Consider the following 72,089-nt stretch of genomic DNA (forward strand, 5'->3'; position numbering starts at 1 on the left):
TCCTGAGGGTTATGTTATGAATGAAGAAGTTGCTAGAGCTATCTTTGCTTGCTATGATAGATATGATCTTAAGAAATTATTAGCTAAATGGAAGCACCAGTCTCTTAATGCTAGAAAGAAACCTGGCCCTGCTTTTGCTACTTCACCTATCTGTGTTACTGATAAGGATTATGATTTCTCTGTTGATCCTGAGATTATTACTTTAGTTGAATCTGATCCTTTTTATGGACTTGAATCTGAAACTATGGTGGCACATCTTACCAAGTTGAATGATATAGCCACCCTGTTTACTCATGATGATAAATCTCGCTATTATTATATCCTTAAGATATTACCATTCTCGTTAAAGGGTGATGCTAAGACTTGGTATAATTCTCTTGCTCCTGGTTGTGTGTGTAGTCCTTAGGATATGACTTATTACTTCTCCGCTAAATATTTCCTTGCTCATAAGAAACAAGTTGCCTTGCGGGAAATATATAATTTTGTGCAAATCAAAGAAGAGAGTCTCCCACAAGCTTGGGGAGGCTTCTCCAATTACTTAATGCTTTGCCTGATCATCCTCTTAAGAAAAATGAAATACTTGATATCTTTAATAATGGACTAACCGATGCCTCCAAGGATTACTTGGATAGTTGTGCTGGTTGTGTTTTCAAGGAAAGAACAGTCGACAAAGTTGAATTACTATTGAATAATATGTTGACTAATGAAAATAATTGGACTCTTCCTGAGCCAATTCCTGAGGCAATTCCTGAACCAATTGAGCCAACTCTTGAGCCTATTCCCAAACCCACTCCGAAGAAGAGAGGTGTTTTATTTCTCAATCCTGAAGATATGCAAGAGGCAAAGAAATCAATGAAAGAAAAAGGTATTAAAGCTGAAGATGTTAAGAATTTACCTCCTATTGAAGAAATACATGGTCTTAATATACCGCCTGTTGAAGAACCACATTGTCTTGATAACCCGACACATGTAGTAAAGGTAAATTCTCTCTATAGATATGATAAAGTTGAAATCCCCTCTACTAAATTTCATAGGCCATGCTTAGATGAATTTGATGACTTTATGGCTAGATAAGAAAGTTTTAATTCTTATGTTGGTAGAGAGTTAAATAATAATGCTTTCGAGATAGGACGTGTGAGCGATAATATGGCTAGAGTTAAAGATGAACTCAAACTCATTAGTAAATATACTTCTACGGTTGCTACTCAAGACGACCAAGTACTTAAAGCTCAAAATGATTTGCTTGATGAATTAAATAATAAAAATGACTTTGCTATTAGAGTGGCTACTAGAACTAGTAGAATGACTCAGGAACCTTTGTATCCTGAAGGCCACCCTAAGAGAATCGAGCAATATTCTCAGAGAAATAATTTAGAGGCACCTAGTTCTTCTAAAAAGAAGAAAAAGAAAAATGATAGAACTTAGCATGATTCTAGTGAACCTACTATAGACACACCTGAGAATCCCAATGATATTTCTATCTCTGATGCCGAAACACAATCAGGTGATGAACATGAACCTAGTGATAATGTTAATAATAATGTTCATGTTCATGCTCAACCTAGCAAAAACAATGATGTAGAAATTGAACCTGTTGTTGATCTTGATAACCCACAATCAAAGAATCAACATTATGATAAGAGAGATTTTGTTGCTAGGAAGCACGGTAGAGTAAGAGAACCATGGGTTCAGAAACCCATGTCCTTTCCTCCTAAACCATCCAAGTAAAAGGATGATGAGGATTTTGAGCGCTTTGCTGAAATGATTAGACCTATTTTCTTACGTATGCGCTTAACTGATATGCTTAAAGTAAATCCGTATGCTAAGTATATGAAGGATATCATTACAAACAAAAGAAAGATACCGGAAGCTGAAATTTCCACCATGCTTGCTAATTACACTTTTAAGGGTGGAATACCAAAGAAACTTGGAGATCCGGGTGTACCAACTATACCATGCTCCATTAAAAGAAATTATGTTAGAACTGCTTTATGTGATCTTGGAGCCGGTGTTAGTGTTATGCCTCTCTCTTTATATCGTAGACTTGAATTGAATAAGTTGACACCTACTGAAATATCTTTGCAAATGGCTGATAAATCAACTGCTATACCTGTCGGTATTTGTGAGGATGTGCCTGTTGTGGTTGCAAATGTCACTATCTTAACGGACTTTGTTATTCTTGATATTCCCGAGGACGATAGTATGTCGATTATCCTTGCTAGACCTTTTCTGAATACTGCAGGGGCTGTTATTGATTGCAACAAAGGCAATGTCACTTTTCATGTTAATGGTAATGAGCATACGGTACACTTTCTGAGGAAACAATCTCAAATTCATATCATCAATTCTATTGGAAAAGTTCCAACTATAATTATTGGAGGTTTTGAATTTCCTCTCCCTACTGTCAAGAAAAAGTATGATATTCTTATTGTTGGGGATTTTCATATCCCTGTTGAGGTAACTTAGTGTTATTCAAAATTTCTCCGGTTCCATGTTATTCGGAATGAGTTTGTTAACAAGACTTGATCAACCTTGTTAGTGGATTCATTTTGATGATCATTAGATGGATGAAACCAGAAGGCACAACCTTCTATACCCACTTTTTACTTTCTGTTTTTTTAGAATAAATAAAGCAAAAATAGTACTATTTGTCTGTTTTCTGAATTATCCGTGCATTTAAAATATCTCGTAAATAAAAGTGCTCCAAATACCCTGCAAATTTAGTATGATTTTTATGGAATATTTGAGGATTTTAGGCACTGAAATCACTGCAGGAGGGGCAAGCACCAGGCCACGAGAGTGGAGGGCGCACCCACCCCCCTGGGCGCACCCCCCTATCTCGTGGGCCCCTCGTGGACCGCCTCCACTTATGCCAGCACCCACACACTTCATCTTCTACCCAAAAAATCCCCATCCAGCTCAAGCATGAGTTCTAGCTCATTTTGCTGCGATTTTCGATCTCCTTTCTCAAAGCTCCACTCACAAAACTGCTTTGGGAGATTGTCGCTTGGTATGTGACTCCTCCATTGGTCCAATTAGTTTTTGTTCTAGTGATTTATTCATTGCAAATTTTTGCTGCATAGGTGACCATGTTCTTGAGCTTGCATGTTAAATTTATGAGGTCCCAAGCAATTCTAATGCATGATATAGGCTCTAGGAACTTGTAGGAGTAGTTGCTATCAATCTTGTTTAGATTTATTCACTTTTATTTTGAAGTTACTAAAATTTCAAAAATCTTTCAGAAAAAGAATTATGTCTAGGAGAATGTATCAAGGTGGTTCCTCGGTAAAGAAAGGACTCAGGATTGCTATACGTGAGCAAGATGTTGAATTACCGAGGGACGCGGATGTACGAGCTTGTGAGTGGCCATCCGATGATTTTATTGTCGAAGCAGGCTTTAAAGAGGAATTTGACGCATATGTGTGTAATGCAGAGCTGGAGGACTTCTTACAAGATAAGTGTCCTCAGTACTATCAATTGACTGATTCCTTTGTGCGGAGGTTCAAATATAATTGTATGCGTAATTCTCTTAGTATCCTATTTGATATTTATGATACATCTTATACCATGGACTTAGAGGATTTTACAACTGCTTGCAAACTCCCGCAGTGGGGTAATATTAATGATCCTCATAAATATGAATTTAGAGATTTCCTTGCTAGTATTACTATGGGAGAATCGAGGGACATAGCACAAGCTACCATAAGGAGCATTCATTTTCCTGCTATACATTATTTTGCTCTCTTCATTGGTAGATGCATTAATGGTAAAGATGAAGCATGTCATATGTGTGTCCCTGATCTTTATGTCCTCAAGAGTGCTGTGTTGGGTTATAAAGGTTATAACTTGGGGGCAGTAGTTGCATGTAGGTTGCAGAATAATGGTAGAACTGGAGATTTATTTGGAGGAATTTATGCAACCCGTGTGGCTAATTATCTTGGTATGGCCCCACGAGAGGGGGATGTGATGATACCTCCTACTTATTTAGATTATGACGCTATGGTCAATCATGATTTTCTTAGGAGGAATGAACAATTCCTCCATTATCGACTAATCTATGACAGACGCAACGTCGTCCATGTTACTCTTCCTGCTCCTCTCCTTTTTGATTATCAGGCAAAAGGAAGATATGTTGTTACCAGGGAGGAAGCAGCTGAACACGAGGGGAGAGCGGAGGCAGCTCGCCAACATGCCGCAGCTCAGGAGGCAGTTGTTGCTGCATCTTAGTACGACCCTAGCTATAACTACGGATATCAGCCAGGCGGTCGTTGGTATTAGACCAACTTATGCAAAAAGCTTAAGCTTGGGGGAGTACGTATTCCTCACCGACTTTACATTCATGTTCATAAACTTGTCGTCGGTGCTCATACTCTTTCATTGTATTATCCATGTTAGTTTAATTTTCTTTCTCGCTTTCTTCTTGTGTAAACCTTAAGAAAAACCAAAAAAAAATTAGTTATTTTAAGTTCCATGTTTGTAGTAGAATTAAAATGAAAACCCAAAAAGATTTCTCGTTCTTCTTCTTACTTTTTGGGAGCTTTCCCGTGTAAATAGTATTATTTTATTTTCTTTCATTTGGGGGTCGAGAAGACCATATTGAAAATGTTTAGTGGCTCTCATATGCATGATTGTTTATTTAACTTAGAGCCCATATTATCTTGTCTTCTCTTTTGAGTTGAATGCTTGCAGATTCTAGCTTAGTCCAATGCACGTGCATTATTATTATACACATCGTTCGGTCGTGCAAGTGAAAGGCAATAATGATGATATATGATGGACTTATTGAGATGAGAAAAGCTGGTATGAACTCGACCTCTCTTGTTTTTGTAAATATGATGAGTTCATCATTTCTGATTCAGCTTATTATGAAGTAAACATATTTGCAATGACATCTAGAGATTATAATTGTTTTTTCCATGCTTGATTAGCTATGAGTTATAATGATTTACCTTGCGTGCCAACATGCTATTAAAATGATTATGATTTGGTATGATGGGATGGTATCCTCCTTTGAATGAATTGAGTGACGCTACTTGGCACATGTTCACGCATGTAGTTCTAACAAATCAACATAGCCTTCATGATATTTATGTTCATGGTGGATTATATCCTACTCATGCTTGTACTTGGTGTAAATAAATTTTAATGCATGTTTATGACTGTTGTCGCTCTCTCAGTTGGTTGCTTCCCAGTCTTTTGCTAGCCTTCACCTGTACTAAGCAGGAATACTGCTTGTGCATCCAAACTCCATTAACCCCAAAGTTGTTCCATATGAGTCCACCATACCTTCCTATAGGCGGTATTTACCTGCTGTTCCAAGTAAATTTGTATGTGGCAAACTCCAAACCTTCAAATGAAATTCTATTTTGTATGCTCGAGCAGCTCATGTTTCAACTAGGGCTGCCTATATCTTCCATGCTAGGTGGGTTATTCTCAAGAGGAGTGGACTCCGCTCCTCATTCATGAGAAAGGGCCGGTAACCGGGATGCCCAGTCCCATGATCCAAAAAGATCAAAGCAAATCAAAATAATTAAACAAAACTCCCCCAGGGCTGTTGTTAGTTGGAGGCACTCGTTGTTTCGAGCAAGCCTTGGTTTGATGCTTGTTGGTGGTTGGGGGAGTATAAACCTTTACCATTCTGTTTGGGAACTTCCTATAATGCATGTAGTATGGAAGATACAGTCATCTCATAGTTGTTGCGTTGACAGCAAATGTATGCCGCTCAAAATGTTATTCTATCTCTATTTTAAAATCGAGTTGTGGCACCTCTACAAATCCCTGCTTCCCTCTACGAAGGGCCTATCTATTTACTTTTATGTTGAGTCATCACCCTGCTTATTAAAAAACACCCGCTGGAGAGCACACTGTCATTTGTATTCACTATTATTGGTTTATATTGGGTATGACTTGACTGGATCTCTTTTACCATGAATTACAATGTTTAGTCAGTCCTTGATCTTTAAAGGTGCTCTGCATTAATGTTTTGCGGTCTTAGAAAGGGCTAGCAAGATACCATTTTGTTATATCATGTTATGATTGTTTTGAGAAAGTGATGTCATCCAAGTTTTATTATTATGGCTCGCTAGCAGATTATGCTATTGATATGAGTAATTGTGAGACCTAAGTGTTATTGTGAGTATGGTTAGTTCATAATATTTGCTGAAACCTGAATGATGGCTTTGCATGTTTACAACAACAAGAGCAAACAGAGTTTGTAAAAGTATTTCTATATCGCTTTCAGTTTATCAACTAAATTGCTTGAGGACAAGCAAAGGTTTAAGCTTGGGGGAGTTGATACATCTCCAACGTATCTACTTTTCCAAACACTTTGGCCCTTGTTTTGGACTCTAACTTGCATGATTTGAATGAAACTAACCCGGACTGACACTATTTTCAGTAGAACTGCCATGATGTTGTTTTATGTGTAGAAAGCAAAAGTTCTCGGAATGTCCTGAAAATCCACGGAGGCACTTTTTGGAAAATATAAAAATACTGGCGAAAGAATCAAGACCAGGGGGCCCACACCCTATCCACGAGCGCGGGGGGTGTGCCCTCCCCCCCCGGGCGTGCCCCCTGTCTCATGGGCCCCCTGAGGCTCCACCGACCTCAACTCCAACTCCATATATTCCGTCTCGCGGAGAAAAAAATTAGAGAGAAAGTTTCATCGCGTTTTACGATACGGAGCCGCTACCAAGCCCTGATCTCTCTCGGGAGGGCTGATCTGGAGTCCGCTCGGGGCTCCGGACAGGGGGATTCGTCGCCATCGTCATCATCAACCATCCTCCATCACCAATTTCATGATGCTCACCGCCGTGCGTGAGTAATTCCATCATAGGCTTGCTGGACGGTGATGGGTTGGATGAGATTTACCATGTAATCAAGTTAGTTTTGTTAGGGTTTGATCCATAGTATCCACTATGTTCTGAGATTGATGTTGCTATGACTTTGCTATGCTTAATGCTTGTCACTAGGGCCCGAGTGCCATGATTTCATATCTGAACCTACTATGTTTTCATGAATATATGTGTGTTCTTGATCCTATCTTGCAAGTCTATAGTCACCTATTATGTGTTATGATCCGACAACCCCGAAGTGACAATAATCGGGATACTTCTTGGTGATGACCATAGTTTGAGGAGTTCATGTACTTACTAAGTGCTAATGCTTTGTTCCGGTTCTGTATTAAAAGGAGGCCGTAATATCCCTTAGTTTCTGCCAGGACCCCGCTGCCATGGGAGGGTAGGACAAAAGATGTCATGCAAGTTCTTTTCCATAAGCACGTATGACTATTTACGGAATACATGCCTACATTACATCGATAAATTGGAGCTAGTTCTGTGTCACCCTATGTTATAGCTATTACATGAGGAATCGCATCCGACATAATTTTCCATCACTGATCCATTGACTACGAGCTTTTCACATATTGTTCTTCGCTTATTTACTTTTCCGTTGCTATTGTTACAACTACTACAAAACCCAAAAACATTACTTTTGCTACCGTTACCTTTATTATCATACTACTTTGCTACTAAATACTTTGCTGCAGATACTAAGTTATCCAGGTGTGGTTGAATTGATAACTCAACTACTAATACTCAAGAATATTCTTTGGCTCCCCTTGTGTCGAATCAATAAATTTGGGTCGAATACTTAACCCTCGAAAGCTATTGCCATCCCCTACACTTGTGGGTTATCACTAAGTAGTTGGTCATGGGATCATGCATTACGGAACGAGTAAAGTGACTTGTCGGTAACGAGATTGAACGAGGTATTGGGATACCGACGATCGAATATCGGGCAAGTAACATACCAATTGACAACGGGAATTGTATACAGGATTACTTGAATCCTCGACATCGTGGTTCATCCGATGAGATCACCATGGAACATGTGGGAGCCAACATGGGTATCCAGATTCTACTGTTGGTTATTGGCTAGAGAGTTATCTCAGTCATGTCTGCATGATTCCCGAACCCGTAGGGTCTACACACTTAAGGTTCGATGACGCTAGGGTTATAAGGAAGATTTGTATGTGATTACCGAATGTTGTTCGGAGTCCCGGATGAGATCCTGGACGTCACGAGGAGTTCCGGAATGGTCCGGAGGTGAAGATTTATATATGGTAAGTCATAATACGGTCATCGGAATTGTACCGGGACCACTGGAGGGGTTCCGGGGGTCCACCGGGAGGGTCCTCCTTCCCCAAAGGGCCTTATGGGCTGTAGGTGGAACGGAACCAGCTCCTAAGTGGCTGGGCGCCACCCCCCTAGGGCCCATGCGCCTAGTGTTGGGGGGAACCCTAAAGGGGGCGCCCCCTTGCTTGGGGGGCAAGCCCCCTCCCCCTTGGCCGCCCCCCCCCCCCCCTCTAGATCTCATCTAGAGGGGCTGGCCCCCTCCCCCCTTCTCCCTATAAATAGAGGGGTGGAGGGAGGGCTGCACCACCACATCCAAGGCGCATCCCCTCCCCTCCCCAACACCTCCCCTTCTCCGCGTGAGCTTGGCGAAGCCCTGTCAGAGAAGTGCCACTCTGTCGGTGTACAAAAGTAGGGATTCTCCTTTTGACCCCTTTACTTGTGCATGGACAGTCAGAGCCACGCGCCGCGGCCATGCATAGAAGGGCAAACGAGGGAAGACGGAGAGAAACCGAAGGCTCGAGACGAACAAGGCAGACCAAGGCCACAAAGTGCAGACGGGCAAAGCAGGTTGCCTCGGCAAGCCCCTTGCCGGGGCAGCTCGCCCACATCGGCAGAGCGAGCCACCCTTGAACCCACGGTCTCCAACACCAACAACCACGTTGGACCAGGGCTCGGGAGGCACCTCCATGGTGGCATGCAGATCTTTGTGAAGACATAGAACTCTCAGGACCAGATGAGGATTGGAAGGCAACACTCCCTGCCAAGATCCGTACCGAAGAAATCCACAAGACCCCCGGCAAGGTCCTTGCCAGGGACGCCAACGCGCCACAACAAGACCCTTGCCGGGCCACTTGGCAAGACCCTTGCCGGGCCACCTGGCAAGAGCCTTGCCGGGCACGACAGCAGGGCCACTGCCAGGCCTACACCAACCAACTCCTTGCCGCCATTCGCATGCAGCTGCCGTCCCAACCAGCTAGGCAGGCACCTGCGTGGCAACATGCAGCTTCCAGGACAACTCAGCACACTCCTGCGTAGCGGCATGCAGATCTTCGTGGAGGCTCCACCACCGCGCCACCTCAGCTGCCTGCCTGCCTACATGGCACCGCATGCATCGCTGGCCAGGGCGTGTGTCGAAGCGAGGAGGAGCGGCGACGGACGGGACGGGCCTCGCCCCTGTCCCCGATAAAGTGAGGGACACCTAAGCCATGCATTAAATGCATCTTGTCCTGTAATAGGATCGATAAGCTCGCACCACTTTAGGCCTTTCCACCTCCTGTGTGCCATTGTGGCAGCTCCTTTCGCCTATAAAAGGAGCCCCGTGGCATACAGGGAAGGGATTCGGCTCTTTCAAACCACGCAACACGCGTAGCTAGTTCGAGAGCTCAAGAACATTCAATACATCCACCAAGCAGGACTAGGGTTTTACACATCCTTGCGGCCTGAACCTGGGTAAATGATCCCCGTGTCAATTACTAATCCTGGTCTTCTCACAACCCTGCGCCCCGCGACCGTAGTAGGAATTCTTTTGATCCCATAGGTGTCGTTTCCCACCGACATCTTTGGCGCGCCAGGCAAGGCGCGCAATTGTGAGGATCTGGTCTAGCGATTGACCTAGCTGTTCCTCATCGCCATGGATCCTAAGAAGAAGACGACCATGGCGATCGGTTCATCCGGGACCGGATTGCCAGTATTGGTGCGGACTAGTAGCGGGCCAGTCGCGGAGAGGACCCGTGGCGCGGCCCGCGAACATTCGCATCACCCTGGCTGTCCAAGCCCAGTGAGTGGCATGATTCGCGCGCCAGGCGATGAGCCACCCCCCCCCCCCGCAGGCGGCACGAGGCCCTCCAGGGGCGCCGCCATCCCGCCAGACGACGGAGCGGTGGCCTCTAAGACACCAACACCGGCGCCCACAGCGTGCTCTTCTCAGGTTGTGCGTGACGAGCGGTGCCTCCTTGCTGGAGACCCTGGGCACCGTCCTGGGAAGAGTCCCATGCGCCCTTCACATGATGAGGAAGGCCAGCATGCACTCCGAAGTGCTGACGGGGATGTTGAACGACTGCGGGGACGTGACGTGGCTCCTTCTAACACAGTTAAAGTTGAGGCGCATCGCGGTCCACCCAGCTTTCGCCGCCACCCACGCAAGCAGAAGCCCTAGCGTGCGCAACTCCTCCTCGATTTTCCTCCCGCCGCGGAGAAGCTCGACGAATGGAGGGCCACCGTCCGGAGCCTTGTCGGCATCACCAACAAGGACGAGTTGCGGCCGGTGAGACCCGTAGGCCGTCGCTCCGTCGGGCCACCGCACGCCAGCGGAGGCCGGGCTGGAGGCGATGCGGCCACGGTGCACTCTCCTCCTTCATCCTGACCACCACGGGTGTCGGTCCGTCGCGACGACGCTCGTGATGATATCTCGATAGCCTCGTCTGACCTGCGAACCCACGGCGAACAACGCCAGGTTCTTCGGGAGCGAGTTCATGAAGATGCTCGAACTACCATCGAGTGCCGGCGTGACGCGCACCACCAGTCGGACAGGCGGGCGGGGCCCACTATGGACCACCCAGCACCGGGATGCTACGGTGGCCTACCGTACGAGGTAGGTTGTCCGGCCTTAACCCGCGAGCTGCGGCAGTTCCAGTGGCCCTCCCACCGCATGTTCAAACCCGACGTTGGTGAAAAGTACAACGGCAAGACTCACCCGTCGGAGTTCCTCAGCATCTACACCATCGTGATGCAAGCCGTTGGGGCCTGTGACGACAAGGTGCTTACCAAGTACTTTTCGTTGGCACTTAAGCCCAATTTTATGTCATGGTTGATGCACTTGCCTCTAGACTCCATTTCTTCTTGGGAGGATCTGTGTCATGAGTTTGTTGGCGCCTTTACCGGAGGCCACCAAGCTCATGGACAGGCAAGTGATCTGCATATCATCCCCCAGAAGGAAGGAGAAAACTTGTGCAAGTACATCCAAAGGTTCATCCGAGTGCACTACAACATCCCCGATGTTCATCCTGCCACCGTGATCAGTGCATTCCATCAGAATGTGCGCAATCGTAAGATACGTGAAGAGCTGGCAGTGAACAAGGTCAGGGATGTGGCCGCACTTTATGTTCTGGTCGGTCGATGCACTCGCGCTGAAGAGGGAAGGAAGTACCCCGGTGAGGATGCCGACGAAGAAACCAATTCCACGGATGATACCGCCGACCCGAAGAAGAAGGTTCGGCGCTGTAACAGGAAGTGCAGTGGCAAGACCGTGCTTGCCATTGAGGGATCCGACCACACCGGTGCCACCAATAAGCCCAAGGCAAGTGACCCCGGCAAGGAGGTTGCCGGGTGTGCCGCTTACCGAGCCTTGGTGGCTGCTGACAAGCCAGGAGGCTCCGACAAGCAGTATTGCAAGATCCACCGCACCAAAGGCCACGACCTCCAGAACTGCCGGCAAGTAGAGCTGCTCGCTGAGAAGCAGAAAGCCGAGTATGAGCGGCAGGACAAGGAGAAGGGTCAAGAGGGTGCTGAAGGATCTGGCAAGAAGCGTGGCGGCCAAGGATGCTGCCGCGGCAAAGATAATCAGCAAGAGAGGTCCGCTCGGGGCCGTGACCAGAAGCAGGAAGATGATGGTCATGACGAGGGCGATGAATCCGGTGACCACGAGTTCCATAAAGCCACAGAAGCCATGTGCATCGATGGTGGCGCCTCGCTTCATACATCCCACCGCCAGCTCAAGCAGTGTGCGCGTGAGATCACAGTGGTGGAGCCATCGGTCGACGCATGGAAGCCGCTGAGGTGGTCCAGCATGCCTATCATCTTTGACACCGAGGACCACCCTGACCGCACTACTGCGGTCGGGTGCTTGCCATTGTTGGTCTCACCAACAATCCGCAACCTCAAGGTGACGAAGATGTTGGTTGACGGTGGGGCCGGTCTGAACTTGATCTCGCCCGTTGTGATCAAGAGGCTGCATATCCCTGATGGAGACCTCGAGGAGACGGGCACGTTCCAAGGGGTCAACCCGGGGAGGAGCCAGCCGAAGGGAAAGGTCACGCTGTTTGTGACGTTCGGAGGCGAGATGAACCACAGGACGGAGAGGATTGCCTTTGATGTACCCGATATCCCCTAGCCCTACAATGGGATCCTCGGCCGCCCAGCGCTAGCCAAATTCATGGCGGCTTCACATTACGCCTACAGCATGTTGAAGATGCCCGGGCCTATGAACATCATCACCGTCCCCTCCGACAAGAAAGATGCGTTGATTTGCGCCGACCAACTCTACTGGGAGGCAGTTGCGGTAGCTTGCACCAAGGCACCTGCTCCCGCCGACGGAGCCCCGGGAGGGAAGAAGACCGGCGAGACCCCTCGCACCTACTCCGGCAAGAGCACCTCTTCGGGGTGTTGCGCTCCCGTTGAGGAAGTGCCAAAGAGCTCCAGCGGCAAGAGCAAGAAGTCCAAAGCTGCACTACCAGAGACCAAGAAGGTACCCTTCAAGGAGGACAGTGTCACCATAAGCTCCACCCTCGACAGCAAATAGGAAAGCGAGCTCATCACTTTCCTGCGGGCAAATGTCGATGTGTTTGCATGGCAAGCTTCCGACATCCCCGGCGTTCATAATGAAGCAAGTGAGCACCATCTTGCTGTCTGTCCTCATGCGCGGCCCGTCAAGCAGAAGGTCAGGAAGCAAGTTCTCGAGAGGCAGGAGTTCATCACATAGGAGATCAGAAAACTGGAGGTGGCAGGTTTGGTAAGAGGAGTACTCCATCCAATGTGGTTGGCCAATCCGGTAGTGGTGCGCAAGGCAAACGGGAAGTGGAGACTGTGTATTGATTACACATACATTAATAAGGCTTGTCCAAAGGATCCCTTCCCGTTACCGTGCATTGACCAGATTGTTGACTCCACGGCTGGGTGTGACCTGTTATCATTCCTCGACGCCTACTCGGGATACCACCAAATCTTCATGACGAAAGAGGACGAGGAGAAGACAGCATTCATCACCCCATGTGATATGTATTGCTTTTTACGGATGCCCTTCGGGTTGAAGAGTGCTGGTTCAACCTTTGCAAGAGCGGTCCAAATTGGTTTTGAGCCCTAGCAATATGGAAGCTTATATGGATGACATAGTGGTCAAAACCATGGACAAAGCAATCCCTGTGCAAGATTTGGAGGAAACATTTGCAAACCTGCACAAGATCAACCTCAAATTGAACCCTGAGAAGTGTGTCTTCAGCATGTAGTCTGGCAAGCTTCTTGGGTTCTTTGTGTCCCAGCACGGAATTGAAGCAAATCCAGATAAGATCAAGGCCATCGAGCAGATTGAGGCACCCAAACGGATCAAGGACGTGCGTCGGCTCACTGGCTGCGTTGCTGCCATGAGCCAATTCATCTCCAAGTCCGAGGAGCGTGCCCTTCCTTTTTTTCAAGATCTTGAAGAAAGCAGGGCCAGTGGAGTGGACCCTAGAGGCCGAGGCAGCACTGCAGGATTTGAAGAAATACCTCTCCTCTACCCTAGTGCTGGTTGCGCCCAAACCACAAGAACTATTGTTGCTTTATCTAGCGGCAAGAAATCGGGTGGTTAGCACCGCACTAGTGGCACAAAGAGAGGTCGACGAGAAAGGAGAAGCAGCGGCAGAGTCAACAGATGGCAAGCCAGAACCCTCGCCGGCAGGGCTCGATCCCGGCAAGACTGAGTCCCTGGCAGAGGCTGACGTCAGCTCAACAGGGCCCACGTGACCGGTGAAGAGACGCAGAAGAAGAAAATGGTACAACACCCAGTTTACTTCGTCAGCTCCCTCTTGCAGGGGGCTAGGTCGAGGTACTCAAGTGTGCAAAAGCTGCTCTTTGGCCTCCTTATGGCTTCGAGGAAGCTGCGCCATTACTTCCAAGCGCACGAGATCATGGTGGTCACCTGCCTCCCATTGCAACGGATACTGCATAACCCAGATGCAACAGAGAGGATCGTGGAATGGGCCCTGGACCTGTCAAGTTTTGTTTTGAAGTTCGAAAGTACCTCGAAGATTCAGAGCAGAGTCTTGGCGGAGTTTGTTGCAGAATGGACCTCGACGCCCAACGAAGAGGTGCAGGAGACCACTCTCCCTGGCAAGGAGACGAGCCGCAACTGGATCATGTACTTTGATGGTGCCTTCTCGCTGCAAGGCGCCAGTGCTGATGTGCTTCTTGTCGCACCCATCGGAGAGCACGTCAAGTATGTCATCTAGATGCACTTCCCCTAGGAGATGTCAACCAACAACACCACCGAGCACGAGGGTTTGCTTGCCGGTCTTAGGATCGTGGCAGACCTCGGAGTTAAAAATCTCATCATAGGGGCGACTCGCAGCTCGTTGTCAGGAAGATCAAAAAAGATTATCAAAGCCCGTTGATGGAAGCTTACGTAGATGAGGTGAGGAAACTGTAGGAGCGCTTTGACGATATACAAGCGGAGCATGTCCCTCGGACAGAGAACGACGTCGCCGACTACTTGTGAAAGCGCGCTGCCCTCAAGCTACCTGTGGAACCAGGTACTTTTATGCTTCAGTTAACTCAACCATTGGTTGAGCCGTCAACCGGGCAGAGCAAATGGAGGAAGCTAGGCTCCGGTAAGTACTTCCCCACCGAGCTCCCCGGAGCCGCCAGCGAAGATGTTGTCGTGGATGCCGATCCTGCCGCAGGGCAACAGACTCAGGCAGGACCTCAGGTCATGGCAATAGAGACGGCCGCTCCCGTGGCAGAAGAGATGCCTTTGGTCCTTGTCGTCGAGCCACAGGCTCCGGCATGGGCACAGCACACCGTCCGTTTCCTCGAAGAAGGACAGCTTCCTGAGGAGCAGGAAGAGGCAGAAAGAGTAGCCCGCCGGTCTGCTCTGTACCAATTCGTTGATAACGTATTGTACAGAAAAGACCAAATGGGGTGAAATTAAAGTGCATCTCCTGGGAGGAAGGACTAAAGCTATTGGCGGAGATACACGGAGGCATATGTGGCTCCCACATAGGGTTGAGGGCCCTTGCCGGCAAGGCTTTCCGGCAAGGCTTCTTCTGGCCCACCACCCTCCAGGATGCGATGGCACTAGTAACCAAGTGTGAAACATGCCAGTTCCATTCAAAGAAGCCTCACCAACCAGCTCAAGCCCTTCAAACTACCCCTCTCTCCTGGCCCTTCTCAGTCTGGGGGCTCGACATATTGGGCCCCTTCCCCCGTGCTGTCGGGGGCTTTGAGTACTTGTACGTCGCAATCGACAAGTTCACAAAGTGGCTAGAGGTGGAAGCAGGGAGGAAGGTGACAGCGCAGACAGCCATCAAGTTCTTCAAGGGACTAGTGTGCCATTTTGGGGTGCCCAACAGGATCATCACCAACAACAGCACACAGTTCACAAGCCATGCCTTCATGCAATACATTGAGGATCTCAGCAGCAAGGCCTGTTTTGCTTCTGCGGCACATGCACATCCATGGAGCAACGGCCAAGCAGAGAGAGCAAATGCTGAAGTTCTGTGAGGCTTAAGAACGAGGACTTTTGACAGGTTGTGCAAGAGTGGAAGGTGCTGGATTGATGAATTGCCAGCAGTTCTTTGGTCGATCAGAACGACGCCAAATCGAGCCACCATCCAGACACCCTTTGCCCTGGTTTACGGGGCAGAAGTAGTTCTCCCCACAGATCTCATATACGGGTCACCTTGAGTGCTTGCTTATGATGAGCTTGAGCAAGAGTGATTGCGGCAAGATGACGCGACGCTCCTTGAGGAAGATCGTCTCCGGGCGGCTGTGAGAGCAGCACGCTACCAGCAAGCCTTGCGCCGCTACCATAGCCGCAAGGTTCATGCCCGGATCTTTGAGGTAGGCGACCTTGTTCTTCGGCACGTTCAGTCGGCCAAGAATTCCAACAAGTTGACTCCAAAGTGGGAAGGCCCTTATCGGGTAACACCAGTCACCAAGCGCAGTCCGGCAGAGACCGAAGATGCCGTTCCAGTGAGCAACTCCTGGAACATCGAGCATCTCTGCAAGTTTTACCCATAAGGCGCGGCTGCCGGGCCTCCCGGCAAGCCAGCCTTTTGTACAAGCCTTGCCGGCAAGGCATGTAACCCTTTGTACAAAGCCAGGCGCAGACCTTGAGCATAAATAAATGAAGCGCTGGCGCCCTAAAGCTATAGCATGCATGCTAGGTTGAGTCTCTTCCTTGGTTAGGGTTGATACTGCTTAGCGGCGGCTAACCCCTAGCTTAGAGGTCAAGTGCGCGTCTCTCTGTTCTTCTCTGTCTTCTTTGGTTCGCAGGGCACATAAGTATTCCTGCCGAGCTATTTTGGAAGGAAGGGGACGGACCGGTGTCTGGGCCCCGACAAGCCAAAGTTGCCGGGGGCTGCAAGAACAAGGATCCATGCGCGGCAAGCCAAGGTTGCCGGGGGGCTGCAGATCCAGATAAGTTCTCTATCCTCAATCACGCATTTCGTTATGGACTGGGGTATGTGAAACCTTGTTTTATCCCTTGGCTACCGTGCTCCCCTCTTTCCGTACTCGAGGACTATCTCCTAGGGCCGAATTTGGTCATAGTCGCGGCAACAAGGAAATGGAACGAGGAGCCTAAGCCCACCTCATTCCTACCTCCACCAAGGGCGTGAGAAAGGTCAAGCGAAGTGGGGAGATGGCAAGGCCTGTTGCCGGGCGAAAAACATTTGTCTTAAATAACGAGGATTTACTCCTTGTCGTGGGTTCCACCCGCGAAGAAAAACCCGGTGAACATCCCTTTTTCAGTAAAAAACATCCCGTACAGGTACAGTTCATACGAAATGAAAAACATGAGCGAGGGGATTACATGTTCTAAAGTTAAAAAAGGCCGGAAGGCTTACAAGACTAAAAAGAGATAAGGTGCCCGTAATTATTTTCTTGTCCCCCTCCTCAGGAAATGAAACAAGAGAGCGGAAGGGCAAAAGGGGCGCCTAAGCGAGGTAGAGCAGCAAAAGACACCAAGAGAACATGTCGGTGGTCGCCTAGGAGAGGGTCGGCGGTGGCGGCACCGGGGAAAGAGCTGGAAGATGAGGCAGCGGTCCGTCAATGAAGGCGTCGGTGCCTGCGTACTCCGACTTGACGGCCCGCCAACCACCTTCTTCGCCTTCCCCGGCTTCCCTACGCCAGCCGCCCAAGGAGGCGGCCCTGAGAAGTCCAAGGAACTAGCCCCTCCCCCAGGGGGTCCTGCCGGAGGAACGGCCAGGTGCAGATGCTGCTGCTGCCGCACCCGCCCATGCATGGGGCGTCAGATGCCTAGTCGGACTCGTCAACGTCATCTGCCCTGTTTTCCTCCTCGTCACTCCCGCTTGAGGATGTGTTACCGTCATCGGAGGAGCTCTCCACGCAGCATTTCACGTGAGTCCCAAGATCTCCAAAGACCTTGACGGAGAGCAGGTTGTTCTCCATTAACTTGAAGAAAAGAACGAGCCCCACCATCAAGTTGTGGACGCGGGCAAAGGTCTTCCACCCCGGCAGAGATACATGACGTGAGGGGTGGGGAACTCGACGTCGGCCCATGTGTCGATGTTCCCGCAACCCCTCATATGCAGCCGCAACACCTGCGGCGGATCGAGCTCCACCTCTCGCGCAAATGGAGTCGGGAGGCGAAGATGACGACGCGGTGGCCGGCGCAGCCTGAGAAGAACTCGCAAGGGTTGTCCCCGATGTGGCCCTCCACCGGAGGAAGGGCCGCTGGCGGAGGCGAGGCCGATCTACCGCCCCGTCCTCCTCTCCCTTGAGGCCATGATGGCCTCGACCTCGCCCCCTCCCCCTCCCTCTCTCGGCCGGCTTCGCTGCTACGACCTCTTGGGGAGGGGTGATGCATTATCGAGCTGAGACCCTCGCCGCCACCGATGAAGCGTCGCCACGCCCCCTCGCCATGGCAGAATAAAGGAGGAAGCGGGAATGGGGAGAGGCAGATGGCAAAGGATATTAAGGCACCGTTCCCCCCTATTCCCCTTTTTATAAAGGAGCGGGGGCGAGGCTCGGCTGCCCCTCTCGGCCAATCTGGCCTGTTGAAGTGACAACAAGCGGGGCCTTCGACCACCCTCCCTGCTCCATTTAAGGCGCGTGGGAATCGACCCACGCACGCGCACGACTTCCCACATCCCGCGCGCCTGTCATTCGCTCTGCATCGTGCATGCAGCAAACGTGGCGCAAGGGATGGGCCCTGTGGGACGCGTGGAGCGGTGGTTCCCGAGCGAGGGCAGTAAATGAGCAGCGGCCCTGTGGTCTCGAAGAGCCACGCAAGCCGCCTCTTTACTGTCCACCACAGGATGACGCCAACACGATTCCTTCATGCGCGCGCACGACTCCCACGTCGCGCATATGACGCAGGTCGTGGGGAAGCGCAGCAGATGGAACAGTTACCGCGATAAAATCCATCCCGCCTGCCCGCGCACCGTTCTGGGCCTGGCCCAACAACGTGTCGTGCTTATGTATGGCCCAGGCCCGGGGGCTCCGGTCGGTGCAGAAAAGTAGGGGTTCTCCTTTTGACCCCTTTACTTGTGCACGGGCAGTCAGAGCCACACGCCCGGCCACGCATAGCAAGGCCAAGGAGGGAAGCTGGAGAGAAGCCGAGGGCTCGAGACGAACAAGGCAACATCAAGGACCAAGGCCACAAAGTGCAGATGGGCGAAGCAGGTTGCCCCGGCAAGACCCTTGCCTGGGGCAGCCTCCGCGGCCCCGGCAAGCCCCTTGCCGGGGCAGCTCGCCCACACCGGCAGAGCAAGCCACCCTTGAACCCACGGTCTCCAACACCAACAACCACGTTGGACCAGGGCTCGGGAGGAACCTCCATGGTGGCATGCCGATCTTTGTGAAGACATAGAACACTCAAGACCATATGAGGATTGGAAGGCAACACTCCCTGCCAAGATCCTTACTGAAGAAATACACAAGACCCCCGGCAAGGTCCTTGCCGGGGACGCCAGCGCGCGCCGGCAAGACCCTTGCCGGGCCACCCGACAAGACCCTTGCCGGGCCACCCGACAAGACCCTTGCCGGGCCACCCGACAAGACCCTTGCTAGAGGCGACAACAGGGCCACTGCCAGGCCCACCCCAACCAACTCCCCGCCGCCGTTCGCATGCAGCTGCCAGCCCAACCAACTGGGCAGGCACCTGCGTGGCAACATGCAGCTTCCAGGACAACTCAGCACACTCTTGCGTGGTGGCATGCAGATCTTCGTGGAGGCTCCACCACCGCGCCACCTTAGCTGCCTGCCTGCCTACATGGCACCGCATGCATCGCTGGCCAGGGCGCATGTCGAAGCGTCGAGGAGCGGCGACAGACGGGATGGGCCTCGCCCCCGTCCCCGATAAAGTGAGGGAAACCTAAGCCATGCATTAAATGCATCTTGTCCTACAATAGGAGTGATAAGCTCGCACCACTGTACGTCTTTCCACCTCCTGTGTGCCACTGTGGCAGCCCCTTTCGCCTATAAAAGGAGGCCCGTGGCATACAACGAAGGGATTCGGCTCTTTCGAACCACGCAGCACCCGTAGCTAGTTCGATAGCTCAAGAACACTCAATACATCCACCAAGTAGGACTAGGGTTTTATGCATCCTTGCAGCCCGAACCTGGGTAAACGATCCCCATGTCAATTACTAATCCTGCTCTTCTCACAACCCCGCACCCCGCGACCGTAGTAGGGATTCTTGTGATCCCATAGGTGTCGTTTCCCACCGACACACTCCATCACCACCACACCGTCGTGCTGCTGCTGGAGCCATCTTCCTCAACCTCTCCCTCCTCCTTGCTGGATCAAGGTGCGGGAGACGTCGCCAGGCTGCACGTGTGTTGAACGCGGAGGTGCCATTGTTCGGCGCTTAGATTGGAATCCACCGCGATCTGAATTGCTATGAGTATGACTCCTTCATCCGCGTTCTTGCAACGCTTCTGACTCGCGATCTTCAAGGGTATGAAGATGCATTCCCCTCTCTCTCATTGCTAGTTACTCCATAGATTGATCTTGGTGATGCGTAGAGAAATTTTAATTTCTGCAACGATCCCCAACATGTTGTACAGTTCCACCACATCTATAGTCAGATGAACTGAACAAAATAGCCCCTAAATACTACTACTACAGAGGGGTTTGTACTACTTCCGGCAACCTCTCGTCTGCCGAGCACGCTCATTAAGAAGCAGAGGAGGAGGAGCCTACCGTAGAGCTGGACAAATGCAATACGGTGCCTGCCGTTGCTGCACGTTCAACGACGCTCGCAAGCTCGAACGCCCACTGCCGCTCCAGATGATTCCTCTCGAAGCGGTGGTTCTCCACCTAGATATCATGATTCCTCGCCTCTGAGGCGGCGTGTGCCGCGGCCACGGCGGTGGTAAGGCTCTTTGCGTGCTTGACGAGGCGCTCCTGCTCCTCCTGTAGGAACTTGGTGTAGCGCGCAAGGTCGATGACGCACATGCTGGCATCCACCTATGCCTCCCGCCTTCGGGCAGCGGTGGTGGAGCAGGTGATGACCCCGGCGGTCGACGATGGGCTGGTGGCCAGGGTGGCCGACAATGGGGTTCTGATACGTCTCCAATGTATCTATAATTTTTGATTGTTCCATACTATTATATTACCTGTTTTGGATGTTTATGGGTTTAATTTACACTTTTATATCATTTTTAGGACTAACCTATTAACCGGAGGCCCAGCCCATATTGTTGTTTTCTTGCCTATTTTAGTGTTTCGAAGAAAAGGAATATCAACGGAGTCCAAACGGAATGAAACCTTCGGGAAAGTTATTTTTGGAACGGAAGCGATCCAGGGGACTTGACCTGCAAGTCAGGGAAGCTTCGAGGAGGCCACGAGGCAGGGGGCGTGCCCACCCCCTTGGGCGCGCCATCCACCCTCGTGGGCCCCTCATGGCTCCCCTGACCGACTTCTTTCGCCTATATAAGTCCATATACCATAAAACCTTCAGGAAACAAAATAGAACGGGTGTTCCGCCGCTGCAGGCCTTTGTAGCCACCAAAAACCTCTCGGGAGCCTGTTCTGGCACCCTGTCGGAGGGGGTGATCCCTCACCGGTGGCCATCTTCATCATCCCGGTGCTCTCCATGACGAGGAGGGAGTAGTTCACCCTCGGGGCTGAGGTTATGTACCAGTAGCTATGCGTTTGATCTCTCTCTCTCTCTCTCGTGTTCTCTCTATGGCACGATCTTGATGTATTGCGAGCTTTGCTATTATAGTTGGATCTTATGATGTTTCTCCCCCTATACTCTCTTGTAATTGATTGAGTTTTCCCTTTGAAGTTATCTTGTCGGATTGAGTCTTTAAGGATTTGAGAACACTTGATGTATGTCTTGCCGTGCTTATCTATGGTGACAATGGGATATTCACGTGATCCACTTGATGTATGTTTTTGTGATCAACTTGCGGGTTCCGCCCATGAACCTATGCATAGGGGTTGGCACACGTTTTCGTCTTGACTCTCCCGTAGAAACTTTGGGGCACTCTTTGAAGTTCTTTGTGTTGGTTGAATAGATGAATCTGAGATTGTGTGATGCATATCGTATAATCATGCCCACGGATACTTGAGGTGAATGGAGTATCTAGGTGACATTAGGGTTTTGGTTGATTTGTGTCTTAAGGTGTTATTCTAGTATGAACTCTACGATAGATTGAATGGAAAGAATAGCTTCGTGTTATTTTACTATGGACTCCTGAATAGATCGAGCAGAAAGGATAACTTTGAGGTGGTTTCGTACCTTACCATAATCTCTTTGTTTGTTCTCCGCTATTAGTGGCTTTGGAGTGACTCTTTGTTGCATGTTGAGGGATAGTTATCTGATCCAATTATGTTATTATTGTTGAGAGAACTTGCACTAGTCAAAGTATGAACCCTAGGCCTTGTTTCCTAGAATTGCAATACCGTTTGTGCTTTATCATTAGTTACCTTGCTGTTTTTATATTTTCAGATTACAAAAACCTATATCTACCAACCATATTGCACTTGTATCACCATCTCTTCGCCAAACTAGTGCATCTATACAATTTATCATTGTATTGGGTTTGTTGGGGACACAAGAGACTCTTTGTAATTTGCTTGCAGGGTTGTTTGAGAGAGACCATCTTCATCCTACGCCTCCCACGGATTGATAAACCGTAGATCATCCACTTGAGGGAAATTTGCTACTGTCCTACAAACCTCTACACTTGGAGGCCCAACAATGTCTACAAGGAGAAGGTTACGTAGTAGACATCAAGCTTTTTTCTGGCGCTGTTGCCGGGGAGGTGAGTGCTTGAAGGTATATCTTTAGATCTTGCAATCAAATCCTTTTGTTTCTTGTCTTATCACTAGTATAGTTTATAAAAGAAAATTACAAAAAATGGAATTGAGTTTGTCTCATACGCTTCATCTTTTTAATATCTTCCGTGAGAATGATGGAAAGGAAAATTGTGCTCAAGTGCTAGAAGAAGAAAGCATTAAAATGTTTGGTACTAAATTTTTGAATGACGAGCATAATTGCAATGTTGTTAGTATGAACTCTTTGAATATCCATAGTACTAATGATGATTGCACTTGTAATGATGATTGCATTAGTTATGATGAAAATGTCTCCTATAAGCATGTCGATTTTTGTGGAGTACATTGGGTTTGCAAGTACACACCAAATAGGGAAAATAGATATTGCAAGAGGCATAAGCATTTAGAAACTAATTTTTTGCAAGAAAGTCTTGATATTTGTGCTGAAAAACTCAATATTTTTCGCGATCCTTGTGAACTTTGCAATTAACATGGTCATTTAAATCTCCAATGCAAATTGTTTCATGATCGAATCGTGTCCAAAAATTGTGATGACTTGATTTCCCTTGCACTTCATAATGAACTTAGTTTGCTTTTGGGTTATGAAGAATTGAAACATGCAACTAAGAGTATTCCAGAATTCGCCCTTAAGAGATTTCTTGATTTTGATCAAGAGAAGATTTATATGTATTGTGCGGTGAATTGCATTGAAAACCCTTATATTGCCAATTACATAAAGAAAAGAAAGCACATAGAATATGAAGAGTATACTAATGAAAGGGAAGACACTTCCCAATATCCTCCTATTATTTCTTATGATGAATCAGGTAACGACGAGGAGCTTTCTTTCAACCAATCTCATCAATAAGGAGCTCAGAGAAGAAGGTTGAACCCACACATAATGTGAAGAAGAAAAAGAAAAACAGAGAAGCAAAGGTTAAAATGTATCCCTCTCAAAGGATGTTGCTCCTACTACTCATTGTGATGATGATAATTGCTATACTACTGGTGCCATCCATACTATTAATGATGAGAGTGATTATGCTTATGATATGAAAAGACCCAAGCTTGGGGAAGCTATGTATTATGAGGATGACATATTTGAGATAATATTTGCTGCAATTAATGTTTGTCCCAAGATTGGGGTGCTATGTTTAATGAAGATGATATTTTTAGCCTCTCAAGTTTTGATATGCAAAGTTGTTATGATGATAGCATGCCTCTTACCTAAGATGATTATATTGATGAAAGTGGGTTTGGAAGAGTGTCAACTTTAGGAAGTAGTGATCCCACTATTTTGGAGGATGTTGAATCTTATAATATATATGAAAGTGCATTTGGAGAGGTCATGACTTTATTTTGTGATGATTCCACTATCTTGGAAATGGTTTCAGTCGATTATGATGAGAACAAAGTTGCTACTTATGATGATTATTGTGATGAAACTTATGCTATAAAAAGTAGTGATGGTTATATTTATAAAACTTGTCATGATTATGATTACCATTTTTCTGAACATTACTCTTTTAATGTGGAAACAATTTATAGTATTCAAGTCTCTTATGATACTCCCACCATTCCGAATGAGAATAATTTTGCTTATGTGGAGAGTAGTAAATTTTCCATGATTGTAGATCATGAAAAGAATGCTTCAGGTGCTGGTTATATTGTTGAATTCATTCATGATGCTACTGAAAATTATTATGAGGTAGGGACATATACTTGTAGGAAGTGCAATTATATCAAGTTTCCTCTCTATGTGTTGAAAATCTTGAAGCTATGCTTGTTTTTCCTTCCTATGCTAGTTGATTATCGTTCCAATAAGCTGTTTGCTCATAAAATCCCTATGCATAGGAAGTGGGTTAGGATTAATTGTGCTAGTCATATGCTTCATGATGCTCCCGTTATGTTTGAATCCTTATGTTTTATGTGAGCATCATTGTCATCATAATGCCTAGCTAAAAAGGCATTAAAAAAGCACTTGTTGGGAGACAACCCAATATTTACCCTTACTATTTTTGTGTGTTCACATGATTATGTTACTGCAGTAATCATGTTTTACAGCTTTTGTTTCAATAAAGTGCCAAGTAAGACCTTTAGGATAGCTTACAGTGATAGTTGTGTTTATCCTGTTGAGAATCAGAAACTTTTGCACCCAGTAAATTAGTTCTGATAATTCACATAAACATGTGATCTAATTCTTCTTGCTTTGGATTGGTACACAAATTGCTTAGGACTTCCTAATTTGGTAGGATTTTTGGAGTTCCAGAAGTATACGTTTGATACAGATTACTACAGACTGTTCTGTTTTTGACAGATTCTGTTTTCTATGTGTTGTTTGCTTATTTTTGATGAATCTATGAGTAGTATCGGAGGGTATGAACCATAGAGAAGTTGGAATATAGTAGATGTTACATCAATATGAATTTAAAATGAGTTCACAATAGTACCTAAGTGGTGATTTATTTTCTTATACTAACGAAGCTTATGAGTTTTCTGTTTAGTTTTGTGTTGTGAAGTTTTCAAGTTATGGGTAAAGATTCGATGGACTATAGAATAAGGAGTGGCAAGATCCTAAGATTGGGGATGCCCAAGGCACCCCAAGATATTCAAGAGTATCCAAAAGCCTAAGCTTGGGGATGCTCCGGAAGGCATCCCCTCTTTCGTCTTTATTTATCGGTAACTTTACTTGGAGCCATATTTTTATTTGCCACATGATATGTGTTTTTCTTGGAGCGTCTTGTATGATATTAGTCTTTGCTTTTTAGTTTACCACAATTATCCTTGCTGTACACACCTTTTCGGAGAAACCCACTTGATTAGAATTTATTAGAATACTCTATGTGCTTCACTTATATCTTTTGAGCTAGATAATTTTTGCTCTAGTGCCTCACTTATATCTTTTAGAGCACGACGGCGGCTTAATTTTGAAGAAATTGTTGATCTCTCATGCTTCACTTATATTATTTTGAGAGTCTCTTACAACAACATGGTATTTGTTATGGTTATAAAATTGGTCCTAGAATGATGGGCATCCAAGTTGGGTGTAATAAAAACTATAATAGAAAGTGAATTGGATGCTATGATCAATTTGATGCTTGATAATTGTTTTGAGACATTAGGATGGTGATATTAGAGTCATTCTAGTTGGGTGATTATGAATTTAAAGAATGCTTGTGTTGAAGTTTGTGATTCCCGTAGCATGCACGTATGGTGAACCGCTTTGTGATGAAGTTGGAGCACAATTCTATTTATTGATTGTCTTCCTTATGAGTGGCGGTCGGGGACGAGCGATGTGGCACCCCAGCTCAGAGAAACCAGAACGCCCCACATTCCATCCCAGAGATCGAGGAGAAGTCTCTGGAATACGACACTGCTTGACATAGAACAATACAGCTCTTATTATAGGAATAATACAAAGGTCTGATGTTACAAAGGTTCACATCAGCACGGCGACACTACACCTGCGATACTACACTTGCTCTCTGCTAGCAGCGGAACAACTCGAAGCAGGGGAAATGTTCTAGCAGCGGAACAACAACGAAGGTGGTGAACTCCACTCCGCAGGGACTCTGGCTGGGACACGATCTAGCTCGCACGAACGGAAACCACGACAAGCAATCAAGCAATCACGGCATCCCCTACAATCTGGCATGACACGCCAGGTCAGTACATGGAATGTACTTGCAAGCTCACGACAACCAAAAACATCAAGGCAACAAAACAACATAGCATTAAGGAAGTTAATTAAATTAATAGCTACCATGATACAACAGCAACTCCTAAGCATGATCTGAAACTACTACAATACTGATAAATCACCATCTCTCAAACCGTGATCCTTATGGCGATCACAACCATGACCAATATTTGGCCCATGAACCTTACGGCGATCACAACCACGACCATTAACTGGCATGTGATCCTTACGGCGATCACAACCACGACCATTAACTGGCCCGTGATCCTTACGGCGATCACAACCACAACCATTAACTGGCCTGTGATCCTTACGGCGATCACAACCACGACCAATATTTGGCCCGTGATCCTTACGGCGATCACAACCACTCTGCATTGCTCAAAGTATCCACATCTAAATCCCCTATAAGTCATTCCGTCATGTGAGTGTTGATCGGACGGTGTGACCTAGTACGAACCCATGCCCATGACCGAGGACGCGGCTATCTATGGATTAAACACACGCTCTGCAGAGGTAGCGCACTGTACCCACACCAAAGAACTCATGGCCTCGCACTCCCATTTGGGTGGACCAACGGCGTTCCGACAAAACTGATCTACTGCCATGACACTCTCCCAACCACTGCGACTCACTCCCCTCTAGGCTAAGTCATGGGTGGCCCCGTGTCTACAACAAGACACAACGACCACCGTCGTGGCCCGATCCCACATGGGGACCCGCACGCAAAATCAGAACTGGGCACACAAGGCTTATGTCTGCCTACCTGAGAAGGGTAGCGCATGCCCATAACCTTCCCTAGTTGGAGGCACCAGCGAGAGGCACGCCAATAGACCGCATTAGGGCCGTCCCATACCGGCAAATGTGGTTGCACTAGAAAAAAGCCAGATTCGGTGGCACCTGAGCAACTTAATGACGGAATTTATCCCCAAAATATAACTGTGATATATGATACTCTAATATCAACTATCAAACTATAATCCAAGTCATAGCAATATTCAACAAATAATCCAAGCATAATATCATCATACCAAAATACTCTGAGGATAGCATAACACTACTATCATGATGAATCCGAAATAATAGTCCTACTACTCCAATAACAAGAATAAAGCTATCCTGCTAAGGTCCACATGTAACCATCATCTCCGAAAATAATACTCCAAGCGACAGAACATCAACTAGCATCATGAAAATAATCATACTAATTAACCACTAATAATCCAAAGGTAGCATGATATCCAAAGTAATATTCCAAAAACATACTAATAGATATCATCCTGAAACAACCATAATATCAGCCACTAATACTCCAATGGCAACATGATACTCACCAACTACAAACATAACTCCTAGTAATCCAAACAATAGCATGGCATCCACAAGATAAAAATAATACTCCGAGAAAATGCCATGCACGGAGTCATGTTGCTAAAGCAATAATTTAAACAAGTTAAAAAAGATTAAACCATGTCACTGCATTGCAATCATGGAAATGGGGGGTGTGGCTTGCCTGGGGTGAAAGAAATCACCGAAATAAAGTGCGAGAGACTCGCGGAACGAATCGCCGGAAAACGTTCTTTCTTGGAGGGGGCTGAATAAGGGAAAGGAAAAAAATGGTCATTTTCACTATGTCAAAACATGGTGAAAGTGAAATCAACAGAACGGGCTCGACAAAACGAAGAAGTAGGCTTTGGATTCACCTCATTTGGAGCCATGGTTAAAAAGTTATGGAGGGTTGAAGATCAGGGACTGTTTTGTAAAAAAATCATCACAAACAAGTCCCTGAGTGGATAAGGCTGAAACGCAAAGTTAGAAATACGCTTTCGGTAAGCGAAAACGTAAAATGGAAATGCGCTTTCACTTATCTGACGTGGCGAGGGCTGGTCAACGTGTGTGGCTTACAAGTGGGTCCGCCACTTATCCACGTGGCAGGGGTGGGGCCGATGCGTGTGTGGATGACGTGCGAGGCCCGCGGGACCAACGCGAGGTCAACGCTCTCCTCCTGGCCTCTCCGTCTTCTCTCCTGACGTGCCCGCGGAGCAGAGGGAGGTCGCCTGCGTCAGTGCTCGCCAGTTCGACTCCGGCCACCTCCGGTGGAGCTCGGACCACCGGAGCGACCGCAAGGACGAGGAGCTCCTTCCTGGACCATCCCCTTCTGCCAGAGAGTGCTAGGCAGGGCAAGGCCATGGTCGTGTCGAAAAGAGGCTTCAACCGGATTTGGGACCCGGCGCTCCGGCCACATAAAGATGGAGGCACGGTGCTGGGAAGTATCAGGGGCGGTGCAACAGGTCTATGGTGGAGGAGATAGGGAGGGAAGAGCTCGTCGTTGAGAGAATTTAGCCGAGCATGGCGGCGGCCATGTCGGCAATGGTGGTCGCCGAGAGCTCCTTGAGCTCGGAGGAGTAGCTAGGCGGGGCATTGGGAGGTGGTTGAGGCGAGTGGTGAGCTCGGAGAGGCTCGGGGAGGGCTTAAATAGCCGAGGGGCGAGGGGGCCGAGCTGGCACCACCGCAGACGCGTGTCTGGAGCCGCGGACGCGTGCTCGTGCACATGAGCTCGGGGAAGGCAATGAGGCATTAATGCAGGGATCACGGAGAGGTAGACGACGCCGGGGAGTAGAGGAAGAAGCCGAAACAATCTCGAATCCAAATGGAGCACAGTGCACCCGTGGGCGAGCATCGATGAGCGTCGGTGAGGAAGCTACCGGAGGGGGCGAGGGGTCCAGAGTGAAGAGGACGATGAGGCTGAGCAATTTGACACTTGGGGACAAGCCAGAACCGGCCGGAGCGGCGCTGCTGTTGCCAACAGTGGCGAGTCCACCATTTTGGCCGGCATCTCCCGTGGTCACCACCGACAGCACGCGCTCTGGCTTCCTACTAAGTGCCAAACCTTGTCAGTTGTGGAGTCCTTCCAAGGGTGGGTTGTAACTATGGTGGTAGATCGATGAAAACATCTCTGGGTAAATGGTAATCCACCTCTGAAGTTTACTGCAGTAAACTTGGGTGAGCACTGGTGATCAACAGGAAGGGTTTTGGGAGCAATGCAGTTGTCTGAGAGGTTGAGGTAAAGAAGGACTTTCATCCTGGTAAGTTTGAGGAGAAATGGACTAGGAATGAATATAATTGCTTCACAACTGCATTTTTGGTTCAGAAATAAAGGTCATGATAATGCTCTCACATTGGGAAGCAACTTGGGCTAAGATTGTGCAAGGCAGAGTCATTTGGTCATATGAAGATGCTGTAAAAAGCTCATTCCAAATGGACAAGCCAAAATGGCACTTGCTTCACAAACATCATTGCTGACCAGAAACTTGAAATAATTTTGGTGATCCAATGGCTCAATGAAATGATGCCAAAATGGGTAGAGACATGTTATTTGGGTAGTAGAACAATCTGGTCATTTATCAGGGTTTTTGAAGCAATATAAAATTCACTTGCTTCACAACCTAAAAATATTGCCAGAATCAAAGATTTGCTTCTTTGCTCACATAGATGATTGGATGGGGCTGCAAAAGGGTGAAGGGGTTTAATATTATCACATTAAGGAGTTTGCAAAAGTTCAACTCATTTGGGTACTCCTAGCTAGTACTTCCTTCACAAAGCCTTCTGTCTGACAGAAACTTTGAAAATTCACTATGGAAGATTGGCTTGGCAAATAATGTTGAACTTGTGCATGAGGCAGATACTTGGATATATAATCATGCCCAAAAAGGTTTTGAGCCACAAGGAAAAATATAAATGACACTTCCTTCACAAAGTGCCATTCAGGGCAGAAAGGAAGAATAATTATTGGGGAATTATTTTTGAACTGGCCAAGGCAATGTTTGAGCATATTTGAGCTATATATGACCCAAAGGTATTATGAGAATTATTTGGGGATTTTTTGATAGATAGAAATATAGGTTGCTTCACAACCTAGGGCAGATAGGGTTATTCCTTTAATGAAAAAGGAATTTTCCCTAGAGAAAAGAGTTTAGGGTTTGGTCATGGAGTGAAGTGACATGATCTTGGCAAGGTTTTGAGAATGATGAGCCACTTGGGAGGGGAAATGAGGATGATTTCCAAGGTGGCAAGGCCACGGAACCACTCCAAAAAGAAAAACAGAGCAAAAACCAAATAAATCAGAAGAAAAAGAAAAGGGCAAAAATCCAGGCTGTTACAAGCGATGGTCTTTTCCTACCAATCTATCCTCCTAGGATCATGCGTGTAATACTCTATTTTTGCTGACTTGTAGATTTTTGCAATAAGTACATGAGTTCTTCATGACTAATGTTGAGTCCATGGATTATACACACTCTCACCTTTTCACCATTGCTAGCCTCTCTTGTGCCGTACAACTTTCGCCGGTACCATACACCCACCATTTACCTTCCTCAAAACAGCCACCATACCTACCTATTATGGCATTTCCATAGCCATTCTGAGATATATTGCCATGCAACTTTCCACCGTTCCGTTCATATGACACGCATCATCATTGTCATATTGCTCTTTGCATGATTAAGTAGTTGACATCATATTTGTGGCAAAGCCACCTTCATAATTTTCATACATGTCACTCTTGACTCATTGCATATCCCGGTACATTGCCGGAGGCATTCATATAGTCATATCTTGAGTTGTAATCTTGAGTTGTAAGTAAATAAAAGTGTGATGATCTTCATTATTAGAGCATTGTCCCGGTGAGGAAAGGATGATGGAGACTATGATTCCCCCACAAGTCGGGATGAGACTTCGGACTTTACGAAAAAAAGAAAAAAAGGACCAAAAATAAAAAAAGGAAAAGGCCCAAAAAGAAAAAAAAGGAAAGAGAAAAATAAAGAGAAAAAGAAAAAAATGAAATGAGAGAAAAAGAGAGAAGGGATAATGCTACTATCCTTTTTACCACACTTGTGCTTCAAAGTAGCACCATGATCTCCATAATAAAGAGTCTCCTATGTTGTCACTTTCATATACTAGTGGGAATTTTTCATTATAGAACTTGGCTTGTATATTCCAATGATGGGCTTCCTCAAAATTCCCTAGGTCTTCTTGAGCAAGCGAGTTGGATGCACACCCACTTAGTTTCTTTTATTGAGCTTTCATACATTTATAGATCTAGAGCATCCATCGCATGGCAATCCCTACTCACTCACATTGATATCTATTATTGGGCATCTCCATAGCCCATTGATACGCCTAGTTGATGTGAGACTATCTTCTCCTTTTTGTCTTCTCCACAACCACCATTCTATTCCACATATAGTGCTATGTCCATGGCTCACGCTCATGTATTGCGTGAAAGTTCAAAAGGTTTGAGATTACTAAAGCATGAAACAATTGCTTGGCTTGTCATCGGGGTTGTGCGTGATTAAATACTTTGTGTGATGAAGATAGAGCAACAGCCAGACTATATGATTTTGTAGGGATAACTTTCTTTAGCCATGTTATTTTGAGAAGACATGATTGCTTGATTAGTATGCTTGAAGTATTACTATTTCTTATGTCAATATGAACTTTTATTTTGAATCATTTGGATCTGAACATTCATGCCACAATAAATAAAATTACATTGAGAATTATGCTAGGTAGCATTCCACATCAAAATTCTATTTTTATCATTTACCTACTCGAGGACGAGCAGGAATTAAGCTTGGGGATGCTTGATACGTCTCCAACGTATCTATAATTTTTGATTGGTCCATGCTATTATATTACCCGTTTTGGATGTTTATGGGCTTTACTTTACACTTTTATATCATTTTGGGACTAACCTATTAACCGGAGGCCCAGCCTATATTGCTGTTTTCTTGCCTATTTCAGTGTTTCGAAGAAAAGGAATATCAAATGGAGTCCAAACGGAATTAAACCTTCGGGAAAGTTATTTTTGGAACGGAAGCAATCCAGGGGACTTGGAGTGCACGTCGGGGAAGCTTCAAGGAGGCCACGAGGCAGGGGGGCACACCCACCCCCCTGGGCATGCCCTCCACCCTCGTGGGCCCCTCATGGCTCCCCTGACCGACTTCTTTCGCCTATATAAGTCCATATACCCTAAAATCTTCAGGAAACAGAATAGATCGGGAGTTCCGCCGCTGCAAGCCTCTGTAGCCACCAAAAACCTCTTGGGAGACCGTTCCGGCACCCTGCCAGAGTGGGGATCCCTCATCGGTGACCATCGTCATCATCCCGGCGCTCTCCATGACAAGGAGGGAGTAGTTCACCCTCGGGGCTGATAGTATGTAAGAGTAGCTATGTGTTTGATCTCTCTCTTGTGTTCTCTCTATGGCACGATCTTGATGTATCGCGAGCATTGCTATTATAGTTGGATCTGATGATGTTTCTCCCCATCTACTCTCTTGTAATGGATTGAGTTTTCCCTTTGAAATTATCTTGTCGGATTGAGTCTTTAAGGATTTCAGAACAATTGATGTATGTCTTGCCATGCTTATCTGTGGTGACAATGGGATATTCATGTGATCCACTTGATGTATGTTTTGGTGATCAACTTGCGGGTTCCGCCCATGAACCTGTGCATAGGGGTTGGCACACGTTTTCGTCTTGACTCTCCGGTAGAAACTTTGGGGCACTCTTTGAAGTTCTTGGTGTTGGTTGAATAGATGAATCTGAGATTGTTTGATGCATATCGTATAATCATGCCCACGGATACGTGAGGTGAACGGAATATCTAGGTGACATTAGGGTTTTGGTTGATTTGTGTCTTAAGGTGTTATTCTAGTACGAACTCAACGATAGATTGAACGGAAAGAATAGGTTCGTGTTATTTTACTACGGACTCTTGAAAAGATCGAGCAGAAAGGATAACTTTGAGGTGGTTTCGTACCCTACCATAATCTTTTCGTTTGTTCTCTGCTAGTAGTGGCTTTGGAGTGACTCTTTGTCGCATGTTGAGGAACAGTTATATGATCCAATTATGTTATTATTGTTGAGAGAATTTGCACTAGTGAAAGTATGAACCCTACGCCTTGTTTCCTAGCATTGCAATACCGTTTGTGCTCACTTCTATCTTTAGTTACCTTGCTGTTTTTATATCTTCAGATTACAAAAACCTATATCTACCATCCATATTGCACTTGTGTCACCATCTCTTTGCCGAACTAGTGCACCTATACAGTTTACCATTGTATTGGGTGTGTTGGGGACACAAGAGACTCTCTGTTATTTGGTTGCAGGGTTGTTGGAGAGAGACCATCTTCATCCTAAGCCTCCCACGGATTGATAAACCTTAGGTCATCCACTTGAGGGAAATTTGCTACTGTCCTACAAACCTCTGCACTTGGAGGCCCAACAACGTCTACAAGGAGAAGGTTACTTAGTATAGATCAGGTGGCGGCCACGACCACCACCTCCCGCCTTCGGGCCGTGGTTGCGGAGTGGGTGATGGCCACAGTGGCCGGCAGTGGGGTGGCGGCCACGACGGCCACCTCCCACCTTAGGGCCATGACGGCTGAGTGGGCGATGGCCCTGGCTTTCGATGGTGGTGTGGCAGCAACGGCTGCCGGCAACAGCTGCCGATGGGCACCGGCGGCGGAGCGTGTGGTGGGTGTTCCGCGCAAACCCAACAGGGACGCCACGCGCACTACACTACGCCGGGGACTGCGCAGCCGCCGTGGTGTAGCCTCCCAGCTGGAGGTGTCGTTTGATGATGGCGGAGTGGCTGAGCGACCACGACGGACCGGTGCCATTGGTGATTTTCGGAGAAGCAGATTTGATAAGCTACAGGGAGGGATGGGAAAATGCGACGCAGGACTCGCCGGCCGTGAGGGTTTTTATAGCAGGCCGGTATGCATTGGGATTTTGGGAGATTTCACCCAGTCGGGCGGGAAGCTTGCGCGGGAACCTGCGAGGTTGCGTGGGAATGGGCTCACCAATGATTCATTGGCGACACCTTTTGGCCAAAAGAATGCTCCCGCGCGCTACGCAAGCTTGCGCTGTAAGCCGTCTGTGGCAGCAGGGTGACAAGATGTGCGAGAGGAGGACGAAAGGCCATGTACACATACGGTTAATAAAAAAACATTTGCAATTGAATTACTTACTATACACCCGTCCTGGTTTATAAGTAGGATTTAACTAATAAAATACGAATGCATGTCGCCAAAGATTATATAGTTGGATTTGTATTTGAACATAGTTTCCAATTATATAATTTTTATAACATGCTTTAACATTTTGTTGGTTAAATTTGAGGGCAAAGCATGGCGCATAATATAAAGGGGTCTATAGACCAAGACGGAGGTAGGACCACATGACCGTTCTCTACGTAGCGACGCAAGTGTCGGCTGGCTTGTAGGCGACCATTTCCTGCGTGTTCAACTGCTCTATGCATGTGGTTGCTTGCAGTTGAGGCGGCCGCGGTACGGTCTGCTCACGTCCCTCCAGGTGCTCTGCCCTCTTGCCTCCACGCGCACTGTCAGTGTTTGGGGACAGCGCACGATCGCACACGTTTGTGTGCATGTGGTTGCGTCGGCCGCGGCTGCACAATGTAGTTACCCCATGCAAAAACTACCATGTGCACGTGCTGAGAATCCATGTTGCCCGGCCCCCATTTATTCCTGCCGCCATTTACCTTCATCTCTCGCGTCACACGACACAATAAGCACCTCCATGATGACACACACAGAGAGGACATCCAGCGGATCTAATGGCGATCCCCGTGGCTCCAATGGCGCTCCCAGCGGCCGTCGACGACAACGATGGGCAGTTCAGTTGGGGAACGCAGTAATTTCAAAAAAAATTCCTATGATCACGCAAGAACTATCACTAGGTGATGCATAACAACGAGAGGGGAGAGTGTTGTCTATGTACCCTCGTAGACCGAAAGCGGAAGCGTTATGACAATGCGGTTTATGTAGTCGTACGTCTTCACGATCTGACCGATCCTAGCACCGATGGAACGGCGCCTCCGCAATCTGCACACGTTCAGCTCGCTGACGTCCCATGAACTCTAGATCCAGCTGAGCTCGAGGGAGAGTTTTGTCAGCACGACGGCGTGGTGACGGTGATGATGAAGTTACCGATGCAGTGCTTTGCCAAAGCAATACGATGATATACCCGATGTGTGTAACTGTGGAGGGGCCACCGCACACAGCTAAACAATCAACTTGTGTGTCCATGGGGTGCCCCCCTCCCTCGTATATAAAGGAGTGTAGGTGGGGAGTGCCGGACCTCTCTACGGTGCGCCCTGGGGGGAGTCCTACTCCCACCGGGAGTAGGATTCCCCCCTTCCCTAGTTGGAGTAGGAGAGGAAGGAAGGAGGAGAGAAGTAGAAGCAAAGGGGGGCAGCCCCCCACCCAATTCGGATTGGGATGGGGGGTGACCCCTCCACCTGTCTGCCTCCTCCTCTCTCCCACTATGGCCCAAAAAGGCCCATACACTCCCCGGGGGGTTCCGGTAACCTCCCGGTACTCCGGTTTTATCCGAAACTTATCCGGAACACTTCCGGTGTGCGAATATAGCCGTCCAATATATCAATCTTTATGTCTCGACCATTTCCAGACTCCTCGTCATGTCCATGATCACATCCAGGACTCCGAACAATCTTCGGTACATCACATCACATAAACTCATAATGCCAATCGTCATCGAACGTTAATCGTGCGGACCCTACGGGTTCGAGAACTATGTATGCATGACTGAGACACGTCTCCGGTCAATAAACAATAGTGGAACCTGGATTCTCATATTGGTTCCTACACATTCTACGAAGATCTTTATCGGTCAAACCGCATAACAACATACATTGTTCCCTTTGTCATCGGTATGTTACTTGCCCGAGATTCGATCGTCGGTATCTCAGTACCCAGTTCAATCTCGTTACCGGCAAGTCTCTTTACTCGTTCCATAATACTTCATCCCACAACTAACTTATTACTCACAATGCTTGCAAGGCTTTAGTGATGAGTATTACCGAGAGGGCCCAGAGATACCTCTCCGAAACACGGAGTGACAAATCCTAATCTTGATCTATGCCAACCCAACAAACACCTTGGGAGACACCTGTAGAGCACCTTTTGTAATCACCCATTTCCGTTGTGACGTTCGGTAGCACACAAAGTGTTCCTCCAGTATTCGGGAGTTGCATAATCTCATAGTCTAAGGAACTTGTATAAGTTATGAAGAAAGCAATAGCAATGAAACTGACACGATCATAATGCTAAGCTAATGGATGGGTCATGTCCGTCACATCATTCTCCTAATGATGTGATCCCATTAATCAAATGACAACACCTGTCAATGGTTAGGAAACATAACCATCTTTGATTAACAAGCTAGTAAAGTAGAGGCATACTAGGGACTATATGCTTTGTCTATGTATTCACACATGTATTAATTTTCCAATTAATACAATTCTAGCATGAATAATAAACATTTAGCATGAATTAAGGAAATAAATAATAACTTTATTATTGCCTCTAGGGCATATTTCCTTCAGTCTCCCACTTTCACTAGAGTCAATAATCTAGATTACATAGTAATGATTCTAACACCCACAGAGCTTTGGTGTTGATCATGTTTTGCCCGTGTAAGAGGCTTAGTCAACTGGTCTGCAACATTCAGATCCATGTTTATCTTGCAAATCTCTATGTCCCCTTCCTACAGTTGATGACGGATGGAATTGAAGCATCTCTTGATATGCTTGGTTCTCTTGTGAAATCTGGATTCCTTTGCCAAGGCAATTACACCAGTATTGTCACAAAAGATTTTCATTATACCCGATGCACTAGGTATGACACCTAGATCGGATATGAACTCCTTCATCCAAACTCCTTCATTCACTGCTTCCGAAGCAGCAATGTACTCCGCGTCACACGTAGATCCCGCCATGACGCTCTACTTGGAACTGCACCAACTGACAGCTCGTCCATTCAATTAAAATACGTATCTGGTTTGCGACTTAGAGTCATCCGGATAAGTGTCAAAGCTTGCATCAACATAACCGTTTACAACAAGATCTTTTTCACCTCCATAAACAAGAAACATATCCTTAGTCCTTTTCAGGTATTTCAGGATGTTCTTGACCACTATCCAGTGCTCCACTCCGGGAGTACTTTGGTACCTCCCTGCTATGCTTATAGCAAGACATACATCAGGTCTGGTACACAGCATTGCATACATGATAGAACCTATGGCTGAAGCATAGGGAATGACTTTCATATTCTCTCTATCTTCTGCAGTGGTGGAGCATTGAGTCTGACTCAACTTCACACCTTGTAACACAGGCAAGAACCCTTTCTTTGACTGATCCATTTTGATCTTCTTCAAAACTTTATCAAGGTATGTGCTTTCTGAATGTCCAATTAAGCGTCTTGATCTATCCCTCTAGATCTTGATGCCCAATATGTAAGCATCTTCTCCGAGGTCTTTCATAGGAAAACTCTTCTTCAGGCATCCCTTTATGCTATCTAGAAATTCTATATCATTTCCAATAAACAATATGTCATCTACATATAAGATTATAAATGCTACAGAGCTCCCACTCACTTTCTTGTAAATACATGCTTCTCCAAAAGTCTGTATAAACCATATGCTTTGATCACACTACCAAAGCGTTTATTCCAACTCCGAGAGGCTTGCACCAGTCCATAAATTGATCGCTGGAGCTTGCACACTTTGTTAGCACCCTTTGGATCGACAAAACCTTCCGGTTGCATCATCTACAACTCTTCTTCCAGAAATCCATTCAGGAATGCAGTTTTGACATCCATTTGCCAAATATCATAATCATAAAATGCAGCAATTGCTAACATGATTCGGACAGACTTAAGCATCGCTACGAGTGAGAAAGTCTCATCATAGTCAACTCCTTCAACTTGTCGAAAACCTTTCGCAACAAGTCAAGCTTTCTAAACAGTAACATTACCGTCTGTGTGGGTCTTCTTCTTAAAGATCCATTTATTTTCTATGGCTTGCCGATCATCAGGCAAGTCCACCAAAGTCCACACTTTGTTCTCATACATGGATCCCATCTTAGATTTCATGGCTTCAAGCCATTTCGTGGAATCTGGGCTCATCATCGCTTCCTCATAGTTCATAGGTTCATCATGGTCTAGTAACATGACTTCCAAAATAGGAATACCCTACCACTCTGGTGCGAATCTTACTACGGAAGACCTACGAGGTTCGGTAGTAACCTAATCTTAAGCTTCATGATCATCATCATTAGATTCCTCACTAATTGGTATAGGTATCACGAGGACTGATTTATGTGATGAACTACTTTCCAATAAGGGAGAAGGTACAGTTATCTCATCAAGTTCTACTTTCCTCCCACTCATTTCTTTCGAGAGAAACTCCTTCTCTAGAAAGGATCCATTCTTAGCAACAAAGATTTTGCCTTCGGATCTGTGATAGAAGGTGTACCCAATAGTTTCCTTTGGGTATCCTATGAAGACACACTTCTCCGATTTTGGTTCGAGCTTATCAGGTTGAAGCTTTTTCACATAAGCATCACAGCCCCAAACTTTAAGAACGACAACTTTGGTTTCTTGCCAAACCACAGTTCATAACGAGTCGTCTCAACAGATTTTGATTGTGCCCTATTTAAAGTGAATGCAGCCGTCTCTAAAGCATAACCCAAACGATAGCGGTAAATCAGTAAAAGACATCATAGATCGCACCATATCTAATAAAGTACGGTTACGACGTTCGGACACACCATTTCGCTGTGGTGTTCCACGTGGCGTTAATTGTGAAACTATCCCATGTTGTTTCAAATGAAGAACAAACTCGTAAATCAAATATTCTCCTCCACGATCAGATCGTAGAAACTTTATTTTCTTGTTATGATGATTTTCCACTTCACTCTAAAATTCTTTGAACTTTTCAAATGTTTCAGACTTATGCTTCGTTAAGTAAATATAACCATATCTGCTCAAATCATCTGTGAAGGTAAGAAAATAACGATACCACCAAGAGCATCAATACTCATTGGACCGCATACATCGGTATGTATTATTTCCAACAAGTCAGTATCTTTTTCCATTGTTCCGAAGAATGGAGTTTTAGTCATCTTGCCCATAAGGCACGGTTCACAAGCACCAAGTGATTCATAATCAAGTGATTCCAAAAGTCCATCAGCATGGAGTTTCTTCATGCGCTTTACACTGATATGACCCAAACGGAAGTGCGACAAATAAGTTACACTATCATTATTAAACTTCAATCTTTTGGCTTCAACACTATGAATATGTGTATCACTACTATCGAGATTCAACAAAAATAGGCCACTCAGCAGGGGTGCATGACCATAAAAGATATTACTCATATTAATAGAACAACCATTTTTCTCTTATTTAAATGAATAACCATCTCGCATTAAACAAGATCCAAATATAATGTTCATGCTCAACGCTAGCACAAAATAACAATTATTCAGGTCTAAAACTATTCCCGATGGTAGATGTAGAGGTAGCATGCCGACCGCGATCAGATCGACTTTGGAACCATTTCCCACGCGCATCATCACCTCGTCCTAAGCCAATCTTCGCTTAATCTGTAGCCCCTGTTTCGAGTTGCAAATATGAGCAACAGAACCAGTATGAAATACCCAGGCGCTACTACGAGCATTAGTTAAGTACACATCAATAACATGTATATCAAATATACCTTTCACTTTGCCATCCTTCTTATCCGCCAAATACTTGGGGCAGTTCCGCTTCCAGTGACCAGTCCCTTTCTAGTAGAAGCACTCAGTTTAAGGCTTAGGTCCAGACTTGGGTTTCTTTTCTTGAGCAGCAACCTTTTTGTCGTTCTTATTGAAGTCCCCTTTCTTCCCTTTTCCCTTTTTCTTGAAACTAGTGGTCTTATTTACCATCAACACTTGATGCTCCTTTTTGATTTCTACCTCCGCGGCGTTTAGCATCGGGAAGAGCTCGGGAATAGTCTTGGTCATCCCTTGCATATTATAGTTCATCAGGAAGCCTTTATAGCTTGGTGGCAGTGATTGAAGAACTTTGTCAATGACACAATCAACTGGAAGATCAACTCCCAGTTGAGTCAAGTGATTATGGTACCCAGACATTCTGAGTATGAGTTCACTGACAGAACTATTCTCCTCCATTTTGCAGTTATAGAACTTGTTAGAGACTTCATATCTCTCAACTCGGGCATTTGCTTTAAATATTAACTTCAACTCTTGGAACATCTCATATGCTCCATGGCATTCAAAACGTCTTTGAAGTCTCGATTCTAATCCTTAAAGCATGTCACACTGAACTATCGAGTAGTCATAAACTTTTCTTTGCCAGACGTTCTTAATATCATGAATAGCATCTGCAGCAGGCCTGGCACCCAACGGTGCTTCCAGGACGTAATTCTTCTGTGCAGCAATGAAGACAATCCTCAAGTTACGGACCCAGTCCGTGTAGTTGCTGCCATCATCTTTCAACTTAGCTTTCTCTAGGAACGCATTAAAATTCAAAGGAACGGTAGCATGAGTCATTGATCTAGAACAACATAGACATGCAAAATACTATCAGATACTAAGTTCATGATAAATTAATGTTCATTTAATCATATTACTTAAGAACTCCCACTTAGATAGACATCCCTCTAATCATCTAAGTGATCATGTGATCCAAATCAACTAAACCATGCCCAATCATCACGTGAGATGGAGTAGTTTTCAATGGTGAACATCACTATGTTGATCATATCTACTATATGATTCACGCTCGACCTTTCGGTCTCAGTGTTCCGAGGCCATATATGCATATGCTAGGCTCGTCAAGTTTAACTTGACTATTCTGCATGTGCAAAAATGGCTTGCACCTGTTGTATGTGAACGTAGATCTTATCACACTCGATCATCACGTGGTGTATCGGCACGACGAACTGTAGCAACGGTGCATACTCAGGGAGAACACTTGTACCTTGAAATTTAGTAAGGGGTCATCTTATAATGCTACCGACGTTCTAAGCAAAATAAGACGCATAAAGGATAAACATCACATGCAATCAGAATATGTGACATGATATGGCCATCATCATCTTGTGCTCATGATATCCATCACCGAAGCATCATCATGATCTCCAACGTCACTAGCGTGACACCTTGATCTCCATCGTAGCATCGTTGTCGTCTCGCCAACTATTGTTACTACGACTATCGCTACCGCTTAGTGAGAAAGTAAAACAATTACATGGTGATTGCATTGCATACAATAAAGCGACAACCATATGGCTCCTGCCAGTTGCCGATAACTTTGTTACAAAACATGATCATCTCATACAACAAATTATATCACATCATGCCTTGACCATATCACATCACAGCAAGCCCTGCAAAAACAAGTTAGACGTCCTCTACTTTGTTGTTGCAAGTTTTACGTGGCTGCTACGGGCTTCTAGCAAGAACCGTTCTTACCTACGCATCAAAACCACAATGATTTTTCGTCAAGTGTGTTGTTTTAACCTTTAACTAAAGTTGGAGAAAAAGACACTCACAAGTGACCTATGTGCGAAGCACGTCGGTAGAACCAGTCTCGCATAAGCGTACGCATACGTGCAATGTCAGTCTGAGCCGCTTCTTCCAACAATACCGCTGAATCAAAGTATGACATGATGTTAAGAAGTATGACTATTATCGCCCACAACTCTTTATGTACTACTCGTGCATATAACATCTACGCATAGACCTGGCTTGGATGCCACTGTTGGGGAACGCAGTAATTTCAAAAAATTTCCTACGATCACGGAAGATCTATCAGTAGGTGATGCATAGCAACGAGAAGGGAGAGTGTTGTCTACATATCCTCGTAGACCGAAAGTGAAAGAGTTATGACAACGCGGTTGCTATAGTCGTATGTTTTCACAATCCGACCAATCCTAGCACCGAAGGTACGACAGCTCCATGATCTGCACACGTTCAGCTCGGTGACGTCCCATGAACTCTAGATCCAGCTGAGGTCGAGGGAGAGTTTTGTCAGCAAGACGATGTGGTGACGGCGATGATGATGTTACCGGTACAGGGCTTCGCCTAAGCACTACGACGATATGACCGAGGTGTGTAACTATGGAGGGGGCGCCGCACATGGCTAAACAGTCAACTTGTGTGTCCATGAGGTGCCCCCCTCCCCCGTATATAAAGGAGTGTAGGAGGGGAGGGTCGTCCCTCTCTATGGCGCGCCCTGGGGGGAGTCCTACTCCCACCGGGAGTAGGATTTTGCCCTTCCCTGCTTGGAGTAGGAGAGGAAGGAAGGAGGAGAGAAGGAGAAGGAAAGGCCCCCAACCAATTCGGATTGGGCCTGGGGGGAGGGCGACTCCTCCACCTGGCCGCCTCCTGCTCTCAACCACTAAGGCCCATTAAGTCCCATACACTCCCCGGGGGGGTTCCGATAACCTCCCGATACCACCGTTTTATCCGAACACTTCCGGTCTCGGAATCTAGTCATCCAATATATTAATCTTTTTGTCTCGACCATTTCGAGACTCTTCGTCATGTCCATGATCACATCAGGGACTCCGAACAATCTTCGGTACATCATATCACATAAACTCATAATACCAATCGTCATCGAATGTTAAGCGTGTGGACCCTACGGGTTCGAGAACTATGTAGACATGACCAAGACACATCTCCGGTCAATAAGCAATAGCATAACCTGGATGCTCATATTGGCTCCTACACATTCTACGAAGATGTTTATCGGTCAAACTGCATAAGAACATACGTTGTTCCCTTCGTCATCGGTATGTTACTTGCGCGAGATTCGATCATCGGTATCTCAATATGTAGTTCAATCTCGTTACTGGCAAGTCTCTTTACTCGTTTCGTAATACTTCATCCCACAACTAACTCATTAGTCACAATGCTTGCAAGGCTTATAGTGATGAGTATTACCGAGAGGGCCCATAGATACCTCTGCTAAACACGGAGTGACAAATCCTAATCTTGATCTATGCCAACCCAACAAACACCTTCGGAGACACCTGTAGAGCACCTTTATAATCAGCCATTTACGTTGTGACGTTTGGTAGCACAAAAAGTGTTCCTCCGGTATTCGGGAGTTGCATAATCTCATAGTCCGAGGAACTTGTATAAGTTATGAAGAAAGTAGTAGCAATGAAACTGACACGATCATAATGCTAAGCTAACGGATGGGTCATGTCCATCACATCATTCTCCTAATGATGTGATTCCATTAATCAAATGGCAACAGATGTTAATGGTTAGGAAACATAACCATCTTTGATTAACGAGCTAGTCAAGTAGAGGCATACTATGGACTATATGTTTTGTCTATTTATTCACACATGTATTAAGTTTCTGGTTAATACAATTCTAGCATGAATAATAAACATTTATCATGAATTAAGGAAATAAATAATAACTTTATTATTGCCTCTAGGGCATATTTCCTTCAAGTGCACCACGCATCATGTAGTGGACACCCACGTGACGGGGAAGGCCCTTTCAGTGGTGTACATGAACAATCTGGTGTCGGTGGAGAGCTCCATCCAAACTATGGAGCAGTTCCTTGCCGAGGACAAGTACCAAGTGGTCGGCTGCGAGCTCGAGTACACCATCGGTCAAGCCGGGAACGATCGGAAAGTAGCCGTCGCCCAGTTGTGCATGCGACATGACATCCTCCTCTACCACTACCACCTGGCCACAAGGCCTTGCGAGCATTTCTGTAGTTTTATCAACAGCTCCAACTACAAGTTCGCTGCGGTGGACACCACCAACGATCTAAAAGTGCTCAAGGTTTAAGGCTTGAAATACCCGAATCTTGTCAACATCATGGACCACTACAAGGTCTGGGGCAGCACCGAGAACAAACTGAACTCCCTGGTTGACCTCCCACTACTAGGAAAAGGCCTACTAATGGCGCATCGGTTTTGCCTACTAATGGCGCACTATCGGTGCGCCATTAGTAGCACGCCATTAGAATTTTTTACTAATGGTGCACCACTGGTGCGCCATTAGTATCTGGTATAGTAATGGCGCACCTAGCAGTGCGCCATTAGTATGTAACTCCATGCGCCATTAGTATGCCTCTCGGGGGGCCATATGTAACCATGTGCTTTGTCACACTAATTGCGCACTCAGCCTTGATGCGCCATTAGTATCCTTTGGCATAATAATGGCGCACTCTGCCTTGATGCGCCATTAGTATGAATATTTGTTTTTTTTTTGCTTTTCTGATTTTTGCACAGGTTACAAAATATATTATTGGACAGAATATAGACAGCAGCACACAGCAACATCAGATTCATCGAATACAATAGAAGATTAGTCTCCGAATACAATTCATCATATTAGTCTCCGAATTCAAAAGACCGAACAAAGATAAAACATTACAAGTCTCAAGACCGCGAGTATCGAGTTTGTCTTCACATTACAAGTCGATATCGATCATCTAAACTACCATCACATAAAAGAGAGTTGTGGTCATCACGATGAGCATCATCGCGATCAAACTGGTCTTCATCCGGTTCCTCCAACGCTCCCTCCTCTCTCCCGCTAGATAGCGGGCATATCTAGATTCGGCCTCCGCCCTAGTGGTGTACCCTTTGTAACTGTTACCGCTGAAACAGTGAACCTGTCTCCGACACTCCTCCCAGTCGTCGTAGACTCCGGGAACCTTACCCTTGTACACGACATACGACGGCATCTCTATGCACAAGCCAAACAACAGACAATACATAAGCAATATGTAAGTATGCAACAAAAGGATCGGAAGAGAAAAGCAAGACATTAATAGCACGATTCATGGTCCTACTAATAAATAGCATTGATTACATCTAAGTTGAACGACTGTCCAAACCAAAGAGACATACGAATTCATTAAAGTTTAATTACAACATGAGCCAATCAATGTTTCAGAACTACACATCACTACTTTCGACTCGACTCATCGGACAGGAGCGTGGATGAAGCCGTCGTCTGTCGTGATGGTCATGAAATCGCGGTCGTTGTCACCCTGCATTTGTAGCGTTCCATCTATCTCACTGTTGGACGGTTGATATCTGAGGAAGAACTGCCCCGAGGTATGAAGGACATCTTGATGGATGATGTCCGCAAACTCCGACTGGATGCGAAAGAATTCTTGTCTGAGGTCCGCGTCCTGGATTGCCGACAAGCTCGCGGCCCAATCTTTGAGATTATCTGGTAGCAGAAGGTGATGATGGTCCCTTACGATCGCCCGCATGTGATGGAGGGCGTAGTAGGCATCCTTCTGACCGCCAGGCGGCTGCTTGACGCAGCAGAACTTCGTATTGTGTGAGAAGGTGTGCTTGCCGTACTTACGAACTGCCCTGGTGAAGGTGCCTCCAGATTTGGCGTAGCCGGGGAGAACATCATCAAGAACTTTCTTGACATTTGTGTAGTCTATCTTGGAGTTACGGTTCGGGTCGAAATACGTGGCCATGGAATATTTCGGGCTTAAGAGGATGAGTGTGCAATGTGTGTCACTGCACAGAACACGGAATGTTAGAAAAAAAAGAACGATCGAAATCTAAGAAATCATATGTTACGGGGCGGTTAAGGGATGACTTACTCGGGAAAGTAAGCCACAAGGAAGTTATCCTTATCTGGGTTTGCCAGAATGACGCCTTCGAGGTGTGAACTCGCAACTTGGCGGTCCCCAGCGCTGCTCAAGTGCTTGGCACGCATGTAGAAGGGGTCGACTATCACGATGTCCGGGGTCTTGTCTCTAATGATCCGCATCTCCATACTCAGCGAAAACAGCCGAACGAAGGTGTAGTGCAGCGGATGAAGGTTAAACATAGCAAAGATGTCATCAAACCGCAGGACGATCGTACCCCCGATGTCGCCATCCACAAAGCCCTTGCCCTCTGGCACCTTGGCCACGAAAACCGGGTATGCCACATCCTTCTCTCTGAGACGCCGCTTCTCCAAAGAAAGAACACTGTCGTGCAGACTCCGCATAGCACCGGTTGCAGCATTCAGCATATTTGGCGGTAGCATCGCCCTACCCGCCACATGCACCCTCCTCGAGATATCCTTAGGTGAAGGTGGCCCGTCCTGAGCACGGATCGAACTCGGTGCCGGCTGGCTCGCACCGGCGCCCTTGTTAGTCTTTCGTTTCCGTCCCTTCTTCTTGATCTCCTGTAATGGGACCGAGTTCTGCTCACAGACCGCCTTCTTGAGCGTGTTGGGGCTGATAATATTTCGCACCTCAGCTATCTGAGGCTCGGTGAAGGCGGGAGCTGGAGGCGTCTCCTGAGAACTGAACGCCAGACGATGCCTATTGCAATTGGATTTCTCCGCCGTACTAGCTAGATTGCGGTCGTCTTGGTTGGGTTCTTGAGAAAGAGGCCCGCAGAACTCGTCAGCGTACCCATGTTTGGCAAAGTACTTATCGACTTTGGTAAATGTACCATCGTCGTTGTCGTCGTCGTCCGGATCCTGTGCCATAGGGCTGTCCGGATCCTGTGCCATAGGGATGTCCGACATAGGGATGTCCGGCAGGTCCGGTAGCGTTGCGGCGTTCTTGCCATGGCTTTGCGCCGGCACGACTGGTGGTCTTGTCTGTGGGGTGGTGTCCCGTGCCCCCAAACGAATCTGGCTCTTCGGCCAAAGCAGCGACCAGTTTACATAGGCGCTGAGGGACATCACATCTTCTTCGTCGGCCCTAGCGGGTCGAACCGGAGGTAACAGCTCGTCGCAGCCTGGCAGCACCCGAACCACATCAACCCTATACGATGTGGGTGGCATCGGATTACCGTGGAACATGCGGTTGCCCGGTTGAACGATTCTGCCCTTGGCGACATCGACCAACTCGGCCCACGAAGTGCAGAAGAGTGCAAGGAACGTCGGCGGTGCCCTGCGAAAACATGCACAGGGCGTCAGGGATGCCCAGTCAAAGGAAAGGAGATGAAGTCATCGGCCGAGAGGCTTAGTTACCGTGATGCCGTCGAGCTCGGCTAATGTCGAGGCACCGCCAACGGTGGTCGTGCAACGGACGGAGGGGGCGCTTGCTGGCGAGGTGCCGGCCGGCGTACGCCCGGGTGCATTAAGCTCCAATGCCCGTGCCGGCGCAGAAGACACGAATACCGCCTCCGCCGAAGACACCAATGGCGCTGCCGCCGGAGACACCAATGGCGCCGCCTGCGTGCTGTGCGAGTTGCTGGCCGTGAAGCTGGGAACTGGGGGAGGCCCCTGTTGGCCGCCCGCAATCCACGTCGTCAGCCCATGAATCAACGTAGGCACCATGGCGTTGAGCTTCGTTCCCAGTTGTTGTTCCACTTGCTCTTGGACAAGCTCCGGAATCCGTGCCACTTTTGCCTTGAGTGCTTCAACCTCGCGCGTCTGGCTCTCCAAGCTGGCCTTTTTCTCCTTCTGCACACCAGCGGTATAGTATGACCCCCATTTTGTGGACAAGCCTTTGCCGGCCACACGACCAGCTGACGTCCGCTTAGTGAGCTTATCCTTGCTTTTCATTATGTTCAACGCCCTATTTAAAGGGGTGTCGAAAGGGGAGCTCTGAGACGACCCCGCGCTACTGCTTTCAGTTTCCTGCGAAAGGAACGTGAACCATTTAGAAATATTGGGGATTAATTAGAGTGCAACCATATGGAGCTAATTACGCGGGGGTGTATTCCTTACCAGAACAAGCTCAAGCGCCCTGGTCTTCGGATCCGTGGTAAGCTCCTTTGTTATCGGGTCCTCCTTGTACCGGGCCCTGACATAGTTCCTGGTCTGCTTGTTACCGCTGTATTTCTCGAAGCGGGGCGGTAGGCCTTGCTCGGCACGCTCCGCGTCCTCCTTGTCCCATATAGGCTCCGCCACTCTGTAACCGCCGGGACCGAGTTTGTGTTCCCCTAAGTTCAACTCCCGCATTTCTTTCCCCCACTGACTTGATTCGGAGGTTGCACTGCTCTCGCACTTTATCTTGAACTCCTTGTAGTCATCTTCGCTCATCAAAGGATATTTCGCCTTGATCTTCTCATAACTATCACCTTTATCAATCATTCTCTTCACCGCGCTTCTCCAAGTAGACAGGGCCGTGCTCATCTTCGTGAGGGCGGCACTGTTCACTTTATTCCCTGAGAGGCGTGTGTTTTCAAATTCGGCGGGGAACTTGTATCGTTCGTGCAGCTTCGTGAAGAGGAGGTTGCGCAAATTCCCTCGGTCCTTATGCCTAAGGTTCTCGGTGTTGATCGAGACGGTGCTCCGGAGAATGCACCCGAGCTGAACCGAGTACCCCTTGACTATATGTTTGGGCTCCGTTGGATTCCCGTCGGAGTCCACTTGAGTGAATTCCTCCTTGAGGGTGCGGAGCGCATTCGGGCGCCGGTCCTTCCTTTGCTTCTTCGGTTGGCTGCCATCTGTGTGTGCGCCGCCATCATCAGTGGTGGCATCCTCGGCGGCACCATCAGTGGTGTCATCCCCGACGCCACTAGGGGTTGTGTAATCAGGATCGGTGTCTTCCGCGGCGTCCTCATAGCGGTGAGGTTGTTCCTCCATCTCCTGGGACAGCTCCCAGAATTGCTTGCCGCCCGAACCGCCGGCCTCATCGTTGTTGGCCATGTTTCGCTCTAAATAGGAAAACAGTTTGGTCAAAAAGTTGGTTATTGTCAAGGAACAAGATCATGGTCTCATCATTTAGGGTTTGTCGACACCGAGGCATCCTAAAAGCTAAGCTTTTATCATTTAGGGTTTGTCGACGCCGAGGCACCCTAAAAGCCTAAGCCGAGGCACCCTAGGTTGGGCCTAATCACTTGGCACTAATCACTTGGCTCTATTGCCACCTATGGTTTAATGCAGCAAGAATGGCGGGGCATTTGATCCTACTTAACTAAGTACTAAGATACCCCGGTCCATGCATTAGTCGCAAGTACCCCATATGTCCTATTTTTAGCAAAGTCATGCTAAAATTCACGGAAAATTTCAGCATGACCTTTGCTGAAAATAGGACATATGGAGTACCCGAATTTGCCGGAACGGAAGTTAATCAACATTCCGGCAAACTCAAGGGCCTCTCGGGGTACCTGCAAATTCATCACGACACGATGGTCGGAGACATGACCTTTGCAAAATGGTCGGAGACACGATGGTCTTTCTCAATGTGATCAATTGATGGATCAACACATAAAACATGTCCAATAAGTATGATTTATAGAGTCAACATCAGTATGAATATATATAAAGTTTTTCTTCATCAGCCAGGCCCATGCAAGTAACTGCATCCAGCAACTATTTCTGCTACTCTGTAACTAACTACACTCTGTATTTATAGATTCATTTCAGATGAGATCAGATTGAGCTCCAACTGTAGCTGCAGCTGAGGGATCCATGAGCCATCATGCCAGCCAGCCAGGAAATAAACTTTACTTTCCAAAGGAAATAAAAATACAATGCATACATACATACTTAAGCAGGTAGATAGATAGATAGATAGATAGATGAGCATGTTCAGTTTACAAGAATGAATATAAACAAGCAAAGAATGCATGCATGCATATCAAAAGTTGGCATCTACTGCTACTGCTACTGCTTGCCTCTGCTGCTATTGAATATTTATAATTACCTGAAATTGTTCCTTTCACTACAAGTAAATGCAACTTTTCCATTAATTAAAACTAAATTGTTCCTTCATGATATTCTCTCTTCATCTACCCCTGGGAGTATTTCTAACTTGAAAATCTCTGGTGAACTGCCTGATGATGTACTGGCAGTACAAGCTCTCTTCTTTTCTTACATTTGCTTGTTCTGTACCTTTTTCTGTTAACTGATTAAACATGCAGTGGAGTAGTGTATTGCAGTGCATGCAGTGGAGTAGAGCAGAGAATTTGCAAAGAACTATAGTATCACTGGAGTAAATTGCAGTAGTGCAAGTTTCAGTAGACCAGAGAATATCCCTACAGTAGTGCCCTCCAACAGTAGTTCTTGCTTGCAGTAGTTTTAGGGAGTACTGCAATTTTGCAAGTTTAAAGTAAAACGTTTCAGTTAATGCAAGTACTCCTCTTGCTCTCTACTTTCTCTCTTCTCTTCTTCAGTTAATTAACTGAATTTTACTGATGTTGTTGTTAACTGAATTTTGTGCAAATGATCAGCAACTGCATCAAACTAGATCAGCAAGCAACCAACAAACTAGATCAAAACTGCATCATTGGCAGTGATCAGCAAACTGTAGCCAACTGGCCACCAACAGACCCAAAATTGTTTCCCACAGAAAAAGGGGTCCAAAAATTTCATGCAAAGGAAAGGTTGAGACTTCATATCATCTTCATGGCCAAAATGAGAACATTCTTTCATGGAAAGATAGATAGAGGGTTGCATTCAAAACTGAAATGGCCATTTCAGAACATACAAACAGAGAATGTGCAGAAATACTACTCATTGATACTTCAAAGCATTTGCACAATGCCCTGATCTCATACTCTCCTAGTTCCAAGATGTGTGCAATATGACAACATGAGGAAGGATAAGTTCATAGCAGTGCAATGCTTTCTTCTCTACTGAATGACATAATGAACATACCAATTATCTTTCTTCTCTACCGAATGAGATCATAGAGTTGCATCTGAAAGAATCGGGGGCGAGGGGGAAGATGGAATCGGGGGCTCTGTACCTGCGGCGGCTGCTGCTGGAGGATGGCGCCATCGACGAACTCGAGGGCGGGGGCACCGGATGCTCCTCTCGTTGATGGGGGAGGGGAGAGGCTGGAGGCAAACCCTAGCCGCCAAGCGCACGAGTGCTGCAGCTAGGTGGAGTAACCTCTGCCGGAGACGACGGAGCAGGTGGCCAACGTCGTGGTTGGTGAGGAGCAGGTGGCCGGTGTCGTGGTTGGTGAGGAGAGCGCGAGGAAGAGCGCCCCATCCGAGGAGGTGGTTGGTGCCTTGGCGACCGGCAGCGGTGGAGGCCTGGAGGATGTGGAAGAAGGCGCAGACGGCGAGGAGGAGTCCGGCGAGGGTCGGGGCGGCGGGGGTGGGGGCGCGGGGGCGCGGGGGCGGCGGGGGTGGAGTCCGGTGAGGGTCGGGGCGGCGGCGTCGTGGGTCGGGGCAGCGCGCGGGTGGATCTGGTGGCGAGGGAGAGAGGGTCGAAGGGGATTTGGCGAGGGAGAGGGAGGATAGCTAGGGGGAGGGTTCTAATGGTGCACCGTCCAGTCGTGCGCCATAAGTATGACTATTCTAAGGGCGCACCTCCCCTCGGTGCGCCATTAGAATTTTGTTTTAATCTAGCCAACTAACCATATCTACAACCTAAGCCTATCTACAACAGAACCCACCCACTAGCCCGACTGGTCAGCACGCAGCACACACACCAGGAGGTCCTAGGTTCGATTCCCAGGCTCCCCAATATTTTTTTATGCATTTTAAATGCTGTTTTTTATATTTATTTGTGTTTAAATATGTTCAAACTTGTTTAAATCATAATAGTAATATTTTTTTATAAAAACAGTAATAATTTTTTTAAAAATATGTTCAAATTTCTTACTTGAAAATATCATCGGCGGCGGCGGTGGAGCGGGGAGGGTGCGGGGATCGAGATCGAGATGGAGGGGGAATCGAGATCGAGATGGAGGGGGATCGAGATCAAGTGTCCTCATGAATTCAAAAAGTGCCCATGAAATTTAAAAATATTCATGATATCAAAAAGTGCCCATGAAATACAATCGAGAAATGAAGACTACGATTTAAATACAATCGATCTTAGCTAGCTATCTGTTCACAATCTTCTTGCCCTTCTTTTTCGCAAATGGAGTTCTTCTGTGGAACGGACGTCCTTTAGGTAGGGTGGTCCTGCTTCTTCTTGTGGTGTGTGCTGCTACTTCATCGTCGTCGTCATGTTCGATCTTCGGGTCGCCGTACTTGTCGAAGTCTTGCTCATTGGCTACTCCATCCATTCCGATGATCTTCCTTTTGCCTCTCCTCACGACAACACGACTGGGCTTTGGCGGGTCGGTAATGAAGAAGCATTGGTCCACTTGGGAAGCCAGTACCCATGGCTCATTTTTCGCGGTGACGTTTGCGCCCGCGGTCTTGGATTTGGCTTCGGGTATAACCATGGTGGTGAAATATCGGTCTTCTTTTAGGACGCTCTTGGCCCATCTGACACGGAACATCGGCACCTTCTCTCCAGCGTAGCTCAGCTCCCAGATCTCCTCGATCCTTCCGTAGTATCTGTCCTTGTCCTTACCGGTGTAGGATTCCATCGTTACCCCGGAGTTCTGATAACCATCGCTCTTCATGTCCTTGTCCTCGGTGTAGAATGTGTAGCCGTTGATATCGTACGCCTCATAGGTCATCAGGTTGTGCTCGGCGCCCTGTGACAAGGCGAATATGAGTTGTTCTTCCGCGGAAGAATCTTCATGTAAAGGGTACGACAGAAGCTTCTGCTTGAACCAACGCGTGAAACATGAGTTGTGCTCTTTGAGTATATCTCCGTCCGTCCTCTGTTGGCCTCGGTCATTGTACGTCTTCTCAATAAAGGTTTTGTGCTCTACCACCCAAGGATCGACCACGTCTATGTGTTGTAGCGCGACTAGGTTTGCTCTTTCAAAGTCGGCGAGTCGACCCTCGAAGTCGACATGCATTTCGCGGCGACCCTCACGGTGACCCCATCCAGCGAGCCTGCCGAGGTGCCTGTTGACGGGCAGACCAACGGGGTTCTCGATGCCTAGATAATTCGTGCAGTAGGAGATGCACTCTTCGGTCAGAAAGCCCCTGGCTATACTTCCCTCTGGACGTGACATGTTCCGAACGTATCCTTTGATGACACCATTCATCCTTTCGAACGGCATCATGCTGTGCAGGAACGTCGGCCCGAGTTGGATGATATCCTCCACGATATGGACCAGCAGATGCACCATAACGTCGAAGAATGCGGGCGGGAAGTACATCTCAAGCTCGCATAGTATCACCACGATCTCTTCCTGTAGCCTTCTGAGTTGCCTCACGCCAATCGACTTCCGAGAGATGACGTCGAAAAAGTTGCATAGGCCAAATAGCGTTTCACGGACGTGCGCGTCCATGATCCCACGGATTGCAACTGGAAGTATCTGCGTCATCAGCACGTGACAGTCGTGAGACTTCATCCCGCTGAACTTCTGCTTCGCTGGGTCTAGGTATCTGCTTATCTTCCCCGCGTAACCGTAAGGAAGTTTTACTCCTAGGAGGCAGGTGAAAAACTGCTCGATCTCCTCCTGACTTAGAGTGAAGCACGCGGGAGGGTAGTCATTTCCGGTCTTCTTGGCCTTTTTGCCTTTGCGACGACTTTCTGTGTCCTGCTTCGCCTCATCATCATCATCATCATCATCATCATCATTAGCGTGAAGCTCCTGCCTGATGCCCATTGATTTCAAGTCTGCCCTTGCTTTCGGCCCATCTTTGGTCCTCTCTGGCATGTTGAGCAGGGTACCAAGCAGACTCTCGCACACGTTCTTCGTGATATGCATGACATCAAGGCTGTGAGGCACACGGTGGATCTTCCAGTACGGCAAGTCCCAGAAAACAGACCTCGTTTTCCATACCTTCAGCAGCGGCTCTGGCGCCTTTCGCTTCTTTCCCGGCTCTGGCGCCTTTTGCTTCTTTCCCGGCAGTGGGCAGTCTTTCCAATTTTTCAACAGCTCGTCTATTTCCTCGCCGCTCCTCGTACACGGGCGTTTTCGGGGTTCGGTTTCACCATCGAACAGATCCTTGCGTTTCCTCCACGGGTCATCGTCGCGAAGCCACCTTCGATGTCCCATGAACACGGTTTTCGAAGACCCGGGATCTCTATCTAGCTGGCGATACGTTGTGTCATCCATGCACCTTACGCATCCAGAAAATCCGTGGACTACCTGCCCCGCGAGATATCCGTAACCAAGATAGTCGTGCACCGTCGTGAGCAGTGCGGCTCTCATAGGGAAATATTCTTTCTCTGCGGCGTCCCACGTATTGGCTGGCGTTTTCCACAGCGTGTCTAGCTCCTCCTTCAGCAGCCCCAGATACAGATTGATGTCGTTCCCTGGTTGTTTCGGCCCTTCAATTAGCATACTCATGTGAATGTACTTCCTCTTCATGCACAACCAGGGGGGAAGGTTGTACATCCACACAAACACAGGCCAGGTGCTATGTGTGCTTCTCTGGCTGCCAAACGGATTGACTCCATCGGTGCTCGCGCCCAGCACGATGTTCCTTGGATCCTTCCCAAATTCTGGGTATTCGAAGTTCAACGCTTGCCACTGGCTCGCATCCTTAGGGTGACTCAGCATCTTGTCTTTTTTATTTATCTCCGGATCATTTCCGTCATCTTCCCGCTTCTTCTCCTCCCTATCCGCGTGCCAACGCAGGAGCTTTGCTACCTTAGGGTCCGCGAAATACCGCTGCAGACGAGGAGTGATCGGAAAGTACCACACCGATTTTCGAGGAGCTTTCTTCCTCTTCTTGTATCGAGTGACGCCGCACACCGGACATATGGTAGACTCCGCGTGCTCGTCCCGATAAATGATGCAATTGTTCATGCACACATGGTATTTCACGTGCGGTAAATCCAAAGGACACACGATTTTCTTCGCCTCCTCGAAACTGGTCGGGCACTTGTTCCCCTTGGGAAGACGTTCGTGCCAGAATGACATGTTCTCGTCGAAGCATGCGTCGGTCATTTTGTGTTTTACCTTCATCTCCAGAGCCATGAGCGTTACTTTCAGGCGGGTATCCTCGGGCCTGCATCCTTCATACAATGGAGTAACCGCGTCTATCTCCAGTTGATCCAGCTTGGCTTTCTCTCGGGCGGCAGCTCTTGCGTTATCCGTCTGCTTGCGAAGCAGCTCTTGAATATGAGGGTCCTGCACCCAGCCTCCATCGTCGTCTGCTCCGGCATCTTCATCTTCATGATCATGCCCTTCGTCTTGATCTTCCTCATCATCATGTACGACATCTTCTACATGATGATTGTGTACATCATCACCGTCGTGATCATGTCCTGGAGATTCTTCGTCTTCTCGCCCGCCCTCGCCGCGGTGGTTGTCTTGTTGCCCTTCCTCATTTCTTGCCCGGCCCCCATGGACGACTTCATAGTCATCTTCATCACCTTGCCACCGATAGCCATCCATGAAACCACGCAAGAGCAGGTGGTCCCGCACCTGCCCGGAATCCGGGTCCGCAATAAGGCTCTTCAGCTTGCATCTTCGACACGGACATCTTATCTCCGTCTCGTTCTTTTGAAGCATCTCGGCCTTCGCGGAGCTCAAAAACCTATTCACGATGCCTTCGGTCATCGTGCGGACCATGGTCGCCTGCGGGGTAGAGCAAAACGATATTTTAGAACCAAGAAAAATTTTGGCATGACCTTCCCTAAAAATAGGACCAAAAAGAATGCATAGTGCCAAAATTCTCGCCGAAACGGAAATGAATCAACATTCCGGCAAAATATTGGCAACTATCGCATTTCAAATACCGGTACCTGCAAACACAAACATATATGCAACACCACAAACACAAGCAACACCACAAACATACATAGATCTAGCTAGGCCACAAAAAGTGCATGTGCACGTTGTTGGAGCGAGCTAGGGAGAAAAAAAGTAGATCTACATCATGAAGATAGCTTTCCCCTTACTTACCTATCAAAAAAAGGTAATTTCACCACTTAATTTTGATGAATCTATGGTGGAAATGAGGTGAGGAGGAGGAGGCAGCCGAGACAAGCTTGGAGGAGGAGGTGGAGAGAATGAAGTGGGGAAAGTGAGTGGGTAGGTGGGCTGTCCAAAATATCTTGTTGGTCCCAGGTTACTAATGGCGCACCACCACAAAATGCGCCATTAGTAACCCTGGTTACTAATGGCGCACCTGCTGGTGGTGCGCCATTAGTACTTTTTGCAAAAAAGTAAAAAAAACATATGTATACTAATGGCGCACTGTGGAAAAGTGCGCCATTAGTAGTTTAAACTAGTAATGGCGCACTTTGGCATAGTGCGCCATTAGTAGGTTTGCAAAAAAGTAAAAAAATATATACTAATGGCGCACTGTCTTGGTCGTGCGCCATTACTAGTTCTAACTAGTAATGGCGCACTTTGTCACCCTGCGCCATTAGTTTGTATGGAAGAATGGGGAAAATATCAATAGTAGTGGCGCACCGTGAGCAAGGTGCACCATTAGTGTCATCCACACTAATGGCGCACGAGCAACCGGTGCGCCATTAGTATATAGTAGTGGCGCACTATTTACCTGGTGCGCCATTAGAATCAGTCCTATCGATAGCCCTTTTCCTAGTAGTGTCGCCTCGGCCATCATCGACCCCTACTACATAAAGATGAAGGATGAGAGCAAGAAGGACAAGGATACATGGAACAGTGTTTGGCATGAGAGACTGGATGAAGAACACGTCAAGTACGCGACAAATGACGCGTACAGAATCTACTAGATGTACATGCAGATCGTTGACATGAGGAAGTGTTTTGTTCATGCCCCAGCCAAGGGATCGAGCCACAGAGCAGTGGCGGTAGCGTCACAAGAAGTAGATGACTAGACGATCGTTTCTCCTACTTTAGAATACATGCAATTGTTTATCGATGTGTGTGCGAATGATCTGTATAGTCACTTATGTAATTGGATGTTCATTTCAGTTATATATATATATATATCACTATTCTAATCCCAGGATTAGAATAGTTATTTGGATCACAGCAGCCCCTATAAGGGCCCGACAGGGCCCTCCCGAACTTCTAAACTGCAGGCCAGCCCGACCAACGGGATCCCGAGGCCGCCCCGACAGGATCCACCTGACCCTCCCCCGATCCCGATCCGAGCTGCCCCAGCCCCCCTCCTCGCAGCTCCTACCCTCGATCCCCGTCCTCCCCTTGTGGTTCGACGCCGTCTCCAGCTCCTTCGTCGTCACCTCCTCTCCGACAACCGGCGCGGGTGAGAGAGCGACAGCGGACGCTGGCACGGGCGAGCGAGCGACAGCGGACGCTGGCGCGAGGGAGCCTGCATCACCTGGAGCCGGCAAAGCCGCTGGATTTCTGCGACGAACGGCCACCATGGACTTCCAGAAGCCTCCTCCTTGGTCAATCCTCACCGCCCAACGGATTAGAAGAGCAAATGATGGCCGCGACGCAAGCTACGGCAAACAGCACAGCCAAGGAAGCATCTTGGCGGCGGAGGCCGCATCGGCGGCGCCTTCAAATCTACCAAAGGTAGATGAACTCCCTCACTCTGTTTGCCTTCACCTTCAATCTTGCCTTGCCTGACCTTCTTTCTTCATGCAGATGAACTTCGCGCCCTCTGCAAGACAAGTATTGCCATGCAATTGCTCTCCTAGCTCCCCGACGAATTGCTCTCAAGGTGGCCTATCTAATGCTGGAAAAAGCTTGACCGAACTTCTAGCTAGGGTATTGTTGAACTTCCTTCTGTCTATTATTTTCATACAGCCATGTGAAGTTCTGGTAGTGTGAAAAGCTATGTGAAGTTCTGGTAGTGTGTGAGCCTTAGTCCAGGCTATGAAATAGTAGAACATCTTCCTGCATTCACATTTGAAAAGCCATGTGAAGTTCAACTAGTAAGTGTGCTAGAGTTCAGGTCGGTATGTAACTGGTTGTGTTCAAAACTTAAAAGGAAAAAACCATACATGTCATCACATGAAGGTCAGGTTGGTGTGCACTAGTGGTTCAACCATTCAAACTCATGAAGGTTTAGTCTTTTTTAACTGTAGATAGTATTTCCCCTTTGCAAACAAGAAGTTCAGGGTGTCGATAGTGCTCAGTTTAGGTACACATAAGTAATCAAATAGTGTAGAATTAACAAAATGTGAGTTTCATTCTGTGAAGTGTGCCCAGTTCAGGTACAAAAGTATTGGTAGATGCTCAACTCAGTACAGAGTGTGATGCCTGTCCTAGGGAAAAAATATGTACATGAACACCACTTTTATATGTGAAGATCAGGCTGTGAATAATGCTCAGTTCAGCTACAAAGTTATAGGAAGATGTAACTTGTGTGCTAATAAACATTTTTCTCTTATGTCAGCACGACGAGAGACGCATGAAGAAGCTTAGAAGTTCCCAGCAGCAAGTACACAATCCTAAGCCTCTACGCGTTGCATCACCCCCTCAATCGGTCACACCTCAAACGCACCAACAACATTACCAACCTGCTCCACACCAAAAGTGGATGACACCCGAAACACATGGCGACAACTTTGCGCCTCCACCTAATTGGGTGACGCTGGATATCCCATGCAGATTCTTTGTATCCACCAGCAGACTCCCAAGCACGCCAATGGAGGAGGGGGGTAGCTCAAGTCCTCCGTGTAACTCTGGAGGTTATCCTGGTGTGCCTCGTCAATGCCAAAGGGAAGCAACTAAACCGGATCCTAGGACAAATCCAACAGGAACACACACATGGAGGAGACTGCTCTGCACACTACCACCGTCGGATGTTGCTACTGCTCCTACAACTCATAATTGTACGGGACATAAGGTAGATGGATTGCTTCACCAAACAAGAGAGCAAACAAAAACCAGGATTGCAATGCCTCCACAACCACCTCAAGCAAAAAGAACACAAACAAGAGAGAGGCCATCTTCAGCCCTCCTTCCTCCTCGTGATCCACTCCTGCATCCTGCTATGATAGCTCCACTGTGCCCCATCCCAGTGGGCCAGCAGCAGACTCCGGTGGAGTTGCGATCATACACACACGTAAGTCAAACAAAATCTTAGGTATTTATATACGCATCATGTAGTATCTGCAAATTTTCTACTCCTTCTAGGATAAGAAATTCATAAACTGCATTTTAATGTGCCGTTTGGATTATTTTTTCTTTTTCTGCAGATGCCGGAGCTCCCGGTGTCAGGACCCCGACTCAATGCCACATCGATCTAGCATGTAACACCTCATATCACTTTGCGGCCTCACGCACGGTATTCCCATGGGTGTCGCCTTACCTTTGCCCGGGACCGTTTGCGTCTTTTGGCACACGTATATGATGGTGTCGCTAGCATCCATATGATAAGGAGCCCGGGCTGACATGGCTAGTCGTAAACCCAAAGTGGCACAAACTTACAGGGACAGGCATCCATGACCCAACATCGAACGTGTCGGTCATCAGCGAGTGAATCCAGGCTGTAGCACTGGGCTAGCAGGACTCCGGTGAACCGGGCTGTAGCGGGCTAACAGGACTCCGGTATTCATCGCGTGACATTTCCCCGAAGGGACAGACACAGGAACGAAGAAGGACACATGCTGGCCAGCCTAAGTGTTCCGGAGCAGTGGCAAGCTACCATGGCTCAGTGGAAACACTAGGAGACATTTCCCGGTAAGAGAGGCTACTAAGGATAAACAACTAGATAGTCAGATCCCACACATACCAAGCATTTCAATAACATACACACAATATGCTCGATATGTGCAAACACAACATGGCATCACAACATGACTCTACAACTCAAGTATTTATATTCAATAGGCTCCGAGGAGCGAGATATTACAATCATGGGTCTCATGACCCAACACTCAGAGCATACAAGTCAAAGCACAAGCGGAAGCTATCATGTCTGAGTACAGACATCTATAAATGAAAAAGGCTAAGAAGCCTGACTATCTACCAGATCCTGCCGAGGGCACAAGATCGTAGCTGAGGTAACAAGCTAAACGTCGAAGTCCACGCGGTACTACTAGCGAGACCGAAGTCTCTCTGCAAAAACATAAATTAAGCAACGTGAGTACAAATGTACCCAGCAATACTTACATCAGATCTAACTACATATGCATCATTATCGACACGGGGATGGTAGAGTTTGACTGCAGCAAGCCAGCTTTGACTCGGTGGCTATCCTGAACTACGACTGCAAGTAACTCTTTTGAGGTGGCGCACACGAGTCCACATATTCACCAACCAATACACCACTATGGATTCGCTCCCGTCTCCCTACGAGAACGCCATCCATAGCACTCACGCTTATCTTGCGTATTTTAGAGTATCCACTTTCACTTGTCTATGAACTATGCAAGGGGTCCAAGTTTCCATATCCGAGGAATCCGGCTATTCGAATAGATAATGATAACCCTGCAGGGGTGTACTTCTTCACACATGCTTTCGCCACTTATCGCCCTGTACACGTCATGTACCTCGGCAACCTTGAAGCGGAAGCCGGGCGAGGGAGTCGGCCACGACCTGACTAACCAAACAAGTCTCTAGTCCAGGTTTATCGCCTATTCGGGTGCCATCCGCAAGGAGATCCGGCCGGGGTGTCGCTCACGGCCCCAAACGATGTGTGCAGGGTTCCCAAGCCCACCTCGATGGGTGGATGTACGCTTGGTACACCGTGCCATTGTGCCTAGTCTGTCCCAAGCCCACCTGTACCGGGTGCCACTTGGTAGACTACTAACACTACCTACAAACACCAGAAACTAGTTGCAACTCCTGGACAGAGATCATGTTGATTAATAAGTTGAGAGGGGTCGAGTTACCGGAACCCAATGTGTGGTAGTAACTGGTCATGGATCACAAACACAGAACTCAGTTCCTGAAGACGGCTGCAATGAGACAACCCACCATGTACTCCTACATGGCCTCTCACCGCTACCTTTACCAAATCGTGTTCACACACTTAGCTCACACACAGTAGGACATGTTCACACGCCTCTGATTCATCCCCGATGAATCAGACCTGACTCAACTCTAAGCAGTAGCAGGCATGACAAACAAGCATGAATGAGTAGGCACATCAGGGCTCAAACAACTCCTACTCATGCTAGTGGGTTTCATCTATTTACTGTGACAATGACAGGTCATGCAAAGGATAAAGGGGTTCAGCTACCGCAACAAGTAACAAATATGTCGTTGTTGTCCTAATGCAGTAAAAGAGAGCAGGAGCGAGAGAGTGGGATTTTATCGGAATGAACAAGGTGGTTTTGCTTGCCTGGCACTTCTGAAGATAATATAGCTCTTCATCAGTGTCATCGATCACATCGCCGGTACACGTCTATCGAGAGGGGACAATTACCGGCAAACAAGGAAGAACACAATCAATGCAATGCGACAATATGATGCATGAATGTGACATGGCAATATGATGTGATTTGAGCTAATGCAACTAGCTATGATTTAAATGAAGTTGGTTTGAATACAAGATTCAAATTCAAACTCCATATATGATTATTTAAATGCCCTTAATTTGTTTTGTCCAAAACAGAGGACAAACATTGTTCAAACATGCATGAAAATGGTACAGATGGATTCCTTGAATTTTTCTGATAAATTTTCATATATAATTTATTTAATTTGGAGCTACGGTTGAATTTCTATGAATTTTAGAAGTTTATACAATTTTCTGGAATTTTCTGAATAAAAATAATCCAGAAAATGATTTATTGCGTCAGCACTAGGTCATGCTGATGTCAGCAGGTCAATTGGGCGCCCCAGGTCAAACCTGACCTGTGGGCCCTGCGTGTCAGTGTCTGGACTAACTAACCTAATTAAGATTAACCCTAACTAACTTGGTTAGCCGGGCAGGGCCCGCATGTCAGTGTGTCAGTGGCTTAACTAGAATTAGTTATTAATTAACCAAAAGTTAGCAGGGCCCGGGCCTACCTGTCAGTGAGCCTGGGGAAGTCAAACAGGGTCAAATCCCGGGTCAGTGGGGTCAAACCCACCAGCGACATGACGCCGGCGAGGCCCGAGACGGCGGCGCGAGCCGGAAACGCGCTACAGGGCACGGGCGAGGCTGTGCTTGGGCTCGTTGGAGAGACCTTGCTGGTGCGCATCGAATGGTGGTGGTGGCCGTGCCTGTGGTGGCCGGTACCGACGACGGCGAGCTCGTGAGCGGCGGCCGGAGTTCGGCCAACGGCGGGTTAGGCGATGCAGGGCGCTAGGGGAGGCGTTGGTGCATGCTACGTGCTCCTGGTGAGGTGTGGAGCACGGTGGTGTGCCCGGCTTCGAGCCACAGTGGCTCTGGCCACGATGGTGATGAGGCACGGCGGCGGCGAGCTTCGGCCATGGTGGAATATGGAGCTAGGGGACGGGAACAGAGGGAGCAAGCAAACAGGAGGCAGCAGGAGCTCACAGGGAGAACGATGAGGTGGTCAGCGAGCTCGAGGGCGTCTTCGGTGCTGCGAATCGAACAGCGGCGATCGCCGGCCGTGGCGATGAACATGGCGGTGATGGCGTGGCTTCAGGGCACCCGGCGTCGCGTGCGTCGTGGTAGAGCTTCCCGGACCCAAGGCGGACCTCGTGGCCTAACTGGCTGGGCGTGGGGATGCTGGTGGCTCCGGTGGTGCTCGTCGGCGGTCTCGGGTGCGTCCGGGGATGAGCGAGGGAGAGAGACAGAGGAGGGAGAGGGGATGCAGCGGGTGAGGGAGAAGAGCGAGGGGACACGGGGCGTCGTCGTGGCGTTGCTAGGAGGGCCAGGGAAGCAGGAGGTGGCCGGGGCGGCGTCGGCGCTCGCCACCGAGCTGCTTCGGTGCGAGGGGAGGAAGACGACAGGGGGGAAAGCGGCGGTGGGCTGGGCCGCTGGGGGAGCTGGGCCGGCTGGGCTGGACAGGTAAGCGCCAGGTAAGTTGCTGGGCTTCTCTCCTTTTTTTATATTTCTGTTCTGTTTTCTTTATTTAATTCTTTTGCCACTGTTTTGAATTTAAAATAACTCAAACAATGCCAAAACTCCTGTGAATATTTTTATTTGGCTAGATGGACTTTTCCAAAAGCTCATAAAATATTTCAGGGGTATTTGAAATTATATTCTAGTTATATGAATATAATTCAAATTCAAATAGCTAATGATTTAAATTCAAAGTCCCAAAAATAAATCCTTTTAAAATGTTCATTATTTTTGGTTTGGATCAAAACCCTTGCCAAAAATATTAAACATCTAAGAAGAGCATTTTGGAACAATGAATGAGATTTTAGGGTTTTTGCCCTTCTTTTATTTAGGGTTTTGAGGCTTCTGAATTCCTCAGTTCAAGTTTCAAAAATTTAAACATGATGCACAGATGGAAGCAAGCATAGGACAGGCCAGAACTAGGGATGTGACAACTCACCCCCACTAAACAAGAATCTCGTCTCGAGATTCAAGCGTAGGGTAAGATGAAGGGGAAACGCAAACTAGTATAATCTTCACGATCCAGGTTGCACTTCGAATGAACGTTGATTCGATCACCATCATTGTCTCGAAGTCTTGCTCTGAGAAATCCTGCCAACATGACATGGAGAGAAGAAGGAGACTCTAGAAGGGTCGATCTTCTCGAAGATCGAACAACTCAGGATTAACTCACGGAATGAGACATAGCAACCTCTCTCGAGCTGAGACACTAAACATACATCCATGGGAATGGAGTGAAGCAGATGACGAAGGTTCACTAGGTAGACAATAATTCCACACTTAAGAAGGTGGTAAACGATTGTTAACGTAGCGAGGAGTTGAGTTGCCACAATACCATAACGGGGCACCTTAGGGAAGGTGACTTGTGGAAATATCCCCTTAAGTGGCAAAAAGAATTACCTTTGATTCAGAGATCATTGAAACTCTTTATACCAGCCTAAGGAAAATCTCGAGCGATCGTTTGGAGGGGTTCGGTAGAATGGCATACTCGGACTTGGATGATGTGGATTACCTTGTTGAAGACAACGTAATGGATGAATTTGCTTACCACCGGAAATGGAAGAGACCCATGGTAGAATGGCACATTGGCGGTGCAAGCTGGGAACGAAATGCAAATGCTGGGAATGATTCTGGTAACTGGGGAAGAACCCAACAATAGAGAGTGAATTCACTGTTTGAGAAGTTATAGCATAACCGAGGAAGTTGAGAGCAACCCTAGTTAATGCCGATGGTAACACCTAACGCTTGTGCGTGCTCTCAAGAACTTGAGCATTTCCACAATCATCAAGGTTTTACCAACATCCGTGTCAAGGATCCTGGCAACACAACTTGCTACCATGATGAATGATGATGGATGATGCAGATGCAAAGGAAGATAACACTTTCTCAGATTTCACCCTTGGCGGGGCCAAGGAAATAAAATCTGGATAATCGACCGAGAGACATTTAGCACTCCGCTTCTAATGTTCTCCTTGATGTGCTAGTGTATCCCATTCATAGATATGGTTTGATAACTAGAACATCAAGTAAAAGGTCGGACTTCGGGAGCAATAGAATCCATAAGGAATAGTTACGGAGGTAAATCCTACGAAATCCTTATGGGGATGTGGCCAATTTCTTCAATCAAGATACTACAATAATAGGTCTTCCGGCTGGGTGTGTTGGCCATGATATCCACTTAAACGGTTATCGAGGGACCAATATTATAGTTCTTGGGAAATGTTCCAACCATCATATCTGCCTGAGATTCAGACCTGGTTGGTGTCAGAATATTCCAGACTCATCGAGTCTAGGAAGAAAAATGAAAGTTTGCAACATAAATCGACGAGATGACGTTGCGAGATTCTCGGGGAATGAACTACGATAGTAAGCTCCAAAACATGAGCTGGTTCTGCTACAAACATGCGAACACGCTGTCCCAGACAAACATGACCACGTGGTAGTCTTATAATAAAACACTACCGAGTTCAGGTGGGGAACCATCAACGAGGATATCAAAATCCTTGCAGAAGGCATGCTCTTAAGAAGGAACTTCTTCTCCTTGAACAAATCAATCAGTGGCTTGGTGTGCTCGGAACACATATGGAATGAAGGTTGCAAGTCTCCAAACCATAGAATACTTCGCACATATGCATGACTGACTTGGGATGATTCCAGAGGAAGCAAAACTAACTTTCTCAAATTCACGGCGGCAACTTTCACCAAATGCACGTGTATAAGAGGAAGTCACTCCTTTCATCAAACAAATACTTCATGAGCTAGCATGAAGAAAATGCTTCAAAAGTTTCCAACACTAACTTGTTGTCCAACAAGACCATGGAGGAGATAAGGATGTTGTCAATGGGCTCAACAACAATTCATCTGGGTTTCCTTTTAAAAGGAATTCCATAGTTAAGTGAACAAGTGATAGCATTGGTCAGACCAAAGATGTAAGGGTGTATGCTCGAGGGATCAACCACGAGTAAGACAACATTACGAGCATCGTTGGTACTGATTTGATTTGACGATAGCCCACACTCAAATCAAAGGATTGATAAGACAATAGGTCCAGCAACTGATCATAGGGACCAATCGATGAAGATATCATCGTTCTTCAACACACACTACACCAGAATATCCCTTTGGAACGAACTAAGTCAGGCAAGCTTTTATCTTCCAACTCTCCAAGTTGTTGTCTAGCTTAACCAACTAGCTCCGGGATATCCAACACAGATTCTTGGAGAAAGGGTGGTTCACAAGAAACCAACTTGATCACGAGCCCAACATAACAGTCAGGAAATAACCCGGTAACGCTTCCAAGAAGATATTTGGAAAGTCACGAACCACCGGTATGTTACTAAGCTCGAGAACAATCTTGCCTTTCAGGGCAAGACGATATGATCAAATGAGCGAGGACTTGACAAAATCCTAACTCATCAATCGAAATGTGCACCAGGAAGATGGACAAGGTAGCACGATAAATCTTAGAATGATGATTCAAGAACAAACACGTTAAGAATGAGGTTATTGTCCATTTAACTACCAAGCAACAAGGTTGCTAGGAGTATTGATTTCACACATCACGATTCACTTGTCGACATTCCGGTTATAACCACACGGAACCGAGGAATGAGTAATGATGGCGAGAAGTATCACTGTACCAAGAGTTCATAGGATGGTGTGCAATTCCTATAACAATCCCGATATAAAAGATGGTAATACTCCAAGGTAGAACAGAGCAAAAGCTGGATTAGCAATTTGTTCTGCGGAGCACAACTTCTTTGACCCAATCCTGGATATGGAAGAGGTACTGGAGTTTGTTTCTCCTAGTCATTCCGCGATAGAATGGCTTGACGGACCACAAGAGTAATAGGCATCGATAAACGAACGCACACATACTCTTGACTATCAATTGATAGACGAAGGTCAGTAGACAACTAAAGAGGGACAACTCAAAGGAACATATAACTTTCTGAGTTGTGGATGCATAGATTAGTATGTCGAACCAAGTTCAACATAATTCTTCCGGATAACCCATGCAGAAAGGTTGAGCTGGCAGAGTCACAATATAGCATGGAGAACTCATCGAGAGCACTCTTGTTGACATCTTTTGGTTCAGAAGAACTCCTGCCAAGAATGGTTCATGGTAATTGGAAGAAGGATGTACCACGAACCTCGAGAACTATCGCAAAGGTTACTAATATCCTAAAGGAACTAGCAAACACTATCAACATGAGGTAAGTAGAGTGAATCTCGGGTTCAAAACCCAGGAGTAGAATACCTACTACTAAGTAGCATCACGGAATGCTTTCGAGAATAAAGGCCAGAATCATCACGCTAGGACACAAATCATGGCTAGACCACTAGATGATCCCCTGAGACACCTAGGGTCATAATAATAATTCCAACATAAATGTCAAGGCAATAGAATACCTCAGCTCAACAATTAGTGTGATTGAGCTGGCATAAAGGAACATTGAAACCAGAGGGAAAGGATTTTGCAAATGCATCAGACTATTTAGAAACCTGGGATGACTCGGACAGCATAACGGCTGTAAATGCTCAGAAAAGATTTGAGACATACTACAAAATGGTGGCATAACCACTCAGAAGCACAATATCAAGGTTCCGAGATCAACAATTAACATACGGAAGTAGTAGGAACTGAACTGAGACTTAAATCCAACAATCTTATAAGTCTACTGATTAGTAACACGTGATCCTGATAGAAAGAAGAGATAGCCTAGTTCTTAATCCCCGTAGGAAAGATAAGATGACTCAGATCAGAAGGGCATAAGGTATAAGGAGTAAAAGAGCCTTACGTTCCATCCCACAATCAATTCCCTTATATAACTAAAGAATTTCTAGACTCAACTTCGACCAGTTTGGCTTGGTAAACCTACAGGCAGTCAAGCTCTGATACCAACGCTGTCAGGACCCCGACTCAATGCCACATCGATCTAGCATGTAACACCTCATATCACTTTGCGGCCTCACGCACGGTATTCCCACGGGTGTCGCCTTACCTTTGCCCGGGACCGTTTGCGTCTTTTGGCACACGTATATGATGGTGTCGCTAGCATCCATATGATAAGGAGCCCGGGCTGACATGGCTAGTCGTAAACCCAAAGTGGCACAAACTTACAGGGACAGGCATCCATGACCCAACATCGAACGTGTCGGTCATCAGCGAGTGAATCCAGGCTGTAGCACTGGGCTAGCAGGACTCCGGTGAACCGGGCTGTAGCGGGCTAACAGGACTCCGGTATTCATCGCGTGACATTTCCCCGAAGGGACAGACACAGGAACGAAGAAGGACACATGCCGGCCAGCCTAAGTGTTCCGGAGCAGTGGCAAGCTACCATGGCTCAGTGGAAACACTAGGAGACATTTCCCGGTAAGAGAGGCTACTAAGGATAAACAACTAGATAGTCAGATCCCACACATACCAAGCATTTCAATAACATACACACAATATGCTCGATATGTGCAAACACAACATGGCATCACAACATGACTCTACAACTCAAGTATTTATATTCAATAGGCTCCGAGGAGCGAGATATTACAATCATGGGTCTCATGACCCAACACTCAGAGCATACAAGTCAAAGCACAAGCGGAAGCTATCATGTCTGAGTACAGACATCTATAAATGAAAAAGGCTAAGAAGCCTGACTATCTACCAGATCCTGCCGAGGGCACAAGATCGTAGCTGAGGTAACAAGCTAAACGTCGAAGTCCACGCGGTACTACTAGCGAGACCGAAGTCTCTCTGCAAAAACATAAATTAAGCAACGTGAGTACAAATGTACCCAGCAAGACTTACATCAGATCTAACTACATATGCATCATTATCGACAAGGGGATGGTGGAGTTTGACTGCAGCAAGCCAGCTTTGACTCGGTGGCTATCCTGAACTACGACTGCAAGTAACTCTTTTGAGGTGGCGCACACGAGTCCACATATTCACCAACCAATACACCACTATGGATTCGCTCCCGTCTCCCTACGAGAACGCCATCCATAGCACTCACGCTTATCTTGCGTATTTTAGAGTATCCACTTTCACTTGTCTATGAACTATGCAAGGGGTCCAAGTTTCCATATCCGAGGAATCCGGCTATTCGAATAGATAATGATAACCCTGCAGGGGTGTACTTCTTCACACATGCTTTCGCCACTTATCGCCCTGTACACGTCATGTACCTCGGCAACCTTCAAGCGGAAGCCGGGCGAGGGAGTCGGCCACGACCTGACTAACCGAACAAGTCTCTAGTCCAGGTTTATCGCCTATTCGGGTTCCATCCGCAAGGAGATCCGGCCGGGGTGTCGCTCACGGCCCCAAACGATGTGTGCAGGGTTCCCAAGCCCACCTCGACGGGTGGATGTACGCTTGGTACACCGTGCCACTGTGCCTAGTCTGTCCCAAGCCCACCTGTACCGGGTGCCACTTGGTAGACTACTAACACTACCTACAAACACCAGAAACTAGTTGCAACTCCTGGACAGAGATCATGTTGATTAATAAGTCGAGAGGGGTCGAGTTACCGGAACCCAATGTGTGGTAGTAACTGGTCATGGATCACAAACACAGAACTCAGTTCCTGAAGACGGCTGCAATGAGACAACCCACCATGTACTCCTACATGGCCTCTCACCGCTACCTTTACCAAATCGTGTTCACACACTTAGCTCACACACAGTAGGACATGTTCACACGCCTCTGATTCATCCCCGATGAATCAGACCTGACTCAACTCTAAGCAGTAGCAGGCATGACAAACAAGCATGAATGAGTAGGCACATCAGGGCTCAAACAACTCCTACTCATGCTAGTGGGTTTCATCTATTTACTGTGACAATGACAGGTCATGCAAAGGATAAAGGGGTTCAGCTACCGCAGCAAGTAACAAATATGTCGTTGTTGTCCTAATGCAGTAAAAGAGAGCAGGAGCGAGAGAGTGGGATTTTATCGGAATGAACAAGGGGGTTTTGCTTGCCTGGCACTTCTGAAGATAATATAGCTCTTCATCGGTGTCATCGATCACATCGCCGGTACACGTCTATCGAGAGGGGACAATTACCGGCAAACAAGGAAGAACACAATCAATGCAATGCGACAATATGATGCATGAATGTGACATGGCAATATGATGTGATTTGAGCTAATGCAACTAGCTATGATTTAAATGAAGTTGGTTTGAATACAAGATTCAAATTCAAACTCCATATATGATTATTTAAATGCCCTTAATTTGTTTTGTCCAAAACAGAGGACAAACATTGTTCAAACATGCATGAAAATGGTACAGATGGATTCCTTGAATTTTTCTGATAATTTTTCATATATAATTTATTTAATTTGGAGCTACGGTTGAATTTCTATGAATTTTTAGAAGTTTATACAATTTTCTGGAATTTTCTGAATAAAAATAATCCAGAAAATGATTTATTGCGTCAGCACTAGGTCATGCTGATGTCAGCAGGTCAACTGGGCGCCCCAGGTCAAACCTGACCTGTGGGCCCTGCGTGTCAGTGTCTGGACTAACTAACCTAATTAAGATTAACCCTAACTAACTTGGTTAGCCGGGCGGGGCCCGCATGTCAGTGAGTCAGTGGCTTAACTAGAATTAGTTATTAATTAACCAAAAGTTAGCAGGGGCCGGGCCCACCTGTCAGTGAGCCTGGGGAAGTCAAACAGGGTCAAATCCCGGGTCAGTGGGGTCAAACCCACCGGCGACATGACGCCGGCGAGGCCCGAGACGGCGGCGCGAGCCGGAAACGCGCTACAGGGCACGGGCGAGGCTGTGCTTGGGCTCGTTGGAGAGCCCTTGCTGGTGCGCATCGAATGGTGGTGGTGGCCGTGCCTGTGGTGGCCGGTACCGACGACGGCGAGCTCGTGAGCGGCGGCCGGAGTTCGGCCAACGGCGGGTTAGGCGATGCAGGGCGCTAGGGGAGGCGTTGGTGCGTGCTACGTGCTCCTGGTGAGGTGTGGAGCACGGTGGTGTGCCCGGCTTCGAGCCACAGTGGCTCTGGCCACGACGGCGACGAGGCACGGCGGCGGCGAGCTTCGGCCGTGGTGGAAGATGGAGCTAGGGGACGGGAACAGAGGGAGCGAGCAAAGAGGAGGCAGCAGGAGCTCACAGGGAGAACGATGAGGTGGTCAGCGAGCTCGGGGGCGTCTTCGGTGCTGCGAATCGAACGGCGGCGATCGCCGGCCGTGGCGATGAAGATGGCGGTGATGGCGTGGCTTCAGGGCACCCGGCGTCGCGTGCGTCGTGGTAGAGCTTCCCGGACCCAAGGCGGAGCTCGTGGCCTAACTGGCTGGGCGTGGGGATGCTGGTGGCTCCGGTGGTGCTCGTCGGCGGTCTCGGGTGCGTCCGGGGATGAGCGAGGGAGAGAGACAGAGGAGGGAGAGGGGATGCAGCGGGTGAGGGAGAAGAGCGAGGGGACACGGGGCGTCGTCGTGGCGTTGCTAGGAGGGCCAGGGAAGCAGGAGGTGGCCGGGGCGGCGTCGGCGCTCGCCACCGAGCTGCTTCGGTGCGAGGGGAGGAAGACGACAGGGGGGAAAGCGGCGGTGGGCTGGGCCGCTGGGGGAGCTGGGCCGGCTGGGCTGGACAGGTAAGCGCCAGGTAAGTTGCTGGGCTTCTCTCCTTTTTTTATATTTCTGTTCTGTTTTCTTTATTTAATTCTTTTGCCACTGTTTTGAATTTAAAATAACTCAAACAATGCCAAAACTCCTGTGAATATTTTTATTTGGCTAGATGGACTTTTCCAAAAGCTCATAAAATATTTCAGGGGTATTTGAAATTATATTCTAGTTATATGAATATAATTCAAATTCAAATAGCTAATGATTTAAATTCAAAGTCCCAAAAATAAATCCTTTTAAAATGTTCATTATTTTTGGTTTGGATCAAAACCCTTGCCAAAAATATTAAACATCTAAGAAGAGCATTTTGGAACAATGAATGAGATTTTAGGGTTTTTGCCCTTCTTTTATTTAGGGTTTTGAGGCTTCTGAATTCCTCAGTTCAAGTTTCAAAAATTTAAACATGATGCACAGATGGAAGCAAGCATAGGACAGGCCAGAACTAGGGATGTGACACCCGGATTATCTAATACCTAGACTAAATATGCGATTCCAGAATGTGGAGAAAGCAAGGGAATTTTATAACTGATACGCTAGACTCACAGGTTTTGGAATCAGGAAGACGGGAGGGAATGACAATCACAAGTATTTTCTTTGCGCGTTCCAAGGGAAACACACAACTTCTGTTTCAGAGGCATACAGGAAACGAAATAAAACATCACAAAGGACAGGCCGCAATTCAAGAATGAGGGTGAAGGTGTAGGAGAATGACACTAGTGTGGTAGTGGACATTGAGTACAATCATAATCACCACATCATGCAATCTGATGACATGCTGGTATTGTTGCACTCAGACAAGAATTATGACCCCACTATTCTGGAGTACGTAAAGCTCATGTAGTACCATGATGTCAAGCATACAACAATCATGTCCATGCTATCTGAAAATGAAGATGGAAGCTACTTCCTAAGCATGACCGGAGGAGACCTACTAAACCAGTAAGTATTCAAAAATGCACATACTGCAATGTACATAGCATCCTCAATCACAACCTTTTGCTAGCAAAGATAACAAATGCATGTTTGCATATAATTTGCAGGAAAGCAATGAATGCAAGGAAAGATGATTTGGATGATGTATTGAAACATGTATCTTTCTTTAAAGACATGAAGGGAATCAATAATAAGTTTTTGTATGACATACAAGTAGATAGCGACAAAACAGTTAAAAACATTTTCTGGTCCAATGCAAGTTGTCGAGGAGCATATCAAGACTTCAGCGATTGCATCACATTGGACACAACTTACAAGACCAATAGATTTCATACGCCTCTGGGACTGTTTGTTTGACCAAACCATCACTTGCAGTCAATGATATTTGATGTTGTTTTGATTAGAGACGAAGATGCAAAGTCATTCAAGTGTCTCTTCGATACATTTGTACGGTGCATGAACAACAAACACCCAACTTGCATT

This window comes from Triticum aestivum, chromosome 4B, assembly GCF_018294505.1.
Source record: "Triticum aestivum cultivar Chinese Spring chromosome 4B, IWGSC CS RefSeq v2.1, whole genome shotgun sequence".
Lineage (NCBI taxonomy): Eukaryota > Viridiplantae > Streptophyta > Magnoliopsida > Poales > Poaceae > Triticum > Triticum aestivum.